The sequence below is a fragment of the Hibiscus syriacus genome, unplaced genomic scaffold (assembly GCF_006381635.1).
Source record: "Hibiscus syriacus cultivar Baekdansim isolate YM2019G1 unplaced genomic scaffold, ASM638163v2 tig00110057_pilon, whole genome shotgun sequence".
Classification (NCBI taxonomy): domain Eukaryota; kingdom Viridiplantae; phylum Streptophyta; class Magnoliopsida; order Malvales; family Malvaceae; genus Hibiscus; species Hibiscus syriacus.
The window spans coordinates 385,548-457,636 of NW_024062581.1; the positions used below are offsets into that span (position 1 = coordinate 385,548).

The window sequence follows — 72,089 nt, forward strand, 5'->3', positions numbered from 1 at the left end:
GAAGCCTATTTTTTTCTGAGGGTTGAAATTCAATTTTTTCCTACTGTCTTACTATCGAACATTACCATGACATTTTACTTATGTAACTGCTATCCATTGCTTGAGGACAAGCAATAGCTTAAGTTTGGGGGTGTGATAACTTCCTAAAAAGGCTACTTTTAAGGCCTTTTTCACTTAAGTTATTGTTTGTTTAAAAGATCATTTTAGGCATTTTAGGATCATGTAGTTGCATATAGTTGCATTTGTGGTGGTAGTGTTATTTTATTTCTTCATGGTGCTGCTTGAGGGAAAGGTGCAGTTTGTTTGTGGTGTGCAGGGAATAGCAAGAAAAAGGATTCTTTGGGAAGCAATACCGCGACATCACACGTTGCTAAAGCAGAATGAAATGCCTCGGCATTTCTGGCACAGAAAAAGACAAAAAAAAAGTTATTTCTACACAAGGACAACTGGCATTAGAAAGCTGTCTCAGCACGTGAAGGACTGCTGTAACCACCTGCTAGAGCCGCCAGAGGACCACTGCCACTTGGAGGATAAGATTCACGCTCAACATGAGATTCTAGGGGTATGAGGGGTATTTTGCACCCAACAATATCATCATTACCCCTAGATATTTTTTTATTATATATGACACCTCATGGGAGAGAGGAAGAGAGGATTCATGCACAAGCATACTGTAGCAAAAATCAGATTTTTATTTTTTTTTTCCTTTCTTCTTCCTTGGGATATTCCTCCATTGAAAAAGCTCCAAGGAGTGGAAAACTAGGCGCCCAAAGGAGCTAGCAAGCTAGGTGGTTCACGGTGGCCGAGATGAGACCTCCGGTGGCGCATCGAAGGCTTCTTCTCAACTTCCCTTTTTGCTACTATTTTATATTTATTTGCGGGTTGTTGGAACAAATATTTTCATGACTTTGTGTTTGGATATTTTGAACCCCACCATGAACTAACTTATTTGGTGGTGGTTGATTTAATGGTTGTTTGAACTTTATTTTTAATGGTGTATTTAAGTTTATTTTGGTTCTTTATTTGCTTTGCTTATGAATGCTTCACCATCTAGGATTGTAAGAGGCATGGAAATGTCCATTTCTTAGATGAAGGTTAGGTATTCGGAAGAATCATAGACTAAAAATACTTGTAAGTATTCGGAAGAGACGCAAGATAAGATCCTTATAAGCAATAAGGGGCTTTGAACCGGCCTAGGAATATTATAACTTAATCCCTTAGATCTCAGAAGAGACTAGGATAGGATTTCAACGACTAAAAAGGGTGTCTTTATCAATAGGGTAGGCTGGCCAACATCGTTGAGTGAGAGCAGATGCCTTGGCATCCTATTCTGTTAGGTTCTTTTGAACACTTTAGGAAATCTCTGTCGAGTAAGTAAAGACCATGTAGCTTAAATATACTTGAGAAATAAGTTTAGCAACCTTAGATCAATCCCTACCATTCATTCTCTTGGAAGCTTGTCATGTGAGAATTATTTTCTTTACATTCTATTCTCTTTTTATTTACTGTTTTTACCATTTTTCATTGCCTTGACATTTCACCATACTCAACATTAAACATTCATCATTTCCATTGCATTTCATTTGCTACACCATCAGAACATCACTCCATATCCACCAGCATACATATTTACATTGCGTGACATTTGTATATATCAAGACTAACTATACTTAGATAGAATAGTGCATTGCTTTGGTTAGACTTTTGTAATTTCACCCAATCCCTATGGATACGATACTCACTCATCATTATATTACTTGAGCGATTGTGTATACTTCCACATTATTTGCGTATAATTTATAGTACTCACAACACGTGAACACTAACCTTGTTAATTTTCTTGTTAATGGTATTTTCCTTATGAATTGAACAACCAGGGTAAGAAGAAGTTTTAGCATAATGCCAAGTTCTATTTTGGGATGAGTCATATTTGTTTAAACAGTACATCGATCAAATAATTCGACAATGGTCTCTGAAGAGGAGCAACGAGACATTATACACAATTGCCACACAACTCCCTGTGGAGGGCATTTTGGAGGTGTGAGGACTACTGCAAAGCTCCTCCAATCAGGATTCTATTGCCCATCACTGTTTAAGGATGCTCACGAGTTTTACAAAGCATGCGATAGATGCCAGTGCACTGGAAACATTTCCAGACGACACAAAATGCCATTGTAATGGAGATAGAGCTCTTTGACGTTTGGGGCATTGATTTCATGGGATCGTTCCCATATTCTTTTGGAGATTTATATATTCTACTTGTGGTGGACTACGTATCAAAGTGGGTTGAAGTGATTACCACACCAAGAAATGACTATAAGACGGTGCTCAAATTCCTTCACAAGAACATCTTTACTCGATTTGGAGTACCAAGAGCCATCATCAGTGAAGAGGACACTCATTTTGATAACAAGCTAATTACCAATGCATTAGAAAAATATGGAGTGTGACATAAGATTGCCACGGTATATCACCCACAAACCAATGGGAAAACTAAAGTGTCCAATCGAGAAATCAAGCAAATCCTAGAGAAGGTGGTGAACACTAGATGGAAAGACTGGTCCCCGAAGTTGGACGAAGCACTCAGGGCTTATCGGACTGCATTCAAAATACCTCTGGGAATGTCACCTTTCAAGATGGTATATGGAAAAGCCTGTCACCTACCCATAGAGTTAGAACATAAGGCATATTGGGCGATCAAGAAGCTGAACTTTGATGCATAATTAGATGGAGAGCAAAGGGATACTCGATCTGAATGAAATAGAAGAGATTCGAGCACAAGCATATGAAAATTCCAAGCTTTACAAATAAAAAACAAGAAGTGGCATGGCCGAATGCTTTTGCCACGATATTTTCATATTGACCAGCAGATGCTCTTGTTTAACTCGAGGCTTAAGCTATTCCCTGGGAAACTGAAGTCACGATAGTCGGGACCATTTGAAGTACATCATGTTTACCCTCATGGCACTATGGATATCAACATGGATGATGAATCCATTTTTAAAGTCAATGGCCAACGTCTGAAGGCGTATCAAGGAGTACCGCCCATGCGTGACAAGTCTGCACTTATCTTGCATGATATCGAGACTGGCCAAGCATCTTGATGATGTCGTGACATTTTAGATTTACTTCTGTACATAAATAATTCTTTACTTTTCTATTATTTTATTCTATTTTCTTTTAAGCGTTTAATATATTTTTGTTGCACAATTAGGTCCACACAGCCAGCACATGAGAAATATATGGTGAAAGCTAAAGGAATTGGGTGGCAACAAGACAAAAAAGGAGGGAAAACTTTTTTACTTTTTCACTTTAGCTTTAGGGTTTAATTATTTTTATTTTTGTCATTTTCTCGCCCATGTCCAACCCCTCATTAAATACCCCCCAATTTTTTACTTTGTTCTTATCTTCTTCACTTTTTCACCTTGCTTTATTTTTTTTCTTCTTCTTCCCTTCTTAGCGCCAAACCTCCATAGCCAAAAAGGTTCAAGCTTTTTCACTTTGTCTTTGTCTTGTTCATTAATCATGGTGAGATCCCCTCCCTCTAGTTTGGCTGCAACATCCTTATCCCGCTTCGTGGATGACGTCGCGTAAGAAATGTTTCAAAACCTTAAAAACCGTCAGGTGTTCTTCGAGTTGGGCTTTGTTTTCTCCGATGAGGAAGATGCCGACCACGGCAGTGATGTGCTTGACATTGTCCACCAACACAAGTGGCAAAAATTTTCCTGGCATCCGAATAACGTGAACGCGTCGTTGGTGAAGGAATTCTATGCCAACATCACTGAGCTGAATCAACATACCATGGTGGTTCGTGGTATTTCCATTTGCTTTACTTCATCTACTATTAATCGCTATTTTAAATTACAAGATATTATCGACAACCACACCACTTTCACGAAAGAGGAAGACAATGAAAAATACCATGGCATTTTAGAAGACCTTTGTCTTCCCAACACACAGTGGAATGGTCAGAAAATGAACAACAGAACGGTGGACCGAGAAAAGCTACAACCGAGAGCCAAATTGTGGAATCACTTCATGAAGCACAAACTTCTCCCGACTTCCCACAAATGTCAAAGGATGCTTCTGTTGCATTCAATTATAGTCAGGCGTTCCATTAACATAGGAAAAATCATTGTGGAACAAGTGCATACCTGTCTGAAGCGACCTGCCAGTGCCTTGGTATTTCCAAATCTCATTACGGCTCTCTGTCGTAAGAAGAAGGTGCCCGAGGAGCAATTTGACGAGATATTGCCTGACATGGCTGGTCTTACAAAAGCCAAGATTCCTATGTTACTGAGATTGAAGGAAGCCAAGGGGAGGGAGAAAAGGGGAGAACACTTCTTGTGTTGTTGCAACTCCACATGCCAGGGTAAAACCAGATGCCCTAGAAGAGGTCACTAAGCGCACTCAAGCACAAGTCGAGCAGCTGACTGATAAAATGATTACATACTTTGCATATGCCAAGCACCGAGACGAGTTTCTGACTAACGCTTTCATGGAGATTCTCCCGCACATAAATTTCAACATCCAAGTCTTTCCTGCCATGCTATTGCGACCAGCTGAAAATTCCGAAGCATATGAAGATGCTCACCATCCAGCCACTGAAGAGGATCACCAGCCAGCCGATGAGGAAGAACTAACTGATCACCGTACTAGAACCCCCAAAGTTTGTTGAGCCACTGGCAGAGGAACACCCTGAAATGCTGCAGCCTGCAGAACCAATGGATGAGGAGCAACCTGAAATGCCACATCAAGTTCTTTTGTAAAGGAGTCAACTTCGACTGAAGAAAGTGTCCTAGCGTAAGGAGCCCGAGCTTTCAACAGTCCCAGAAGACCTCAATACTCCCCCTACTGTGCCAGCATCCGACTCTGAACACTTCAACCCCACACAACTACGAAAGTGCACCCGTCGCACGACAGTCGTACCACCACAAGCTTGAAGTCGAGGTACCTTGCATTGCATTGCATTTTATAACATGTAGTTTACTTTTTCATTAGATTTTTAGCATTGATGACAATGCTTCTCTCATGTTTGGGGGAGGTAGGGTTCTCAAATCATTGCATGATAGTATTAGTAGAATGAATATACCATGACATTAGTAAGTGTAGAATTAGTTTTCTAGAGTAAATTAAGGATGCCCGATGATGATGAATTCATGATGGCTATGATTGAATGTACATGACTTTTGAGGATGATAGAACCAACTCTAGGACTTTCTTCTTTGAAACATTTTAATACATGATTGTATGTTTTCCATGCTTAAGGAACTTATAAATTTTTATAAGAGAATTATTGAATGTCATGGCATAAAACTTTGAATGATGAAAACCCACATAAAAAAGAATGAAGTTGTGAATAAATGCTTCGACATATCTGTAGAGGTACACTCCGTTATGCCATGACATTGCCTGGAAACTACATTTAAATAAATGGCAACCACAACATATGAGTGAATGAAAGTAGTCACGGGATGACTCTACTTGACTAGCTCGGGGTAGAATGTATGCTCCATTTCACCTAGAGTGTGGGATGGTAGGTGTGATGGACTGACTCCCCTCGTAGAAGTGTTAAAAAAGGAAAAAGAAGAAGAAAACAATGTGGGAGTAAAACTTGTAAATGTCGTGGCAAAACAAGAAAACTTGCTTAGAAAATTTTTAGGTTTGTTAAGTATGGACTGGATACAAACATGCACACACCCACACAAAGAATCTTGGCATAGGGGACAGTACTTGATTTCTCGAACTAGTCTAGCATGTTGAAGCCAAATATTCTGAGGGCTGAAATTTTATCCCATATAACTATTCTGCTTCTGAACTTGCTGTTGTATTTTTAGTTTGCTTAATACTATCCATTGCTTGAGGACAAGTAATAGCTTAAGTTTGGGGGTGTGATAACTACGTAAAAAGGTCATATTTGGGACCTTTTCACTTAAGTTATTAACTGTCTAAGAGTTCATTTAGGATCATATAGATGTATTTAGGAGCATATAGTTGCATGTGGTGGAATTCTATTTGTCGCGGCATTTTATTTTGTAATTAGTGCTGCTTTAAGGGGAAGGTGTTTTATTTGATGATGTGCATGAATTGGGAGCAAGGAAAAACAAAAGGGAAATGCCGTGACATAAGGAGACTGCTAAGCATAATGAAAATGCCAAACCAGATGGCATTTCGAGAATGAACAAAGAGAAATAAGATATTTTGAGTAGGAGCCAACTGTCATAGTCTCTAAGTAATTTCTACAATCAACCACATAGGAAGGGCCAGTTACCATCTCTGCTACGACTCTCACATAAAATGAATGAACTTTAGGGTACTAGGGTAATTTTAACACAAAACCCTAGGTTCATTCTCCCTATAAATAGGAGAAGAAGCCACAATGAAAAAAAGACTTTAACTTTTTGACAACCGCTAAGAGCCTAAAAATTCGGAGAAAGAGTTCTTTGTCAATCCTATTTGCCGTGGTATTCCTCCATTGACAAGCTAGAGGGAGTGGCCTTCTAGGCGTCCGAGATGAGCTAGTTCGCTGTGACAGTTCGTGGCGGCTGAGGGAAGCTCTGGCAGTGCACGTCGAAGGATTTACCTCATTCCCTTTTGCTCTTGCTTTTATATTTTATCTTTTGGGTTGTAAGGAACATATTAACTTTCTTTGTGCTTGCTTATTTCGAACCCCACCATGAACTAATCCTATTTGGTGGGAGTTTATTTTGGATATTTAAGTTTTGCTTTAATGAATGGTTATTTTTCTATGTTATATTCTATTTTGTTTATGAAGCTTATTGCCTTAAGGTTGTAGGAGCTACGAGAGTAGTCGTTCCTTAGGAGATTACTTAGTGTTCGAGAGAATGTCCAGGTAGCACATCCTTAGTGTTTGAGAGAAACTAGGGAGAAACCACATAAGCAAGGGGTTCTATATAGTAACTAGGCCTAATCCACCTTAGAGATAAGGCTAGGATTTCATTCGACTAAAAGAAGTTGTGCATGAGCGATATGTTAGATGTTAATGCTGCCGCAAAAAGGTATTGCCGAGACATATCCTGTTATCTGGACCAATAGGATCACTGCAGGGGTTTACGCCAACCGGTTTTGCCAAGGCATCTTCACTCTTTCGAGTCCCTTACTAGAGATATCACAGGGCACCCTAGTAGACTCTGTTGGGCAGATAAGGAATAGAAGTAAAACCATTTTGAGAGGTGGACTTAGATTTTCCTTAGTGACTCCTATCACTCATTCCCGTAGTAGCTTGTCTTGTGAGGAAGTTAAAGTCCTATAAATCAAATCCTATATTTACATTTTGTTTTGCCTTTACATTTCCATTTGTTTGCACTCAACACAATTTAATTTCCCAAGATATTTCCATCCAACTTGCCACAACATATCCATTTGCTACCATATTACCATCAGTCCATTTCCACAACATCCATTTCATTTTTCTATAACATCCTTATTTATACATACCATCACTAACTTTACTTAGGTGACAGAGTAAAGTGCTTTGATCGAACTTATCAATTTCCTCCAATCCTTGTGGAGACGATACTCACTTATCATTGTATTACTTGTTCGATTGTGTATACTTGCACATATTTCCGCACCTATATATAGTACTCACAAATAGCGGACAATGATTATATAAGAATATGAAATAAGCTATGTGATAAAGACATAATGAATGAAATGAACACGTGACATAGGCTAAAAGCTAAAGAATTATTTGATATAAATATATGTGAACATAAGATAATCAAGTATAAGTTATATTATATGGTATAAGGGATTATTCAAGAAATGTTATAAGACTTTATGAGAATAGTATGTAAATTAGGGTGCATAAATATAAATATTGATACCAAATTATAAGATAAATGTTATAGGGAAGAATTATATACTTAAAGGAAACTATGATATAGGAGTCATGTGAAATTGTACTAAATAAATAGATTAACTTACTATATAAATAATATTAGATAAGTGATATAAATTATATGTTATGGTATAGATTACATGATTTGTATAAATTCAAGATAGTGTAATAAATCATATGACTTAGTATAGATAATTATGTGAGTAAATGGAAAAGTGAGACAAGATAAGTATTTACTTATAGGATAATATGAGATTATATGAACATATAGTATAACTTTATGAAGAAGACTTAGGTGTTATATGATTTAGGTATGGAAATGATCTATGTGTAAGTGAATTACGTGACTATGTGAATATGTGTGAAATGGAGTAAACTATGTAATTATAAAGTACATGAATATATGTATATAAGATAAACCACGTGACAATGAGCTAGGAGAAATTAAGTGATGAGAATGATATAACAAGAAGTTATAAGAGCATGTGTTTATGAGAAGATATAAGAACAAGTTATAAGCCATGTGATATGTGATTTATATGAAAATGTTCTACGTGCAAGTGATCTACATTATGTGAATATGTGAAATGATAAAAGATAGTGCCCATGTTATGTGTCATGAGGGCTAGAGGTATAGTTGGCATGCCAAGAGTCAAGGGCTACCTATGTCCTTTGGACATATGGACAGTTTACCTATGTCCTTTGGGACATATGGACATGTTACCTATGTTCTTTGGAACATATGGATAGGTCTTTCAGGACACATGCATAGGTCCTTTGGGACATATTTCAAATGCCACTCGGTGGACCCTTATTCGAGCTGTGGTGACAGTATATGTGTGCAGAACCTCAAAGTAGTCGCATATCTTTAGTTCTAATATGTGTACATGGGCTAAGACAGAAATAATATTAAATACCTTATATATGTGATGCATATGCTTATGTGATAAGAGACGAATTATAGAAACCGTATGACGATATGTTTGATTCTTTGTGAATTGATCCAAGTGTTATATGATGTGTGCATATAGTGAATAAAAGATCGTATGATAAAATGGATTGACAATAATGCTAAATGTGAAGATGATGATATACATATGCATGTGTGTATTTGATATATGAAATGCTATATATGTTTGTGCATGATATAAACATAATAAGTGTTCATGCATTGTTATGAGTTAGAATTTCCATTATATGTTTTTATGTCTCACTAAGTCATCGACTTAGCGTGTGAGTGTTTCACATGTAGGATCCAGAGAAGCAAGAAGAGAAGCTAAGAGGAGTGAGACATGTCAGCCACTCCTTTACGAAGTTCATATCAGAAAAGGATTTTTGAATCATATGTACCTTGTTATATTTAACTGGCATGTACTAAGAGAATTGTATTGAATATGCTCTGATAGGTTTTTGTAAAACCAAACGTTTTAATTTATGTAAAATAACGAATTTTATTTAATGAAAGTTTAGATTTTCATGATTTTTTATAAGAGACAAGTTTTGAAAAGTCAATGTGAAACCTCAGACTCGGATCCGGGTCAGATACGGGTTGGGGGTGTTACACTTATTCTAAATTGATCTCTAAACTTTTGAAAGTTTTAATTTCATCCCAAAACTATGACTAGAATTCTCAATTGGCCCCCCAAAATTTTGAACATTCAAAATTCATTGTCAAACCATAATCTTATTCTAAATTAGTCCCCAAACTCTTGGACATTCCAATAATGTCCCCCTAAATCACTCAAAACTTCAAAGTTGAAATTAGAAAATTTAAAAGTTTGGGGATCAATATAGAATGAGGGTTATAGTTTGGGGATGAATTTTGCATGTTCAAAAGTTTGGGGGCTAATTTAAAATGAAAGCATATTTTGAGGATGAAATTAGAATGCTAAAAATTTATGGCCCAATTTGAAATGATAATAGTAGTTTAGGGACATATGGTGCAGATTAACTTTCTTTAGAGGCGATTCAAGATTTTAATAGGAAACAGGTCATGAATGAGGAGACGTTAAATAACATTCTCAAAATTTCAGTATTTGAATTTGTTTGAGATCCATCGATTGATTAAAAGCTGTACCAAAATTTTATTTATTAAATATCGAAAACTATGAAGCTAGCAAGTAATGGTTAACAACCTTGTATCATTAGTCAATCTACGAATTTGACCGCAGGACCCCAAATTAATTGAAAAGTACAAACTTGATTAGAAAAGGACTAAAATGAATAGATAGAGAAATTGAGGTTTTTGGCGGTAATCAATTTAAAATGGGAATTTATGAATGATAGTGGATTTGATTAAAAAATTTAGCAAAACTAAGGTTATATGTTAAATGTTGAAACTATTATTGTTGTTGTAAAACTTCGATATATAGAGCTCATTAGTTTTATTATATTGTTATGTATTAATATTCCTTTACTGTATTTCCAATTCTCAGCAGCAATAGGAGTAACACTTAATGTTGAAATCCAATCAGCAACTAAAACATCTTCCATGTAACTCCCTTCAATATCTTGCACCCAGCTAGGAGTTATGGTCGTAACTCCCATAGTCTTAAGTTGTCCCTGCTCTTTCCACTGTCTAGAAAAAGCATCAGCCACCACATTAGATTTTCCTTTTCTGTATTGAATTGTGTAGTCCAACCCCAAAAGCTTGGTTAAACCCCTCTTCTAAATAGTAGTGGTCAACTTCTGCTCCAAGAAATATTTTAAGGGTTCATGATATGTTTTTATGATAAATGGCCTCCCCTCCAAGTAGTGCCTCCATTTAGAGACAGCCAAAAGAATGACAAGATATTCCCTTTCATAAACAGATAATTTAAAATTTTTAATGCTCAAGGTTTTGCTTAAAAAAGCAATGGGTCTGCCATCTTGGAAAAGAACATCACCTATCCTGTTAGAACTAACATCCGTTTCTAAGTAGAATAATCTAGAGAAATTTGGTAAGACTAAGACAGTTGCCTCACACAGCCTTTTTCAAAGCTTGATTTTCAGGAGCCCACAAAAATCCTTCCTTTTTCAATAGTTGATTTAATGGCCTACTAATAGCTCCATAGTTCTTATTAAATCTCCTGTAGTAGTCAGTTAACGCTAAAAATCCTCTCAATGATTTTAAGCTTTTAGGGAGTGGCCACTCCTGCATTGCCTGCACCTTAGAGGGGTCAGTTGCCACTCCTGCAGCAGAAATAATATGACCCAAGTATTCCACTTGCTGCTATCCAAAAAAGCATTTGGTTATTTTGGCAAACAACTAATTACTCTTTAGAATCTCCAAAACAACTTGTAAGTGTTGCTATACTCCTCCATAGAAGGACTATAAACCAAAATGTCATAAAAAAATTAACACAAACTTTCTTAAATAAGAACGGAATAAATCATTCCTAAGGGGTTGGAAAGTGGCAGGTGCATTGGTAAGGCCAAAGGGCATTACCTTGATGAGTCCTCAGTCTTGTAGATGTCCTCATCTCTTATTTTAATCTGCCAATATCCTGACCTGAGGTCAATTTTAGAAAAGTAGACAACTCCATTCAATTCATCTAGCAAATCTTCTTACATTGGAATAGGGAATTTGTTCTTGATTGTCATATTATTAAGCTGTCTATAATTCACACAAAATCTCCAAGTACCATCCTTCTTTATAAGTAGGCAAGGGGTAGCAAAGGGACTATTGCTTGGCTGAATTATAGAGGAAGATAGTATAGTAGTGATCTGCTTCTCTACTTCAGTTTTTTGCTTATGAGCAAATCTGTAAGGTCTAAGATTAACAGGAGTAGAGCCTGACTTTAAGATGATGGCATGGTCTTGAGTTCTGGCAGGAGGTAGACCCTTAGGTTCCAGAAATATGTCATTGTATTTGTGTAACAGTGGTTGTAATTCCATAGGGACATATACTATCCATGCTCATGACTAAAATATGTCCCATTAAATCAGGGTCCTTGGCAGTCATTTTCATGAAGGTGGCAGCAGAAATTTGTTGCAATTCAGCAGGTTGCTGCCCTTGAATAAAAACTTATTCTCCATCATTTTGAAAGGTCATAGTCAATATACTAAAGTTCATCCACATTGGACTGTAAAGCTTTAGCCCCAAACATGTGGCATAAATCAGTCTCAAATTCATTTCAGTAAACTCTATGCTTCTGCATAATGTATGCATCAAACCAGGACTTTACCTTGCCTACTAAATGCATGACAACCACCTCTAGTTTCTATTCTGCAGGCACAACATAAAGGAAAAAAAATTCTGACATTTTTGTAACTAACCCCTAGGATTGTTACCATCAAAGGATGGCAACTCTAGTTTCATCCTCGAAAATTAGGACCCCGAGTTAGTAGAATAACCCCTTTTTTCTTTGTGATAGCTAGCAAGATTAGATTGGTTTTGAGAACACTAATTTCTCCCAATTGGTTCTCGCCTCGAACAAGTAATTGATTTGGTGGTACTTCATCAGGTTTTGATCTAAGAATCCTTGGTTTTTTAGGATTATAGGAGAACCTATGTTTTTAATTCACCACAGTAACAAATATAGGTTTCTTTCCAAGATTTTTAGAAAGATCAGGAGTAGTCATCTGGTTATTGGCCGAACTAGCAAGTTCTTGCTCATCATCCCTCCCAGTCAAAATTTTTAAGATGTTTTCCACATACCCTTTGTTGGTAGTCATTCTTTGCTCCAAATTGGTTATTCTTTCATTTTCTGTTGCCCACCATTTGGAAGGATTAGTATCATCATTTTCTTGTTTCACCAATGCAGATAGCTCCTCAAGCCTCTGCTGAATAGCAGATAAGTCTGTTGTTTCAGTCATTGTTTGTTTCATTTTGTGCATACCCATATATCAACTTGCCAGGATTGATGACTCTAGATACCAGTTGTTATGTCTCGAGTAGAAGGAGACGAATTAGACGAGAGAAAACAGAGAAGAGATTCAAGTAAAGTAAATTTTCATTCAAAATCATGCATAATGAACTCATCCAGATTACATGTTTTATTCATTTACATTGTACTGGGAATCTAACAGTTTGTCAGCTGTGTACTAACTAATTCTATCTTCTGTTGTAGGTGCCACGGGCTTATCAAATTGGGCCTGCTGACTTGAGTCCAGACTGATTGCTGTCTCCATCACCTGCTCCTCGTGTGCACTCAAGTTCTAATTTCCCAATTCAGTTTCTACAATCCCTAACCCTTGATTAATAATTCCCAACTGCCTTCTCTCGCAGAGAACCCTTTCCTCTTCGTTACCTTCTTCTTCTCCGACCATGACATATATATATTGATTTACTATTATTGGATTAAAGTAAATTAATGGATGAAATTAATAGATAATCTAATTAACAGTACATACGCTTCTTTGTTTTCCTTGATCCACAGCAATAGGAAGCCACTAAAGGATTCCTCTAATGGAACATATACAATATAACTATTTGAACTTGTAAACATTGCACTTCAAGTTCAGATCAGGTCTCCACCATTGATGAATCCCATGTGCTTGCTTGAAATCATCTGAAGGGCTCAGATTCACTCTCAAGTTTGCACAAGGCAGCAGATGCAGTGGTTCTGCAGCGGCTCCACCCTTTCCAATGACACTCATAAACAGACCTCCTAATGAATGCTGTGTTGCTAACCTCTCGATGGCCCCTGCTCCGATTTCTTCCATCTTTTTCCGGTGCTCGAAATAACCGACATACTCGGAGCAAATGTGGTCTGCAGGATTCACAAATAGTGATGGTGTCCATGCAGACAAAGCTGAAAATGTACCCTCCGACTGATGACTCCTCGGATTCTTGCCCTTTGCAGCAAGAGAAAGTCCTGCTGTGATTACACTGCCTGCTATTCGATGTCCATGTTTCACTTTCTTATCTTTGATTGTCTCGATCGGGGCGGATAAGAACGGGGGATTGAAGAGGAAAGATTCCAAAAAATTCCCCATCTTAGCCATGGTCTTTCCAGACAGCATTACCATGGCTGCCCCCAGGGAATGGCCAGCTAACCAGACATTTTTATCACCTACGGTAGCAACCATGTTTCGAACAGCTTGCATACCGATCTCAAACCTAGAAGTCTGGTGTAGTCCATTTCGTATTATGTGGACATCCAACTCAAAGTCTCTGGTGAATGAGTCCGGTTTAGTTATGGTACCTCGAAAGGCAATCACATAGCAGGGGCTTCGATCGATCGAGACTATCGAGTCATTAAAATGAGATGATGGAGGCTTGTACTCATAAATAGCACCAAAGATGGCAAAATCAGCATCATCAACAAGCTTGCGAACCAACTTAAAATGAAAGAACTCCCACCAAGGAGAAGCCAGAGCTTGAGAACCCTCTCGCTTTTCCTGACGGTCTCGCTCCAAGATATAGACACCCTTCACCAAACCTGTGTTTTAAAAGGTGCGAGGCGCTTCAAGGCGATTAGCTACCCGAAAGCCTCAATTTTTGAGACGCTTTGAGTCGAGGGATTCACGCACGCGAGGCGCTTAATTTTACAAAACATTTGTAAATATTTTATAACCATACCTCAAACACAAAACAACTTAATAATTAACTTAATAAGCAAAAACACTAAGAAACATGTCATATTGTATCTCAAAAAGACATAAAAAACATCATCAATAATCAAAATGCCTAAAACTCATCTTTATCATCATCGTCATCAACATCAATCCCAAGCACCTTCTCCTCCCCATCATCTTCGGAAAGTCCAATATCTTGTTCTATCTCTTCATCGTCTTCATCAATCAAATTTAGTACAGTAAGGCCTTCTACGAGTAGAGGTTTGGGCAACACCCTTTCCTCTATCTCTTGATGAACTTGATGTAGATGTTCTTCTAGTGGAATAAGTAGCTTGAGATGCCCCGGAAGCTTTATCAACAGTATACCATGTTAAATCATCTCCATCAAAGACAAAGTTATCCTCCTCACCATCTTCATCGTCCATATGGCCCATCAACCACTCGTTGCTTTCATCTATTTCCTTCAAAAGAATAGGATCTGTGGTGTCCTTTCTTTGATATCTCCGTCGCAAAGCACAATTAAACTTGGCATACACCATGCCATTTAAACGACTTTGTGCCAATCTATTTCTCCTTTTTGAATGAAGTTGTTGAAAAACGCTCCAGTTCCTCTCGCAACCCGTAGCACTACAAGTTAGGCTAAGAATTCGGATTGTAAATTTCTGTAACTCCGATGCTGAGACTCCATATACAAACCACCAATCCGCTATTAACATATAAAATAAATCAAGATTTAATTTTGTAAGGTATGATATATATATAATATACTGTTGTGTAAATTAAATCAAGATTTAATTTTACACAACATCAATGATTGTTTAATCCGTAATATAAATAAATTAATCTCAATTTCCAAAATAAAAATAAGACTCATGAATATTATTTTAGTGTAAATTATATTATATAGTTTTTATACTATAAGAAATAACCTCGTAAGCCATCATTTAATTTTTTTAACAAGATAAAAATTGTTAATTTATTAAAAATAAAAAAAATTAAATTATAATAAAAATTTTAATCACAACCGTTTAAAATATAAAAAAATTATAATTACAATCGTAAATTAAAACACATGACAATTAATACTTTTTTATAATTATTAACCCTTAACATCACACACAGATTATATAAGAAAAACATTAAAAAATTAATTAAATAGACTCGAATAAAATATACGAACAGGTTAGGTGTGAATTATCATCTTTGAAACAGAGTTACCCAGATAAATCATTACCACTTTTTTTTACTTTTGCTTTTAGTATTCTCGCTCTCTCCCATCACAATCCCGGTAGGAGGCACTAGGGGTTCGGTCTCTGGTCTCTTGAAAGTGAAACCAACAGTTCCTTGTGCGTGGGTTCCCCTTCTTTGCTTTTAAAGTATCAGCAACACTACGAATCTAAAAAATGGAGTCTCCCCAATCTCAACAACAACAACAACCAAAGAAGAGAGGTAGAAAACCCAAGCCAAAGGACGAGAAAGAACAGCAACAGCAAAGCGCTGCTAAAATGAAAGAAGAAAAGAAATAGGTCATTGTACGTAAATCGTCAAAAGCATCGCCTCGTCGCCTCTTCGCCTCTCGCCGCCTCTGACAACTGAATCGCCGCCTCATGTACTCGCCGCCGCCTTAGTGGTTGGAGGCTTTCTTCTAAACGCCTCGCCTAGCGCCTCAGGCACGCTTTTTAAAACACAGCACCAAACTGGCTGCTACTGACCTTCTATGATTTGAATTATTCCTGGGTTTAAAATCAGACAAAAAAATTCAGCACATAGGACACTGTTAGAAGATCCAAAAATTCTTAAAACTTGAACATCTTTAGAAACCAACAAATATTTTGTTCCGCTTTTTTACTTGGCAAAGAAGATTTATCTTACCAGTTTATATTATTGAGGTGTAAGGGCCCTGGAACACCACAAACTTCCCTCTCCGAGGCCATCACAGTATTCACAATTCTTGTTGTTTCTCCTTGATATTTAGAAATGCCCAGCTGTATGCACAAGTCAAACCAGCAAAAACATTCAGTTAGTGCAGAAATATTTTTGAGGTAGGTACATATATATTAATAATACAAATTTTTCGTATAGAATAAACTCAAATAAAATTTTAGAGTGAACACCATCAATAAAATAGACAATGATATAAACAAATTCGCATTTCAAGGTAGACACCACTTACATCCACCACTGCATTAAATTGTCAAAATTTCTCATCTTCAATACAATATAAAATCTACATATGTGGCCAATAAGAACATGCAACGAGCCAGCGGATGTAATCATGGGAATAAATAGCAACATTTTCCAAAAGCCTGGAATATAGATTCCCATCCCAAGTCTATTTAAGAGTACACTAATTAATCATCTAAACTTTGCCTTTTGAAAATTTAAGCCACACAACAATACAAGGAAGAAGGTTGGTCCCAAACCATCTTGTGAGCACCTAAATTAGCTTCAAGAACAATTTAGCACAATCTAGGCTATCATAAAAAAAAAAAAGTAAATTTTTACTGAAACAATTCGTGCAAGGCCTGACACGGGGGGCGCAATAACATTCAGAGAAGTGAATTTCAATTGTCTCTTAAAGTTTGTAAGGTTGGTGAGATGGTTGTAGGGTTAAGCAAAATTTGATTTGATTTATAAAAACTAAATTTTTTTATTTGATTCAACGCTAAAAAATTTTGATTCGATTTGACTTAAAATTTTATAAGCTCAATTCAAAAGAATTTCAAATAAAGTTTGAGTTGTAAAATATGTATAAAATAACTTAAATAACTCAAATTTTTTAGTAATTAGTAGATTGATTTTTAAGTTTAAGTCTTTCAATTCTTGATGATATATGTGTATATCACATATGAAACAACACGAAGAAATATATATGTATATCGTATATAGTTATAAAAGGTCGTTTAAATTGAAATCAGTTAGTACCATTATAATATAAATATCTACAATTAAATTTAAACAGAAACTCAAATAACTCTTACCCAAATTTTATAAATTCGACCCAATTAAAAAAATAAAATCTAAATAATATTTGACTTATAAAATAGTATTTATAAACTCAGCCCTAGATAATTTTTTTCCACTCAATCAAATACTCACCCTAGATAATTCTGATTGCAGCCAAATAAGAAATTATTAAAACAAACCCAGAAGAGAAAAGAGTATCCAAGATTCAGAAAACTATATAATAATTTTATCTCAATGTCCAAAATTAAGTCACAGAACAGGACATTTTATTCATAAAAAAATCGATGCAGAGCCAGCAACATCCCTACAGCCGACGGGACATGATAGTACGGAATAGATTTATAGAACCCAAAAATGAATCATCAAATCAGCTGAATGAAGAATCAATAAATTAATTCTTGAACAACAGAAATGGCCGATAACACCATAAATCAAAGTGTTTTTTTTTCCTTTGAAATTTTCCATCTCCATACTTAAAACAACTCCAATACGATCCAAAAACAAACAGCCTAAAAAGGATTACGTAGATAAAGATGAACACACAGAGATGAATAGCTAAAACAATCAAATATGGAAATGCTATTCTGCAGGAAAGAGTGCTACTTGGGATGGGGAAATGAGAGGTAAGAGCAGATCTGGGAGATTTGTGAAGATTGGTTTCTTTATGAACTGAAGCAGTTAGTTGGCGACACATCAACGTTAAAATGACTCTTTCATCCAACGCAAAGCTAAAATGATGTGCCCACCCCTCCGATTCCTTTAGAAGAGAACAAGAAAGCAATTTCACTACGTTATTGAATAGGCCTCGTTTGAACCATGGGCTTTGATATTTTACACTAATTAAATGACATTTATGATAAAAAATTATTTTTTTAAAAAAAAATTGAGTTTGAATTCTATGAACGACATGATAATATAATATTTCAATATCTTAAACCAACTTTTTAGTATTTTATTTTAATTATTTTAATTTTTAATAGATTTAAGATTTCTAAATTTCTCATCTTTTAATAAAATATTAATTAAATCTCTATTTTTTACACCCACTTAAATCTACGATATTAATTAAATCTCTATTTTTTACCCTCACTTAAGTCTACACACAAATTTTCATCAATTACTTTAATCAAAGTTGATCGTTACATCAAATAAATTTTTAAATTTGTTTATATTTAAACTTATTGTTTTTTTATTAGTCTAAGATAATTAGAAGGTAACATTTGTTCTAATTTTCTTTAGCTAGCTGCCAATGAATGACGTAACTCCCAAACTCAGCCTAGACGTTACGTACGAATTTTCAGAGATCACACGTTTTAAATTAATAGGAATCATTTGCATTTCTAAATTTATTGTTAAATACCAAAGTCCCAAAACAAATTCAATTTATAACTTGTAGCATTAGTAAATTTTTATAACCTAAAAGTAAAGTTCGAGTTCCCATAAAACAATGCATACTAAAAATGAATTCTGAATCCATCAAAATAACATAATGTCTCAAAAACGCCCAAACAGTAAAATCTGATAGAAAATTATATAAAAATTTTAAAGTCTGGAAATGTTCATACAAAATTTAACCAAATAAACTACCGATCGATCCTCCAAGAATCAATCGTAATCCTAAAAGCCAAAGTATCTAGATAGACAGATAATAAAAGAATGAGCTATAAAGCTCGGTATGTTCTTTAAGAGCAACAAGTATTGATAAGAAAATAAAATAATTTAGACATGTCATAAAAATGCAAATTAAAACTCAGGCAGTAGAAAACCAGTTAATTATTATTGGAATATTATTGTGACAAAAAGTTATTTTAAAGCGAAGCACGACAGAAATACACTATTTATAAAATCCGAAACTCCTCCTAAAATGATATCGTCGACGACGATGGATAAACTGAGAGCACCAAATGAACGAGAATGATGTGCTGGAACGATTGGTGCCGACGACGAGGCACAAGACGGCACGAACGGCGATGAAATGAGTAAAAATCAAAATAAACAATGGAGGGGGTATGAAAAGGGTACGAACGGCGATTACACAGCAAAAAAAAAAAAAGGAAGGAAAAAGTGGGATTTCCAAACCCTAAAAGAAATTGGGTTAATTATGTCTTTTTAGACCCTAAACTCTCAAAAGTTTTAAAATTCTTACCAAACTTACACGAATTTTTTAGTCCAAAATTTGGAGTGTTACAAATGACACATCTCTTACGAACACACTTCAACCCGAGACCTCTAGAATAAACAAACATTCTCTTTTAGGTCGCTCAATGGTTTACCTATATATCAACCGGAAACAAATATATCAAAATAGATGCACCATGATAAATAAATACCTTGAGTGTAACAATTGTAGAAAATTTATCAAAATATATCAATTTCAAGTTGGGGAGAAGGCCTACCTTTCGAAAATACAGGATGAGGCAAATTGTTTATTAGATTTATATATATATGTAGTAAACAGAGCAAATGATGATGCTCCCGCAATGAATGGTTGTAAAACTATACTCAACCACTAAACTACTGCCGTTCATGAAATGAAAATACAGCTAAAACAAGTCCAGTCGTCGTGACCACTCTTTATCTTTCCATATCATAAATGAAAGGATGGATGATGTTTGTCTGCCCAAATCAAAATCCAATTTTGCCACCCTACTTGGACCAAGCAACCGTGTCGATTTCGGCTTGTGCACTCCGGTACAACTCCAGCCTCTTCGCGAGAGCACTGCGACGCTCCCTCACTGCTGGATCCTCATTCAACAGTGCCGAAAGTCGTTTTTCCTATAGAAAAAAAAAATCCCCACAAGTCAATCACACTTATCTATCACACCCCCCCCCCCCGGAAGTTCATACGGAGATAGTAAGATAGCAAGTGTTATTACCTCCAGTTTACCCAATTCAGTGTAAAAGAAATCGAGCAGGCTTCTTTTAGCTTCACGGACTTGACAATAAACGATAGACTTCGGAATCGAGTGGCGCAAACTAGAGCAAACCATATTAACATAAGACAAAACTGTTGTTCCTGCTCATACTCGTCCAGGAAACCAATGATTAGTTAAATAATCGAGATATATCATTTTAGAAACTTTTTCTGCTTTGGAGTTCAGGAACCGACCTATTCTCCTCAGGTATGAGTCATTGTATCTGTCAAATATCGATTGTGTAGGGTTGCCACCTTTCTCGATATCTTGAGGAAGCTTTCGAAAGAACTCGACTGTAAGGTAACAAAATTCCATATCAACCAGTTGAAGTGTTGCTTTCTTGCTATGATCCCTCATTCTGTCAAGAGACTCGATTGCAGCATTTCCAACCTCGACTCTAAGACCAGGATACTGCTTTAACTCCTGCAAACCAAACCGAATTGATTCCTTTATACCACAACTGGCTTGGAGAATAATATAAAGTCGAGGGTAAAAGATGACAAAGAGGGCTTAACGGTAACAAAAAATAATCCTCCACAGAAAGCAAGATTTCTTTGCAAAGATGGGAATATACCGGAGTCTCATTGAGTGCCTTGTTAACCAGATCCTTCAGAATAGAATGAACCTGAAAAATGTGATAAATGAAAAGGAAAACCAGAACAATGTTTTGCATATGCCGAATATAACATACTATTCCACTTTCTAAAATTATATTTCTTACCGCATCAACAGCGGCCTCGGCTGGACCTCTTATAGTAACCAGAGTAGATTCAATCAAACGACGATATCCTTGTTCAGGTGCTATTAAATGTGGTTGATAACCATCAGCTTCAGTAACAATCTTCTTAATGTTCTCCATTGATAGTTGCCTGTCAAATTGCAACCTTTTCAAAGCAGCAGGAAGTTGGTTGTCAAAAACATTGTAAACCTTCTCCCCACCAGAACGCCTGTAAGCAAAAAAATCAAAGTCAACAAAAATAGCAAAAATGAGTGAAGCTGGTGACAGGGGACTTGAGGATTGTAAAAACACGTGATACGTACACTCCATCCAGATGTTCTCTGTAATTTTGATCAAAGAGACGGCATATCCCCATGATTGTGTACAACTTTCCCTGTATAAACATTGATGCCATCAGCAATTCTCAAAGAACCAATATCCGAGTATCAAAGGCAAGTAGAAATGGCTAAATATATCTAAAGTCACACAGACACAAAATATGAGCTACAAGAAGAGCACACTTACCCCTGCATCTGCAGCGATAGGCCTTCCAAGGCGACTCAACTCAGTTTCAAGTTCAGTAATCGTCTTATTAATAAGGGACTGAATGCCTGGAATTCTGGACTTGATTACAGTTTCCAAATGCTGAAACATTAACCAGTTTGACAAAGTTAATAACAACTACAGAGAAAGTAACACAGAACCAAGTACCGTTGTGTCCTTTACAAGAGAAAATCAAGGATAAAAATGTTTTAACATAAACAAACACAAACTTCCTATTAGCATACCTTTGAGAGCATCTTAGCGAGATGCTCAGATCCCATTCTGTTAGCAAGGTGCCTATACTCTGGTGTACTAGTAAAATACTCGCGCTCCCTATGCCGAGCAGCAATCATGTCAACATTCTTATTAATATCTAATTGTGAGCGATTCACAACACCAACCCAAGGAAATTTCAGCCGATAAGATTTTCCTTCCAATATCTAAATCCACAAAAAATATGACTCAGAACATGATAGGGCCAAAGGCATCTAATACTCGAGTTTAAAAGGTTTTAGCATGTGTAAATAAAGCACAAACCAACTTACATCAACAGCATCAGTGCCCTTATCCATCAGATCAATCTTTGTCAAGACACCAAGAGTCCTCTCCCCTGAAAGATTTATATCAATGCCGTGTATTAGAAAATCAGAAATGTACAACCACAATATGTTGAAAAGCTTGCATATAACAGCAAGTCTTATACACAAGTATAAATTGAAAACCAGCCCATGGTTCACATAATATTGTCATGAACTAGTAGAGAAGACGATCATTTTCTACTAAAGCAAGAAAATACCTGTAGGGTCCAACTCACGGGAGATTTTAATTGCATCTGATGTAGCAAGATCTTGATTAGCAGGTGAAATTGCTAAGATTATACAGTTGGGCTGCATAAAATGTTCACCAAGATCTCGATTAGCAGCTAGCAAGATCTGTTCAGCTCTCGTGCTTGCATAAAATAATATACACCACACTTAATTTTTTTTTTTGGGGGTGGGGTGGGGGGTGGGGGGAAGCAATACAGCAAGAACTATCCCAGTTGTACTAGATTTCAAAAGGATTCTTATTAAAATAAATTACTGAAGAAGGAACATAAAAGCCAAACGGCATTTTACCTTCTCAATGTAGGAGCGAACCATATTCTCGATATCTTGTACGACGCTTTCTGGTTGACCCTCTGCAATTGGCAAGATAATCCATCAATTTCCCATCGTATTAATCAAGATTATTGCAAATCTTATTGGGCTAAAATGCTTAACTGGTAGTCATTATACTTGAATAAAAATTAAAAAATGAAGATACTAAAATATTAGGTTTGGTGGAAATATATTGCAGTCTATCAATAACATTACACTAAAATTGAGATTATGCAATATAAGGATGGAAAATTTCTTTGAATTTTCACAAGGTTTTTCCGTTAACTTACCAACAGCTACCTTCGTAAGACCAGGAAGGTCAACCAGAGTCAAATTGACAACTGCACAAAATGAATAACAAATCTTCAATAAGTAAAGAAAAACTCTTGTACATACAAAACAATTAATGAAATGCAAGTGAAGAAGATAATACCTTTGGGAGAATATATACTAAGATGAATTGGAACACTGGAAATTTGTTTGGATCGCCCAGTTTCTCTATCCGTCTCATCTTGAATCTCCTTCCTAACAGCAGCTATAACGTATATAATAAAAAGTTAAAACCTAAGATTTATCTAATTTATTTTCTTTAAAAAAAAAGAATAACAAGAACTTTACCAAAATCGGTAAATCTTTTTCTTGGGAGGTGAAGAAACTCAGCGTATTCTCTGCTTCCTTCATCACTCTTATGAAGCTGTAACACCAGAGGCCTTCGAGTAACAATTCCTGCATTAATTTTTAATCCAAAAAATAAAAAAGGAAAGAAAAAAAATCATCTCTCGAGTTTTCTTAGCGACGAAGGATCGATTGAAAGAGCGGTATTTTTATTTATTTTCGTTACCGGATCCACGCGGTAAAAAATCCTTGCCGACGATGCTTTCCAGCACCGAAGATTTCCCCGAACTCTGTTAAAATTGAAATATCAGATCATCAGAAATAAAGAAAACAAAAGTTGGCTAAGAATTGAAAAGGGAACGAAAGATGGAGTATCGACCTGACCACCGACGACAGCGATCACAGGTAGAGAGTCCCAAAGAGTAGGCAAGGCGCTTGCCTCTCCATGGTCACCAAGAGCGGTGCAAGCTCTTTGAATCTTGTTCACGAGAGAAATCAAATTCTCCATTTCTTTGAGCAAAAAGTTCGATGCAGTAAACTATAACAGGCGTTGGATTCAAATCAGCTAGATCTCACCTGATGAAGCAAACAATCAGCACCCTAGGATCTGAGTGATATGAGAAACCGAAAGCAATGCCGTCTTTGAGAGGAAGAGCAGTTTCTTTTTGAAGTTTTGAAATGAAGAATAAAGATATGACTTTTAAATGAAGCGCGTGTCATTTATAAGGCTTAATATCTCTCTTGGTCTATGTACTTTATTCAAATTATCAGTTTGGTATATATATTATTATTTTTAGGCAAAACGGCACTAAAGTCCCCGAACTTTCAAAAAAATTAATATGACCCTTATCCTATTTTTTTTATCATTGTGATCCTCTAACTCTTAAAAAAAACCTAAATGTAGTCTTTTAACCAACATTTTTTTGTAGTTGACCAATAAAGCTATTACTTTCAATTGGCATGGCACGTCAATTTGTTTAGCTCACTTCGTTTAATGTTGATTGGACGATGAATATGTTTAAATAGGAAAATTCTACCGTACGACAATCTTAATGTATGGTTAAAGAAATGTGTTACCAGAAATGTTATTAATTTTTTAACATTTTCGATAAAAAATTTACTTAAAACATTAATGTTTTTTAACATTTCCGGTAAAATGCCCAATATTAATATTTCTGGTAGAAAAAATAATGTTTTAGGTAGCGTTTTATCGGATATGTTAACAAACCCAGTAAAACGCCCAATAATAATATTTCCGATAGAAATAATAAATTTTTAGGTAATTTTTTACCTTAAATGTTAAAAAAATAATAACATATTCGGTAACGTCTTTTCTTAATTGTATATTAAGCTGTCGCACGTGAGATTTCAACGTTTAAATAAGCTGAATGGGAAATAAAGCATTTAAAAAAACTAAAAAGAAAAAAAAAGATTTTAACCACGTTTCTATTTTTTATCCAGAATTCGTGAATTAAACCTATCTCAAAATCAATGGCAAGATCATTAGGAATGATAATCAAGAAATTAGGCTGCCACACGTAAGATTTCCCATTTAAATAAGCTGAATGGGAAATAAAGCATTTAAAAAAACTAAAAAGAAAAAAAAGATTTTAACCACGTTTCTATTTTTTATCCAGAATTCATAAATTAAACCCAACTCAAAATCAATGGCAAGATCATCAGGAAGGATCATCAAGAAATTAGGCTGCCGCACATAAGATTTCCCATTTAAATAAGCTAAATAGGAAATAAAGCATTTAAAAAAAAGATTTTAACCACGTTTCTATTTCTTACCCAGAATTCGTGAATTAAATCCATCTCAATATCAATGGTAAGATCATCGGGAAGGATCATAAAAAAATTAAGTTGACGCACGTAAGATTTTTCCATTTAAATAAGCTGAATGGAAATAAAACATTTAAAAGAAAAAAAAATTTAACCACGTTTCTATTTTTATCCAGAATTCGTGAATTAAACCTATCTCAAAATCAATGACAAGATCATCAAGAAATTAGGATGCCGCAAGTGAGATTTATCTGTTTAAATAAGCTAAATGAAAATAAAACATTTAAAAATAAGAAAAAAATTTTTAACCACGTTTCTATTTCTTACCCAGAATTCGTGAATTAAACCCATCTCAAAATCAATGGCAAGATCATGGATCATCAAGAATCCATTCATGAGTTTAACCCCGAGTCCAAGATCATTGATTCAGTTGTTCCCAGTTTCACCATTTACATCACTCTTCTCCTCCAAGAAAACAACCTCGTCCCTCTCAATCTTCGTCTTCTTTTTCGTTTTTTCCGTCACTTTCTTGAAAATCTCAATGTTAAGATTCTTCCCAGCTTTACAGGATCCAATCCAATGTTCAATCATATTTCCAAAAATATCCCCAATTTCACCCCTTTCTTTACCTTCTTCCCACTCTCAGATCATCGTGGCATATTTGCTCTCCGGGTTAAACTCCAACAACGAGGTTCTACCGAGAACTGGCGGCACTTCAATGGTGTCGTTACCGGTTCATCTGATTCCCGGTGATTTATCCGAACAAGAAGCCGAGTTCTAGAAACAACCGGACGAAAATGGCTACTGTCCTTGCTTAGATTCAATCATAGGGTACGTAAAAGATCTGTGAAGATTTCGATCGAGAAGAACAGGTTCTTGGTCGTCACCGCCGGTGGATTGAATCAACAAAGGAATCAAACCATTTAAACAAAGCTTATTTAAATGCTTGATTTCCGACTCAGCTTATTTAAACACATGCCCAATCAGCATCAAAAGGGTGAGCGGGGCAAATTGACATGCCACTTCAATCGAAAGTAGCGGTTATGTTATTCAACTACGGAAAGTGTTGGTCAAAACGTTGATAAAAATATCATATTGATTTTTTTAGAACTAGAGAGCCACATTAATCGAAAATATAAGATGAGGACTACATTCATTTTTTTTTAAGTTCGGGAACATTAGGTACCTTTTTGTCAATTTTTTATTAGTTTGATTATATGTTAAAAGATGACGCGATTCAATAACATGTTGTCACATGTAGTAAAAATAATAATTTAAAATCAAATAAAATCATAAAAATGAAGAAAAAGAACTCTTAAAATTTAAATTTTGTTAGAAAAAAATAACTTCTAAAATTTTATTTTAAAATAAATAATTTTTTTATTGTTTTAATTTTATTTGACTTTTTCTGTTGAAAATTGTATAAATGTCAAAAGACGTGGCTTAATCCTATCCAACTGTAAGGTAAGGTGAACTATAAAGAAAACAATGACGGGGAACTCCGGGCAGTTGGCTTAGGTGAAAACAACTTTGACCCTTGAATTATTTGTTCCGAAATTACATTCTATTTTAGTTTAATAAAATATAATATTTATTTAATTTAAGTGTTCAAATATATTTTTTTGGTGAAGACAAGTATTCAACATTTTCTCTATTATCATTTAAGGTATTTAGTCATTAATTATTGTTAAAAAAAATAACATTCCTTGAAAAGCAGAATCCTTATTTCATATGTTTTTAAATCTCAGTCATCAGAAATTTCATGTGAAAGCCTCAAATCTCATTCAACTCTCCTCAGACATTCCTTATTTCGACTCCTATTGAAAATCAGATTTAATTAATTCAAAATTTAAACATGCAAAACATTAAAAAGAATGACAATAGGGTTTTTTATTACACGTATCTGTAGTAAATGTTCATGTGACAGTTTACTCCTATTGAAGCACCTAAACTAAGTCTTCTTCCTTGTCTGTAATTTGTAACATCTTGATGTGGTATTAATCGCCTAATAAAATCCTCTCGACTATGATCGATGTCTTTAAAAGAATGGTTGTTTCACAACTCACACCTCGGGAGATCCATATCCATAAGGATTATTGCTGGCCCACTTCCACTCATCCCTGCACATTTCTTCAATCCCATATTTTGCCCTGCAACAATCACTCCACTTATAACATCCCTTCCCTCCTGAACTGCAATGTCCGTGCTTTTTCATATGTACGCCCTTACCACAATTCAATTCCCGCTCCGCCTTTCAGTTGAAGGATACACGATTTCGGCATCACCGGGCCAACGTACAGCCATTACAGTAGGTATTTTCTGATAAATAAATAAAAAGTGGAAATTTCAGTATTTTAGCTCAATGTAATTGTCCTAGGTACTCTGTGGGACACAACAATACCTTCCCGGATGCCTTTTCAAAGGCAGCAACCATTTCTAAAACTGATGTTCCTTTACTAGTTCCTAAGTTGAAGACCTCACAACCTATAATAGCAGTGCTAGTATTATTAAAACCAATTCGATATAAATAGTTGCAAATACAGCAAAAAGAACGATTAAGAACGAACCATTTCAATATATGAATCTGCTCTTCTACCATGAACCGAATAATGGTGGCATTTCAACAGACACAAACATACATTACATAGAAGAAAACAGAACAGAACAATGCAGGCACACCTATCTTTGGATCAGATAATTTGCGTAGTGCAGCGATGTGGCCATCTGCTAAATCGACAACGTGGATATAATCACGTACCTGAAAAGACTGAACAAGCCTTTTGACACAAGGGATCACGATCTTGAAATATAAACTTCCCACTAACATGATGTTTAAAAGAACATTGTCAAAGCTAATGCAAAGAATAATCCTAAACTCCTAAAGCATATTGCTTCGAAATGTTGAAAGGCACAAACTTCCGGAAAGGGAACCTGGGCTTCACGAGGTTGTCTACTTGTTTATAAGGAAGAAGGTTTTGCTTAATGAAAGATGTTGATGGAAGCCAAACAGAATTCAACCATACAACAGTTCCTACACACTGAAAAAAAAATTCTGAAACATGAGATCAGTTCGATTGGAAACCAACAGTCTCAAATGAAAGCTTACCCCAGTACCATCCTTTGTTGAATAATCACTTCCAAACACTGTCAAAGTTGGTCGCCTCCCAATGGCAACTTGTTTCACAAAGGCATGAGATTGTTTGGAATACCCCGGGGATCCTCACCTATATGGCCACTAGGATGTGCACCAACTGGATTAAAATATCTTAGAAGTATGATCTTCCATTCAGGATCAGAACGATGGACATCACGACAAATTTCTTCGATGAAAAGCTGAAAGCCAACCATGTCAGATACAAGCAGATGACACAATGAGAGAAAATATCAATTGACAAATTCCTAAGTACTCATAAGATATTCATAAGCAAAACTAGTAAAATTGTCATGACTATCCATGGCTCTCCTTTATACATGCTGCTTCTTAGAGATGCAAGAGAGTATACACTTATGAAAGGTTCACTACATACCTTTGTTCGTCCATATGGATTCACTGCAGCCAGGGGAGACTCTTCTGTACATGGATCCTCCTTTGGCCAGCCATAAACAGTAGCGGACGATGAAAATACAAGCTGAAATGTAATATATTAGAAGATTAATCAAGTTAACATGCAATCCTATTCATATGACTTTTAAAAATTTGCAAAGCAAATCTAGGTTCCATGGGCCAGCCTCGGCAATTAAACGGACATCTAAGAACATAGCCTTTGAACTGATCGAAAAGAAAACAAAGTGCTGTCTATTTATCTATAGCGTTAATGATTTCCTGGGCGATGCAAAGAAACTGCTTTTACATCAATGATAGCTGTAAAACTATCATACAAAAGGAGGGTAAAGAGAAATACATTTTGTAATCACCATTTTTACCTCTCCATTCCAGCAGCTCCACGTTGCATTTCCAGCAATTTCCTGCAGCTGCAGCTGCCCCTCCACGTTGCAGCTACAAACAGCCTCCAGCAAGCCGGGACAGCAGCCCCTCCACGTCCCAGTTCCAGTGGCTTCCATCACCTCCTTTGGCCAATGACTCACCGGGTTATCCTCCTTTAACCGATCCAAAGGGTGTACGAAAAAGCCTATAAAAAGCCCCCATCAATGAAGCAAAGGAGGGGGCAGAGCAATCAAACAGAAAAAAATAATAAAATAGAGTGAAGATACCGAGCAACTTACCTTCGTCGGAGCATCCAAATCACCGGAAAACCACAAAAGAACCGAAGGTAAAAACTTAGATCTACGGAGTTTGGGGGTTTTTTTAGAACAAGAGGAAGCCGGAATCGGATTTAGAAATAAAAGAGGATTTTTTTTGGGTAATTTTGTAAAATTCCGGCCACCGTGGACGGTGGCCGGCGCCGGTCACCGGTATTCCTCCGGTGAGGGAGCTCTAGAGAGAAGCTCTCTCTCTTAGAGAGAGAAGCAAATGGAGAGAAATGATAATTTAGGCCTATTTATACCCTTACCAAAACGACGTAGTTTTGGTGAGGGCCTCTGTGTAATTTCCCGCATGGGAAAACCATACGCATTATCCTCCTAATTTTATAGACTTATATTTTAGTCACTAAATTAAGTTTTCGAGCATTTTAATTTTGTTTCTGAATTTTATTTTATTATATTTTAGTCATTTCCCGTAATTATGTAATTTAGGGTAAATAATATATTTAGCCCCTGTAACTTTATTAATTTTTAATTCAATCCCGAATAATTAATATAAGATAAATCATACTGTTAATACTTAGTTTTTATAATATTTTAAATTAGAGCTTTTAATTTTAATATGTTATAATTTAGTCCTTAATTTTAATACTTTCATTTATTTTACAAGTTTTATTACCGTTTATATTTTAATAATATAATTTTATTTTTATTTATTTTAGTCATTGTTTATTTTTATATGTTTATATATTTAATTATTATTGATTATTATTATGTATCATATAAATATATATAATAAATAATATTTATTTTCTTATTTTATATTTTATATATATTAAATAAAAATCCTATTTAAAATTTAATTTTATATAATTACTTTTAAGAAAAATAATCATATTTTAATATTTATTTATTTTTAATATTAAGAAATAGGCTGTCTTAAAGCACCTAGAAGTCATTTTCTGATATTCTTAAATAAATAATTTATAAATTATATATATATATATTAATTTATTTAATTATTTTTAGAAAGATTTTATTTTAATATTTATTTATTTTTTAATATTAAGAAAAGAGCTGTCTTAAGGCACCTAGAAGTCCTTTTCTGATATTTCTAAATAAATAAATATTTTATTTATAAATATATAAAACTTAATAGATTTTCTTAAAAATTATAGTAATAAATTTGAGATAACAGAATTATAAATTAAATATATTTGAATTCTTAAATTCTATTATTAGAGACAATTTATAATTAAAAAGTACCAATTTTGGGCGTTGTAGGGGTGCTAATCATTCCCTAAACGTAACCGACCACGAATCCCTTTTTATTATTAAAAAGAACAAATTTTTGGTTAAAACGCAGACTAGTTTATCTTTTAAATGATGTTTTCTTAAAAACTCTTTTAAAAGATGATTTTTTAGGTATTCGACCTACCTGACCCAAAAGGTCGATGTCGACTCCCAAAATATTTTTTAAAATCAAAATCATTAAATTATTCGCATCACTTTTCCCTCCAAGTAAAATTCGTTCCCGGACAAAAACAGGTTACGACAGCTTGGCGACTCCGCTGGGGACCCTGTCAAACTTTAAAATTAATTATAAATTGTCTCTATCAATTAGAAATTAAAAATTCATATTTATTTAATTTTTAATTCTTTTATTTCAAAATTTTTATTACTTATTATTTTCATAATATTTTTTATATTTTTTATTTATTATTTTATTTTCAAATATTAAATTTCATTATTTATTTGTTTGTCAGAGGTTTGAACATTTCTCCTCACACACAACACTTGCATTGCATAACATAAGCTTTCTAATCAAGCTTGTCCCTTTTTAAGTGGGAGTGAAAGCGACGTCTTCGTGAGAATTTATTCTCCGTGTCAGACTAGCAAGTAGCTTTCGGGGTTCATATGCTCTATGTCTTCGTGAGAATTTATTCTCCGTGTCAGGCATAGATAAATGTGTCCCCTTGAATTGAACTCAATCCGCTTAAGTCTGTAATGGACTAGGATTGAGGGTTTGATAGCCCAAGGGGCATCAACAAGGACAGTTCGAGTACCTTTACTCCTAGAACTGAAACCCTGCATATATTAAACCTAGAAACTCTTCCGATCTGAAACCATGTCCATAGGTGTACACAAAGGAGAAATAAGCTCTAGCTTTTAATTTATTTAATTTATTATTTTTCTCTCTGAATAAATGCATGCGAACTAGTAATCATGCTGTTAGGTTAATTTTTCCAAACAAAGCATGGAACTAGAAAGCATGAAGTTAGGATATATTATATACCATGATAGGTATAATATTTTCTTTTCATTAATTGGTACTTACCAATTTATTTATTTTCTTTCTCATTTTTATTTTTCATACATTTTGTTTTGTTTTAACTTGTTTATATTGATTTCTTTTGGTTTGTGCCTGCATTACATGATCATGGCATAACCAAAAGGTGTTTACTTAAAAGACTGTTCATCAAATTGGAAAGAAATCGTAAATGGACAAAAAGTTTTGTGATCAAACAAAATATGATGCGGTCAATGAAAGACATCCTGAAGAAACTCCGAGGATCGAGGGAAGTTCTGTATATAGAGAACCGGTTATATTAATACCAAAAGTATTATACAAAGATCCTACCAGATTGATACCAAAAGCAGTCTATGGTAAGAACAACAGTCAGGGCATTCAAAGTAGTGGAGATTTTTATGAAGCTCAAACATGTTATTTGAAGGACTTGAACGACCAAAACAAGAAATTCAGCACAGAAATGAAAACCATGCATGAAGATTTTCAGAAGATCAGTCAAGCTTTTCGAAATGCTGGCATAGGAAACACCCAGAAGAGTGGATCACAGGGATCACCAAGCTGAAAAAGAACTGCAACATATATGAAGATCTTGTTCAAGAACTTCTTGGACAGAAATGATCTCTTACAAGGGAAAATGAGCAACTCCGAGAAGTGACACAGAAAATGAAAGAGAATGTCATGGAAGAAGTTGCAGTCCAGACAAGCAATATGGTTCTTAAATGATATATTTAGCTGACTTTACAAGGAGATGAAGCAGACTGCAGACTCAACTTTTTTAGCATGAATGGAAACTAACTGGGCTTTGGAGAAGTTAGGAGTGAAAGATATCCTTATATGTAAAGTTTTGTTTGATGTACCGAAACTTTTGTGTTCAATGAAATCTGTTCTAAGATGATCACTCTTGAGTAACACCTTTTCATACATGCATTTGTATTTTGCATTTGTACATTTTTACGTTTGTATTTACATTTACATTTTTAAACCTATATCATGCATTAAAACATATTTAATTAAATAATAATGTTTATTTATTTTCAATATCAAATAAAAGGGCAGTCTTAATATAACTGGATGTCCTATTCTGGTATTTTAAATAATTTACATTTACATTTTTACATTTGCATATTTACATTTGGCATCTCTGCATTTTTATTTTTATGTTTTCTTTTGTATTGCACAATTTGTATTCTTATTATTACATTCACATATTTACATTTGCATTTGGCATCTTTGCATTTTTATGTCATAATACATTAAAACATTCATTCATTAAAATAAGGATTTCAAACGAAGTGATCTTGGTTTTTCATTGAAGCAAGAACGCTCAGCACGACAAAAGAAAAATGTCTAAAGAAACTGAGGATAGGCTAGCCAAATTGAGATAGAGCAGAAAGAAATACAAGAGGAATTGAGGAGCAAGTTGGCACAAATTGAAGCTAATATCACAAATTCTTATATTGACCTACTGAACAATATGAAAGAAATAATTGAGAAACACCAGACAGCTGGAAAGAGTCTTGTTGAAAACCCCATAAATTCTTTGGGTGTTACACCTATTCATATTCCTGAGTTCACCTCTGTACCCCAGGAAATTCAATCACCGATTTACTTCGCTGTTAAGAACTCACCATATCAAGCTGGAGCATCGTTCCCCATTGATTGTCCTACTACTTCTGAGTTAAAGCCTGATGAAAAGGTCCTTGACCTAAACAAATCAGTTGAGAAGGAAAAATTCACTCAACTACTGGAAAATATAGAAGAGGTGATAAAATCTATAGAGACAGTTGAGTCATTTTATGGGTTTGATGCCAAAGAACTAAGTTTGGTCCCTGGCCTGGTTATTCCACCAAAGTTCAAAGTTCCAGATTTTGAGAAGTATAATGGGACCACATGCCCTTCATATCATATCACTATGTATTGTCGTCGTATGACTGGCTATGTAGAGAATGAAAAGTTGTTGATCCACTGTTTCCAAGACAGTTTATCTGGGTCTGCATCCAGATGGTATAATCAGCTAAAACGTACTCAAATACGTTCTTGGAGGGATTTAGCTCAAGCTTTTTTGGGTCAATACAAGCATATGACTGATATGGCCTCTGATCGAACAATGTTACAAAGCATGAATATGAAGTGCAATGAAAGCTTTCGACAATATTCACAACGATGGAAAGACGTTGCTTCTCAAGTACATCCACCATTGACTGAAAAAGAGTTCACTACTTTGTTCATCAGCACATTAAAATTTCCTTATGTTAATCACATGATAGGGGTTTCCCCTAATAATTTCTCTGACATCATCATAAGTGGAGAAATCATCGAAATGGCTATCAAGAAGGGCAAGATAAGAGGCTCTGACAATACTAAAGTCAAGAAAGAAGCTGGGGTTAATACAGTGAGGTCTTATTCAGTTAAACATGGTGCCAAACCTTATAGAGTGATCAAGAAGAAAAAAAAATGTGCAAGGATTTCAATTTCCTCCCTTCCACTGTTCGAGTGAAAAATTGCATCCAAAAATGCTCTCAGCTAGATCAATTACTCCACAACTTGATCAATCACAGTGGCCTCCAAATGAGAATTGGACCTATAAGGAAGTTCCTTGGATAAATCAGACTGGAATTCCAAATTGTTCAGCTAAGGTTCCTGGTAACCTTAAGGAAAATTTCCAAGACCCTTTAGAGCAAGCAATTCAAAAATGCAAGATAAAAGAAGGGGTTAAGGTTCAATGTTGCAACAGAAACTAATGTAACCAAATCCTACGAAGAATATCGGGCATAAGAAAATGGGAAAAGAAATCAAAAGGCTCCCATGGATGTAATTCGAGATTGGCCTATAGGTCTAAGAAAGAATGAGGCAGATATAACCCAGAAGACACTTCAGATACATGTATCAGATTTTCCAAAAACCAGTAAGGCAAAGGACAACTTAAGAAATCTGGTTAATATTACCCCAGTTATAACTGAAATGAGCATTCAGAACTCCCTCGATAACATGAGAGCATTCATTCGTTCAGAACAATCAAAGAAAGTGATAGCCTCGCGAGCGAGAAAAACTCAGAAGGTGTTTCAAGAATCTATCTCAGACCTGTACCCTCCTTTGGTTAAAGGTCAATACATTACACCAAGATTGGTGAAGGTGTCACCAAAGCCTTATGCCCATTGCTATGATCAAAATAGCTTCTGTAATTTTCACTTGGGAGTATATGGACATTCAACAGGGAATTGTTGGTCACTGTTAAAGGAAATAGAGACGCTCGTCGACAAGGGAGTCTTGACACAAGAAACGATCAAGGAATGGGGGGCAAATAAGGATAAAAATCCTGGGCCAAGTACACACCCAATAATAGAGGAGTAATGATGCATAAACAAGTGGAAGTGTTATCTACCACTGTAGTACTTTCTATTTTCAGCATCTTGTTTAAATATGTTTTTTGTTCCTTTCTCCGCCTTTTGTGCAATAAATAAATATGTGTTTCTTTTATGGTTATGAGCAAGGAGTCAAATTTTAATCTTGAGATTATTGAGTATCAAGTAGATTAAATATTCTTTTAATTTTTCAAGAGTTATAGATCTATTGGCAAGTGGTAAAATTATATCTTCAATATCCCATCCAATGCCAATTACTCGACCCTTACCAAAACCAAATCCTGACACTACATTTATCTGAGATTCTGAAGAAATGTCTCTACTTGTTTTTGAGACATCAACTCTAGATGTTTACCTTCTCGGATAGAGTTGGTTGGTTTATGATATTATCCCTTCCACCATATATATGACTTTAAAAGTCACACATTTGTCCTTCCAAACACAAAACCATCATAAACCAAAAGACCTCAAAAGAACCAAACTTTCAATTATTCGTGAATTTTACTGCAAGAAGAGACGAGATGAGGCATCATGGACCAACTCATTGATGATAATTTCGAGTGATTAGGGCATACTCAAAGAAGAAGGGGAAAGTGATTGATTGGAATAAATATATCATGCATTAATTACATTTTTTCATGTAAATAAAGTTAATCTTGAATATTCATCCCCCTGTGGATACCTCTTTTTACAAAGGTTTCTGTGTATGAGATGATGAACGACATTGTTTCATTTATCCTTTAATATATATATATATCCTTTGTTGTCCCATTTGAGCCTGAATAATTTTTCTTCTAATTCAACCCTAACCAAGGATCACCCTCTACATTGGGGGGCAAGGTAAAGGATATTGGCTCACAAGAATAAATATTGTCAATACAGTTTTATTACGAAGACAAGTTTCCATGAAGTCATAAAAGTTTTGAACTACAAAGTATGTCAAATACAAGTGCTTGAAGATCAATCCAATCAAGAATAATGGAAAACCTCCAAAATGCAAAAGGAAAAGGAGGTGCTCAAAGAAATTAAAGTATTATACTCATCCATCAAAGAAAGAAGAAGAAAAAAAAAGAAAAAGGAAAATTGAATCAAGATGGGTGACTTATTGAGCCTCAAGTTACAAGGTTGATCAAGTACGAACAAGAAGAGCAAAAAATACTGAAGATATGAGAAATTGGAAATGAATCCAAAATTTGGCAGCCTAGAGGGATCCAAATGATGGAAAAATCCCCAACAAAGCAGATCCAAGTTAAGCAAGGCAAGATTGATGGCATCAGAATGAATTGATCCTTGGTTTGATTACCCTTAAACACTTATTTGGGCCTTTTTATCCCTTTCTTTCGTAACCATAAGCCATGGCCTACGTTACGTACCTGAAAAGTCCATTTTAATCATACATGGATTTCTAAGTAAAAGAGAATATCTTTAGAATTCATTCCACCTCTCAAGATTGATTTTTATTTGCAAAAATTGGTTTTTAAAATCTTTAATGCATGATATGAAAAATGATAAAAGGGGGGTTCAAGATGTAAAATTTTAAATAACATCTTAGAACCAAAGGAGGATTTGAGTTGAAAACCTGAAAAAGCGGCTCGAATATTGAATGGTGCAACAACGACATAAGAGACGATCTTAACCTCTTAATGAAGCACCACACATCCCAAAGATGTTCCTGAGAGTCAGACACAAGAAGTATCTCTACAAGATGAGCATAACAATCATTTCTTCAAGTTAACCCAAAGAGACATATATGCTGGACTAACCTGAGAGACCTACTTTACCAAAATCAACCTACACCTCAAATCAATCAATAATTTTGACACTTTTCATAGGACTATGGTTTTTGAATGATTTAAAAGTGTAGTTGATTTATTTGATATTCATTAAACTCATTGTTTATGATTTGATTATATTGTGAACCTGAAAGGGGTAATACTTTACAAAATTCTTTCATTCTTCATTAAAGAAATGAGAAAAAACATTTTCAAACAGGACAGTCTCAAATGAGGAAGGTCCTTGAAGCAATTGTTGCTTATTCTACCTCTGTTGTAGAAAAAGAATAAATGAGGCCAGAATAATGAAGCACTTCACATTTTTGAAGTCAAGTGGTCTAAGAAGCCAAAAAGTTTGGAGATTTGAACTTGTGACACTCTCCTATGACATTATTAGCAGCTCATCAAGAAAGATTATCGTTTATCTCATACTGAGGGCGATAAGCATCACCAGACAGATTATTTTCCCCAACCATCAATTCATGTTCTCTAGAAGATTACATCATAGAGCCATGAACAAGTCATTACCTGCACTCTGGTTATACTGTGATGCTGGCTCAATTCTTGATACATCATTGCTACTTCTTCTATTCCGATCATTTTCTTTGTCAAGATGATATCCATTATGTCCTTCAGAATATTACTAAATTTGAATTTGAGGACTTATGGCACATAATAAGACATTGGAACAGAATCTACCCTTATAGGCCTTTTATATAGGGTAACATTGGTTACATGATTTCAAAAGTTGAAGATAATCAGTTTTACCGTCAATTAAACTTTTCCATGGTTCAGTAAGAGTATGATATATCTTGGAGTAGCAAAAGAGACAGTCGTTGTAGCAGTCATTGCAAGTAAATGCACCAACAAAAATCTTCAAGCCCATCACAATGATGTTTATTTCTTCCAGTAAGGTTATTACACTGGATGCTACCGGCAACAAGGTCGAAATTTCCAAATCTACTCATCAATTGCTCCAACCGATCATAATTCAGTTCTTACACATTTATTTTCAAAAGTATGCCAAGACAGTAGAAGGTAACTTTTGCATCACTGATTCCAGAGAAAAGAGACATAACATTGATATCACTGGGGAACTTGTCTATAGCAGCTCCTCATGTATGGTTTTTAGGGAAACCTAGAAGCATTTCCACCTCATCAGGTTCAAGTGGAATAATTTTATTCCTTCCAACCCATACCAGATTCCATTTTCAGCACTCATCAAGAACATACTTCTGGACACTCGAAGGTGACTCATTGTCATAAGCTTCAAGAGCCTTACGGATCCTTTATGTCAATTTGGCACTTCCTGTACATGTTTGTAAATAGGTTCAACTTTATCCCAGGAAGGTCACCAGTTTGTTGTCAATGGAAAAGCATCATGTATAGTGCAATGAGAAAGTAGAATAAGAGGAAATCTGTTCTCAATTGGCAAATTATGAATATAGCCCATTTCCGTGCAGCAGCATGAAAATACTTCGAATCTACAAATTCTGGCTCTACATCAGTACTGTGACATTTCATTCCAAGCACCAACTGGAGCAAGTGTCACGTTCTCGTAGTAGAAATAAGGAGGCCCAATAACATCTAGTGGAAATGTTCTTTGAGTTATCTGATCTGTTTCGGAAGAAGTGCGTCAGCAGCCTTTGATATTTGAGCAGCACATATAAAATCTGTCAACTCTGCAATTGATGAATTCATACCACATATCTCCATGGTTATTGAAGCCTTAGCCTCTGAGTATCCCATTTTTGTCAAGTATAACAGTTTATTCTCCTCATCAGAATCAGAATTCATGATTTCCTCGATATCAGAAGAACTATCAATATCTGTGAAATCATCCTGAAAGATCGCTTCATAATCAGATGAGTTGTTATCAGAATCAACATGTTGCATGGGTGCGGATTTTTGATGAGCTTGTACCATTGTATATGTAGTCTTGCCATTGCATCAGATTACTGTTCGCGTAAATTGGTTTCTCTCCCACAGAAAAGTATATTTCAGAGATAGCCTTCACTGAAACATGATAAGCCACTGTGCAAGCCTGGAATGGATTACCAAGCGATTTATACCACTCTGTCTAACTAAATCCCTCCAGATCCAGAAAACAGTCACCTCATTTAGAAGACACAAATCTCAGACGTTTCTGTCAGAATGATTGAGTACTTCTTAAGTTTGTGACAACATGAAGAGAATTCCTCCAGTTACTTGACAACACTACTGTTAAGTGACACCAGAATGAGAGTATTCAAGATAAACATATTTGGGGCACGAATAAAGCCACAAGTACCCATAACAGTGCATTGTCAAAATTGGACCTCATGAGGATCATGATATTCCAGTCAAACATACATTGAGAGTGAATCAGAAGCAGAATATTGAGGCATCTCGAAAGCCCAATTCAGACAGATCTAGAGGGACATCTTGAGGGTCCATTTTCAACCAGAAATAGAATATTGGGGCATTTTGAAGGCTCACAGCAATATGAAAATGGGGCATTCTTGGAGGCTCATCTCAACAAGAAATAATGTGAACACACTTTTAACATCTGTATCAGCAAATGTTGGGGCATTTTGAAGGCTCATATCAGCAAGAAGCAAATGATAGGGCAGGCTGAAAGCCCATTTCAATCAGAATTATGATTGTTGATGCATTTTTGAATATTTGTATTAGAAAATGCTGGGGCATGCTGAAGGCCCACATCATCATGTGTTAAAAATTATTGACTTGAGCAGATATTTCCAATGAGACAGAAAGATATGAAGAATGAAAATGGTGAAACAATAACAGTCAATCTGACTACACATAATTGCTTCGTTCATCAGGCAGTTGCATTAGGGTCCTGTTGTTGAACAAATATTTATTCAGCAAGTATGGTTTCAAATACCCAATCTTCTTAAACCATGTGTCACATGACAGTGTGTTCTTTGTTAAGCTACATCACGGTTGCATGAATAAAGATGGTCCCCTTGTAGACCATTCGATCTAAGGATCAGTTCTTCGAGATCTCGAACTCTGAATTTGGCCTTTTGTGTGTCGGTGATAATTGAAAATATTTCTTTGAGATTCCTGTCAGTTAGTTTCAACCATACTGTTGAGGTTACGAAGCTGTTTTTCACATCAGTTTTGTTTAACTTGATGACATTGAAGAGAGAAGCTCATGTATATTGCTATTTCCCGATGTTACTGGGGTTATCATTACCAGCTAGACTGAACTGAATTTTTATCTATTTTGGGTTTTATCATGTACGTTTTATCCCCAGCATCAAGAATTCCACGGATATCTTTCTGTACATGGATCCTATAGCTGAAGTGTTTCTACTCTCTACAATGCTCATTATAAAAGAAAACGTGATCAGTATTACACTTGCCCTTGCCCGAGATGATATCGAGATCAATTAGTGTCTCCTATTCAATTCGACACCAGCACATTTTGTGAATTTGACCAACTTTTTGGTCATACCAGTATTTCACTTGTATTCCCATTGAGTTTTGTTCTCAAGTGGTTTTGTGACATCATAAAAAAAACTTTGAACACCATGCAAAGAGCTTCATTGACCAGTAATTCGAGCAGAAACCACAGGAAAAGATGAATGTGTTGTCAAATATTTTACATCTGAGTAGAAACCACAGGAAATGATGAATGTGTTGTCAAATGTTTTACGAACCAGTTATTCCGATGCTAAACCAATGTTGTTATCATATGGTTTTCCTTTATTGATCCAAGATAAATTTTGTCTTCTTCAACCCCAAGATTAGAAATGAGATATGATGAAGATTTCTTTCCACAGAAGGAGAACTGAAATTTTAAACAAGAAACTAGTGGCGCCAACTAAGGTTATACGACAGGTTGTTGTTAAGCATCTCGACATGATATGGTCCAGGTTGCCTTATTCAATATCTGATTATATGTGGAGACATGAAAGGAATTGGAATAAATCTTCCTTGTGATGTGTTTCAAGATTTAAATTAGAACAGACTCTACTCTCCTAATTAATCCCTGCTGAGTCAGGCATATCTACATCTACACTCTTCAAAGATGATAGATTCTCTTTTCAAAGATGATAGATTCTCTTTTTAAAGATGATAGATTCTCTTTTCAAAGATGAAAGCTTTATTGGATTTCTACACAAGTCCAGACAAAGAAAGCCGGTGTTACCAAAGACAAAATGGGGCATCAAAGTCATAGTTCTGACTACGGTAAGAGTTCCACAAATGAAACAATTCTTATGAGACTTAAATGAAGCAAAGAAGACACAAAGATAAAAGTTGATTAGATGATTCTGCAGAAATGCAAGCTTGATAGCATAAGTTTCTACACTGATATCCAGAGGTAACCCTGGCAATAAATGATGAAGTGAAGGAAGACCAAGTTCACCACTTTGAAGTCAAATGAAGATTGCATCAACATTCATGCATTCATAAGAATATCATTTACACAATAGATAATGCATTACATTGATACATATGATTGCATTCAAACATAAGGTTTTGCAGTTCTTCATATGAAAAATAAGATTCATGATGAACAATACCTTACAAGAAGAATGTAGAATTCAAAACCTCGAATGTAGGAATCACGCCAACATCTGAAGAATAGATGACGTAATCCACAAGAATGAACATTATTTTAAGGTTGGGTCATGTTACCCAATCAACATGTTATTTTGAAAAATAATGAGAAAACGAATCTTTTCTAAAAATAAAATTGTTGAAAAGTAAGAAAACGATTTTCATAGTTTCTTACTTAGTAAACTATTTCCCACATCTGTAAGTCCTACAGTGCATGATGTTTCCAAAAAGCCTTCGGGAGCTTTTTGATGTTTTCAAAGCCTTAGGGTCATCTATAAGTCCTACAGTGCATGATGTTTCCAAAAAGCCTTCGGGAGCTTTTTGATGTTTTTAAAACCTTCGAGTCAGCTGTAAGCCCTACAGTGTAGAATGTTTTTTTTTCTTAAAACATTTCCAGGTAGAGTTCATAATGAAAGAACTCATCTGAAGAAGGAAGAGGAAGTTCATAATGAGAAGAACTTGTTTAACCTTTTGTTCGAATCCATCACTTGATGGATCAACATTTCCAGGTAGAGTTCATAATGAGAAGAACTCATCTGAAGAAGGAAGAAGAAGTTCATAATGAGAAGAACTTGTTCAACTTTTTGCTTGAATTCATCATTCGATGGATCATCATTTTCAGAAGAGTTCATAATGAGAAGAACTCATCTGAAGAAGGAAAAGAAGTTCATAATGAGAAGAACTTGTTTAACCTTTTGCTCGAATTCATCACTTGATGGATCAACATTTCCAGAGAAAGTTCATAATGAGAAGAACTTATCTGAAGAGGAAGAAGAAATTCATAATGAGAAGAATTTGTTCAACCATTTGCCTGAATTCATCACTTGATGGATTAACTTTTCCAGAGAAAGTTCATAATGAGAAGAACTCATCTGAAGAAGACGTTCATAATGAGAAGAGCTTGTTCAACCTTTGTTTGATGCTATCACAGAAGGAAATAGATCAGTATCAACATTTCCAGAAGAAGTTCATAATGAGAAGAGCTTGTTCAACCTTTTGCTCAAATCCATCACTTGATGGATCAACTTTTCCATAGAAAGTTCATAATGAGAAGAACTCATCTGAAGAAGGAAGAAGAAGTTCATAATGAGAAGAGCTTGTTCAATCTTTGCTCAAATCCATCACTTGATGGATCAGCTTTTCCAGAGAAAGTTCATAATGAGAAGAACTCATCTAAAGAAGGAAGAAGAAGTTCATAATGAGAAGAGCTTATTCAACCTTTTGCTCAAATCCATCACTTGATGGATCAGCATTGCCAGGTAGAGTTCATAATGAGAAGAACTCATCTGAAGAAGGAAGAAGAAATTCATAATGAGAAGAACTCATCTGAAGAAGGAAGAAGAAATTCATAATGAGAAAACTCATCTAAAGAAGAAGAATAAGTTCATAATGAGAAGAACTCATCTTGAGAGGAAGAAGAAGTTCATAATGAGAAGAACTTGTTCGACCTTATCTTAATTCATCACATATGAAGTTGAATCAACACCTCTTTTAAGGATCATCATTTCCAGAAGAAGTTCATAATGAGAAGAACTCATCTGAAGAAGAAGAAGTGCATAATGGGAAGAACTTATTCAACCTTTTGTTCGACTCGTCATAGAGAGAAATATATCAACATCAACATTGTTTAACCTTTTGTCAAATCCATCACAGAAGGAGGTGGATCATCATTCCCAGCAAAAAGTTCATAATGAGAAGAACTTATAGCTCAGAAGTTTAAACATTTCAAGCTAAAAATGGTGTTTTTATGTCTTTGCTCCATTCCTGCTCCACATCAACGAGCAAAGAGGGGTAGCTATAATCACCATTTTTACCTCTCCATTCCAGCAGCTCCACGTTGCATTTCCAGCAATTTCCAGCAGCTGCCCCTCCACGTTGCACCTACAAACAGCCTCCAGCAAGCCAGGACAACATCCCCTCCACGTCCCAGTTCCAGTGGCTTCCATCACCTCCTTTGGCCAGTGACTCACCGGGTTATCCTCCTTTAACCGGTCCAAAGGTGTACGAAAAAACCTATAAAAAGCCCCCATCAATGAAGCAAAGGAGGGGCAGAGCAATCAAACAAAAAAAAATAATAAAATAGAGTGAAGATACCGAGCAACTTACCTTCGTCGGAGCATCCAAATCACCGGAAAACCATAAAAAAACCGAAGGTAAAAACTTAGATCTACGGAGTTTGGGGGTTTTTTTTAGAACAAGAGAAAGCCGGATCGGATTTAGAAATAAAAGAAGATTTTTTTTGGGCAATTTTGTAAAATTCCGGCCACCGTGGACGGTGGCCGGCGCCGGTCACCGGTATTCCTCTGGTGAGGGAGCTTTAAGAGAAGCTTCTCTCTCTAAGAGAGAGAAGCAAATGGAGAGAAATGATAATTTAGGCCTATTTTGGCCTATTTATACCCTTACCAAAACGACGTAGTTTTGGTGAAGGCCTCTGTGTAATTTCCCGTATGGGAAAACCATACGCATTATCCTCCTGATTTTATAGACTTATATTTTAGTCACTAAATTAAGTTTTCGAGCATTTTAATTTTGTTCATGAATTTTATTTTATTATATTTTAGTCATTTCCCGTAATTATGTAATTTAGGGTAAATAATATATTTAGCCCCTGTAACTTTATTAATTTTTAATTCAATCCCGAATAATTAATATAAGATAAATCATACTGTTAATACTTAGTTTTTATAATATTTTAAATTAGAGCTTTTAATTTTAATATGTTATAATTTAGTCCTTAATTTTAATACTTTCATTTATTTTACAAGTTTTATTACCGTTTATATTTTAATAATATAATTTTTTTTTTATTTATTTTAGTCGTTGTTTATTTTTATATGTTTATATATTTAATTATTATTGATTATTATTATGTATTATATAAATATATATAATAAATAATATTTATTTTCTTATTTTTATATTTTATATATATATTAAATAAAAATCCTATTTAAAATTTTAATTTTATATAAATTACTTTTAAGAAAAATAATCATATTTTAATATTTATTTATTTTTTAATATTAAGAAATGGGATGTCTTAAAGTACCTAGAAGTCCTTTTCTGATATTCTTAAATAAATAAATATCATATTTTTATAAATTATATATATATTAATTTATTTAATTATTTTTAGAAAGATTTTATTTTAATATTTATTTATTTTTTAATATTAAGAAAAGAGCTGTCTTAAGACACCTAGAAGTTCTTTTCTGATATTTCTAAATAAATAAATATTTTATTTATAAATATATATAAATTAATATATTTTCTTAAAAATTATAGTAATAAATTTGAGATAACAGAATTATAAATTAAATATATTTGAATTCTTAAATTCTATTATTAGAGACAATTTATAATTAAAAAGTATCAATTTTGGGCGTTGTAGGAGTGCTAATCCTTCCCTAAACGTAACCGACCACGAATCCATTTTTATTATTAAAAAGAACAAATTTTTGATTAAAACGCAAACTAGTTTATCTTTTAAATGATGTTTTCTTAAAAACTCTTTTAAAAGATGATTTTTTAGGTATTCGACCTACCTGACCCAAAAGGCCGATGGCGACTCCCAAAATATTTTTTAAAATCAAAATCATTAAATTATTCACATCACTTTTCCCTCCAAATAAAATTTGTGCCCGGACGAAAACCGATTACGACACATTTTTACATCCATGAGAAGCCATGACTTCCAACAGAGTGATTGTCCCAATGAGATTGTTGTCATAATAGAGTAATGGTCTCTACACTTTCACCAACTGCTTTCAGTCCAGCGAAGTGAATCACATCATCAAACCTCCAATATAACCATGTAATTACCTTAGAGGTTGAGCGAGAGGAAAAGGGCAAAAGAAAAACTGCATACTGGTTCCTCACAGTACTTTATCTCAGAAAAAAAACTTTTCCAGTGCTGATCTATCCCGAAGGCCCACCTGCAGTAGAAAGCAAAGGTTCAAAGATCATGTCAATCTCAGAAACAAATCTTGGATGCATAATTAATATAATATAATGATACAAATATTTTGTAAACACTAAACACTAATAATGTTATAATAATTCAACAGCGCATGATAAATTTGATTATTAGCAAGACGGGCAAATTCCCATGAACATTTTATTCTCAAAAGCAAAAACAGAACAATAGAGACCCTTCAACTGCGAATTTACAGATGATAAAAGGATAACAATTAAGCACCTAAGTACAATTAAGATGCACAAGGACCCACGTAGGATTTTTAAACGACGGCCACCGGCCGCCCCTCCCTGGTTTATCCCTGAAGGTGGAAAACTTTTCAATAACCTCCAGATAAAACAATTACCAATTAAAGGAGAGCTACACTAACATTTTGGGCTACTGACAATAAAAATAATAATATTGACACACACCAAATAGGCTTATAAAAAACATATATTAGAGAGAATCTTCACTTGACAACCCAGTAGCTCTGTTTAATCAAATTATTAGCTCACTGGATTCTTCAATATATAAGCAATTAAAGGCCAAACTTTTTCCAAGGTGCATTTCAAGTAATCTCTGTTAAAATTCTTAGAAATTGTAATTATAACTTATAAAGTGCCTGTATAGTTTAATGGAAAACGATTTTTAAATTAATTTACTAATTCCTTTATCAAGTAAAAATACTTGATCAACTATTAGAATAATCGCAATTATTCCAACAAATTATCATCTAAAAAGTAATTGAAAATCACCGAATTTAGAACAGTTCATGTTGCCAGCTAAAGCAATTCAATTATGAAGGTAGCCTTCAAGTTAATCAAAATTTAAACCAATTAGACTCCAAATTAACAGTTTAAGGATATAAGCCTTCCCCGGTTCCTAGTGTGGCAACCAACTCAACAGTCACCATTAAAATATTACAAAGTTACCCCTCGAAACAACTTTTCTCTTCTTAAAAAAAATGAAATTCGATGAGTTTAAAGGTTCAACGAACCTGGCGAAAAGAAAGGTTTTTGCCGAATTCACCGGCGAGTTCTTGAACTCTTTTGAATGCAACGGCGGAGGAATTGTCCAGATTATCTGCGACGACCACCGTGTATCCGCCTAACAGCAGCTGCAACAGTCTGGCTTCCTATATAATCGGCTCCGCCGGTCACCAGAATGTTATTGGACATATTGGATCCCACTCAAACCAAATAACAGAGAGAAAGAAAGACAGAACCAAGCAGGGATGAGAAAAACGTAAAATCCCAAAGAGAAGATGAAACGGAGAAAAGGGCGTTAGGAAGATAATGACTTCCCATTGAATTAAATAAGAGAAGAATAAGGGGGTGGGGGGAATTTATAGCGGGAGGATTGACAGAAAATCAGAAGCAAAGGGAAACGCTTTATTGAACAATAGAGGAATAATGATCGGCCACGAGGACATATTTTTCTTTAGGATAAACTACACTATTACTCACTAAACTTTACTCTCTCCCCTATTTCACTCACCATACTTTCAATTTTTTTCAATTGCTCACTGAACTTTAGACATTTAACTTTTTTATCACTCGACCGTTAAATTTCTAACGGTGTTATGACGTTGCTAAATTAAAATTGGAAAAAAATTAAAAGTACAGTGATTGAAATAGGAGAGAGGATAAAGTTCAGTGAGTAAACGTGTGACATGTTTTATTATTAAAATAAGTCACATAAGCACCTAGTTACTGAGTAAACGGTCGAGTGACCAAAAAAGTTCAATGTCTAAAGTTCAATGAGCAAATTGAATAACTGAAAGTACGATGAGTAAAATAAGAGAGAAAGTAAAGTTTAGTGAGTAAACATGTAATTTAGCCCTTTTCTTTACAATCGGATCTCTCGGACGTTTTTGTACTTTGTTTTATAATTTTACTTTTTTTAAAATTGTGGCAAAGCTTTTCACTCCCAAGAATAATGAGTTGAGTTTGAACGAAGAAGGTTGTGTTCGTGCTTGTTTATTTATTTATTAGGGTAAATATCAAATTTGGTAATTAAACTTTCATGCGATTCCTATTTTACTCATTGTACTTTCAAAATTTTCAATTTGCTCACTCAACTTTATAGATTGAGTTTTTTTTGTCACTCTGTCGTTAAAGTTCTCAAGATGTTATGACGTGGGTAAGAGAAATAATTTTTTAATCGTTAAAAGCCACGAATGCTATGACATGTCAGAAAAAATAAAAGGTAAACTACAAATTTAGCAACTGAACTTTCATATAATTCATATTTTACTCACTCAGCTTTATAGATTGATTTTTTGTCACTCTGTTGTTAAACTTTTCATTGCCAACAATCGTCCACAGCTGAACCCATCTCCCGCCAGCGGTGGCTCGCACCGCCACCTCCAACAACATCGGTATCGCTTCCGATCGAAGTCCTACTCTTCACCGTTGATGAAAGCTCATCGTTCATAGTAAAATCATAGAAAATCGTTCGATGGCCCATCGTTGTATCTGTCGTTGTTGGACGATGATTGTCACCGCCAGTACCAGTGTGAGCGTCAGGCCCCCGCGACCAAAACCCTGGTGGCTGACCGTCAAGGCTCCTCGTCGTTCATTGTATAGAAACAGTTGAAAGTTCATCGAGGAACCAAAACTTTCCATCGATTTTCGTCGATTTTTGGCCACTCGGGCCATTCGTTTGTCTCACCACTGCCACTGTTGAATTCATTTCCTCTTTCCGACCAAAACCCAATCGATTTTTCCTCTTATCGTCACTGCCTCCATCGTTAGTCGTTGGGTAAACATTTCAAACCTATTTTCTGACCACTTCGCGTGTGTTCGTCTCACCCTGGCTAAAAACTCAATATAGAGATTTGAGTGAGCAAATTGAAAATTTTGAAAGCACGATGAATAAAATAGGAATCATATGAAAGTTCAGTTATCAAATTTATAATTTACCATTATTATTATTACGTGGAAATTCGATGTGGCTTGTTTAATATTAAAATATTCCATGTCAACGAGCTGTTAGTGATATAACAGTGGAGTGACAAAAAAAGTTCAATCCCATAAAGTTGAGTGAGCAAATTGAATTTTTTGAAAATACAGTGAGTAAAATAGGAATCATATGAAAGTTCAGTTACCAAATTTGTAATTTACCCTATTTATTAAGGTATTTATGATTGATTTGTATTCGTTAAATTTTTAATATCGTGTACATGTTCGTTTAATGTTCGCAAACATGATCATTTATATTTTCATGAACGTGTTTATTTAACGTTCACGAATGTGTTCAATTAGCGTTCATTTAGTGTTCGTTTATGTGCTCAATTTTTAGTTTTAACCTTTCATTTGCAAGCTAAAGAAAAATGATAAATTTACACCACTAGTACTTAAACTCCTTAAAATTCACAGTATAAGATTCAACTTTTACCATGTGTTCAATTTAGTCTCTACCTTCACAATATTTAAAATGTAAGAAAATGAAAACGATAACTGGATAAACGAGTTTGTTCATGAACATAAATGAACGAGTCAATAAAGAAGTTTATGAATGAGCTAGTTTGTAAACATAAACTAACCGAACGCACCTTTATTATCGTCCATTCGTTTATTAAATGAACATAAAAAATTGTTTATACTCATTAATCTAGCTTAACAAACGAACTTTATATGAAAAATTAATCGAACACTCTGTTTATTAACACCTCTAATTGTAGACTTGTAGGAGTGAAATTTTGGGTAAATTTATAAAAATAATATCTAATATACTTTATTTTTTCTAATGATATTCTTTTGGCTTAATTATAAAAAAAGTGTCCATACTATACCACTTATTTCAAATAGGTACCCATTTTTTTAATTATCTAGGTGCCTAACGTTACAAACGATACAATTTCAGGTACATGAGACGTAATAACCATTAGAAAATTTCGTTAAATGACACATGTCACTCTCTGGTAATTTTGAAATTTTAAAAGAATTATATATATATATATATATTTATAAAATAAACCTATTTTTTCTAAATTAAAAAAAAACTCCAAATCCCTAAAAATCTCAAATCACCACCCTAATCCTAACCTCCCTTATTAGCCACAATCGTTGTCTCCGATGTCGCCCTTCAGTCTCCCTGGTCGACGTTATCTCCCTTGTCATCGTGTGCGTCAATGGATCGCTTGAGTTCCACAAATTTAGGGGTTTGAGTTCGCCGAAGATGCGGATTTGGGTAGCGATTTTGTCATTTCCTTCGTCAAAGACAACGTTTATGGTCGAGTTTGTTTTTTCGTAGGGTGGAGGTTCTAGTGGAGATCCAATCGACGTTAAACGGAGACGGTTGACGTGTTGTCTATTTTTTAATAAGATTTGTATAATTTTCATATATTATATTTTTTTATTTTGATTCTGAGTAATGTCGTACAAAAGTGTCTTATAATCTATTATGTCATCAAACACTTTCGAATGGCGCATTTTGGAGGGTACGTTTTCGTTGTATGTAGTCAAAATTAAATTTCATTATGAAAAGAAAAATATTTTGAGTGTTTTTTAATAAAAAGGGGGAAACGGTATTATTTAGATAAATTCACTGAAAATTTGGGTATGAAAATTAGTTTATTGAACTTTACAACTTAAAAGTACTAAAATCAGTTTATTTATGTAGTTAATATATCAAATAATTTTTTGTGATTAAATAAAAATAAATAATATTAAAATATCCTGCTTCACCAACCGGATGAATGTGTAATAGATAAACAAAATAATAGAGTCAACCATATATTTAGTCATCCATCTATTTTTGTGGTTTCATTTTGGTCATTCAATTATTTTATTTAAAATCACGTATATTTTGGTCTCATGCCATTAAAAAGTCAACGAACATATCATCATAAGACAACTTTAGCAACCCGATAAATTCATGTTCAAACTGAAAATCTCTATAAATAATAATCATCCTTTTAACCACTTAATTTATATAATAATAATAATAATAATAATAATAATAAATGCTTCGAAGCATGATACAAACTTCTACGTCAATTGATTTAAATTATTTAAGGATGAGAAAATTACTCGTTATATAAACTATAAATAAATGTATTCACTTTGATAATATTGAAAAGTCAACTTAATATACAAATGACCAAATTGATGGCAACATTTCGGTGGAGAGTTGAAGACAATGAAACTTTCGGTGCACATGCAATTAGGTGACTGAAATTATTGATTTTTTGGAAATGGTACAATCTCACATTTAGTCATTATACTTTAGGGTATTTTCAAGATTAGTCCTTAAGTTTCAACTATAAATACCCTAGCTCATTTAGCTTCAAAATCATCCCAAAGCATTCTAGCTTTCTTCCAATACTAGAGAGATTTTAGAGAGTTTCTTAAGAGTTGTTTTCTCCTTTTTATCTAGAGAGAATTATCATTGTTTTCTCCTTGGTAGATCGAGAGAGGTTGTAATTCTATTTTCTCATAGTGAAATTCTTCTACCGTTGCCCGTGGTTTTTACCTAAATTTTTAAGGGTTTTCCACGTAAATTTTGTGTCTCTTTTATCTTCATTTTTTATTTTCTCAAATTATCAGTTGCGATTTTGCTCTATCCGATAGCCGTCTTCCGCAACAATTGGTATCAGAGCTAGATTAGAGTGTGTAATATCTGCTTATTGTCTTTGTGGTTGCCACCAAAAGGTGGATCCTCCAACATAAGAAAGTAAGAAGTTATTACCCATTCTTTGAAGGTTCCAGAGAACTATTCACGATAGTGAAATAGTGGGAGCTATCCGTAAAAAAGCTATGGCAACGAAATTTGATATTGAAAAATTCAATGGGAGAAATTTCTCATTGTGGAAATTGAAGATGAAAGCCATCCTGAGGAAAGATGGGTGTCTAGCATCTATCAGTGAAAGGCCGGTAGATTTCACAGATGACAACAAATGGATCGAAATGGACGGGAATGCTATGGCAAATTTTCATCTAGCATTAGCAGATGAAGTATTGTCAAGCATCGAGGAGAAAAAGACAGCTAAGGAGATATGGGATCATCTCACCAAACTGTACGAGGCCACATCGCTGCACAATAAAATTTTCCTTAAGAGAAAATTGTACACTCTCCATATGCCAGAATCTACTTCAGTGACGGAGCACTTAAATACACTGAACACTTTATTTTCTCAGCTTACATCTTTAAGCTGTAAAATAGGAGAACAAGAACGTGCTGAACTTCTACTTCAAAGTCTACCGGATTCGTATGATCAACTCATCATCAACTTGACAAACAATAATGTCACCAGTCTAGTCTTCGATGACGTTGCAGCTGATGTTCTACAAGAAGAAAATCGGCGCAAGAACAAGGAAGACAGATAAGTAAATCTGCAACAAGCAGAAGCGTTGACAACAATGACAATGATGAGAGGGAGATCAACAGAACGTGGCCAAAGCAACAGTCACAAACATAATAGATCGAAGTTGAGAAGCAAGAAGAATTTAAGTGTTACAACTGTGGAAAGAAGGGTCACTTGAAGAAGGATTGTTGGAGTCTAAATAAAAACTCCAATCCACAAGGCAATACCGCAAACACTTCAGATGATGGAGATGCTCTATGCTGTGAAGCATCAACCACCGTGGAAGGAAGAAAACGATTTGCAGATATATGGCTCATTGATTCGGGAGCAACATATCACATGACCTCAAGAAGAGAATGGTTCCATCATTATGAACCTGTCTCAGGAGGATCTGTGTATAGTTACAATGATCATGCCTTAGAGATCGTTGGCGTGGGAACCATCAAATTGAAGATGTACGATGGAACAATCAAAGTTGTTCGAGATGTGCGACACGTGAAATGCCTGAAGAAAAATTTATTATCCTACGGATTATTGGATAATAATGCAAGCAAGATTGAAACACGGAAAGGAATCATGAAGGTGTTCCGTGGAGCGCTTATGGCGCTGAAAGGCGAAAAAATAACTGCAAACTTGTACATGCTGAAGGGAGAGACTTTGGTAGAAGCAGAAGCCTCTGTTTCCTCATGTAGTTCAGATTTGGCAATGCTATGGCATCAGAAACTTGGACACATGTCAGAACAAGGAATGAAAGTTCTTGTGGAGCAAAAGCTACTTCCAGGCTTAACAAATGTATCACTTACTTTGTGTGAGCATTGCATAACAAGTAAGCAGCACCAGTTGAAATTCAACACGTCAAATTCTAGATGAAAAAATGTTCTAGAATTAGTTCATTCTGACGTATGGCAAGCACCAGTTACATCCCTAGGTGGAGCAAAATACTTTGTCTCATTTATTGATGACTACTCTAGGAGATGTTGGGTGTATCATATTAAAAAGAAGTCAGATGTGTTTTCAACTTTCAAAATCTTCAAAGCGCGGGTGGAACTTGATTCTGGAAATAAGATCAAGTGTTTCAGAATAGATAATGGAGGAGAATACACAAGCGAAGAATTTGATGACTTTTGCAGGAAAGAAGGCATCAAAAGACAGTTCACAGTGGCAAATACTCCTCAACAAAATGGAGTGGCAGAGCGGATGAACAGAACCTTGTTAGAAAGAACAAAAGCAATGTTGAGGGACGCAGGCCTAGAAAAATCATTCTGGGCAGAAGCAGTCAATACCGCCTGTTATTTGGTGAATCGAGCTCCATCAACTGCAATAGAGCTGAAGACACCAATAGAGATGTGGACTGGTAAACCAGCTGATTATTCAAACATCCATATATTTAGAAGTATTTGTACGTGATGTACAACTCCCAAGAAATCTCAAAGCTGGATCCAAAATCCACGAAATGCAAATTCTTGGGGTATGCTGATGGAGTCAAGGGGTATCGCTTGTGGGATCCACTGCCCACAAAGTGATCATCAGCAGGGATATTATCTTTGTAGAGGATAAACTACAAAGGAAAGAAGACGATGATAGCACTGAAAAGTCAGAGACTACACAGATAAATGTGGAAAAGGAGTTTGAACAAGGAGATTCTTCTGAAGCAGAACCAGCACATGATGAACAAGAACTAGAGTTCTGAAGCACCAATAACTTGTCAATCAGATCGTGTGAGAATATGTCCCAATTGGCACTCAGATTATGTTATAGAAGGTAATATTGCATACTGCCTTTTAACAGAGGACGGTGAGCCATCAACATACCAGGAGGCAATAAAAAGCTCAGATGCTTCACTATGGATGATGGTGATGCAAGAAGAAATCGAAACCCTTCATAAAAATAATACATGGGACCTTGTGCCACTACCACAAGGAAGGAAGCCGATTGGTAACAAATGGGTCTTCAAAATCAAGCGAAATGGTGACGATCAAGTGAAGAGGTATCGTGCAAGACTGGTGGTCAAAGGATATGCTCAGAAAGAAAGTATTGATTTCAATGAAATTTTTCTCCTGTGGTTCGACTAACAACAGTTCGAGTAGTCTTGGCAATGTGTGCTACATTGAATTTACATTTGGAACAGCTAGATGTTAAAACAGCTTTTCTTCATGGAAATCTTGAAGAAGAGATTTATATGCTCCAGCCTGAAGGTTTTGAAGAAGACGAAAAGAAGAACTTGGTTTGCAGGTTGAACAAATCTCTGTACGGTCTAAAGCAGGTGCCGAGGTATTGGTATAAGAGATTTAATTCCTTCATTATGTGCCTTGGATACAACAGACTTAATGCAGACCCTTGTGCTTATTTCAAGAGGTCTGGTGATAACGATTTTGTTATATTGCTGTTGTATGTGGATGACATGTTGGTTGCAGGACCCAACAAAGATCATATTGAAGAATTGAAGGCACAACTGGCTAGGGAATTTGAAATGAAGGACTTGGGATCAGCAAACAAGATTCTAGGGATGCAAATTCACCGAGACAGAAGCAATCGGAAGATTTGGCTTTCACAAAAGAATTACTTGAAGAAAATCTTGTCACGATTTAGCATGCAAGATTGTAAGCCAATTTCTACCCCTCTTCCTATTAACTTCAAATTATCCTCCAGTATGAGTCCTAGCAGTGAAGAAGAGAGGATGAAGATGTCTCGAGTACCGTATGCATCAGCAGTGGGAAGTTTAATGTTCTCTATGATATGCACAAGACCAGACATTGCACAAGCAGTGGGAGTGGTTAGTCGGTACATGGCGAATCCAGGCAAAGAGCATTGGAATATTGCAAAGAGAATCCTAAGATACATCAAAGGGACCTCAAATGTTGCATTATGTTACGGAGGATCAAACTTACTAATCAATGGGTATGTAGATTCTGACTATGCAGGGGATTTGGATAAAAGCAAATCTACTACAGGATATGTGTTCAAAGTTGTTGGTGGAGCTGTAAGCTGGGTTTCAAAATTACAATCAGTTGTGGCTACGTCCACAACAGAGGAAGAATATGTAGCAGCTACACAAGCCAGTAAAGAAGCAATTTGGTTGAAGATGCTATTGGAGGAGCTTGGGCACAATCAAGAGTATGTCTCTCTGTTTTGTGACAGTCAAAGCGCCTGCATCTAGCAAGGAATCCAACATTTCATTCAAGGACTAAGCACATACGAGTTCAGTACCATTTCATTCGTGAAAAGGTGGAAGAAGGAACGGTAGATATGCATAAGATCCATACCAAAGACAACATAGCAGATTTCATGACGAAGGTAATCAATGCTGATAAATTTACCTGGTGTCGATCCTCCTGTGGCCTGTCAGAAACGTAAGCAACATGAAAGGTACAAGGTAGAAAGAATGGTGTGAAGATATGATTGTTCCAATCAAATCTTCAAGTGGAGATTGTTGAAAAGTTAACTTAATATGCAAATGGCCAAATTGATGGCAACATTTCGGTGGAGAGTTGAAGACAATGAAACTTTCGGTGCACATGCAATTAGGTGGCTGAAATTATTGATTTTTTGGAAATGGTACAATCTCACATTTAGTCATTATACATTAGGGTATTTTCAAGATTAGTCCTTAAGTTTCAACTATAAATACCCTATATCATTTAGCTTCAAAATCATCCCAAAGCATTCTAGCTTTCTTCCAATACTAGAGAGATTTTAGAGAGTTTCTTAAGAGTTGTTTTCTCCTTTTTATCTAGAGAGAATTATCATTGTTTTCTCCTTGGTAGATCGAGAGAGGTTGTAATTCCTATTTTCTCATAGTGAAATTCTTCTACCGTTGCCCGTGGTTTTTACCCTAAATTTTTAGGGGTTTTCCATGTAAATTTTGTGTCTCTTTTATCTTCATTTTTTATTTTTTCAAATTATCAGTTGCGATTTTGCTTATCCGATAGCCGTCTTCCGCAACAGATAATACGTGTTGTATTTAAAACTTAAAAGTTAGAAATATATGTTTTACGATTTAGAGTTTAAAACTGGAAAGAATAATTTATACAATCTTTATATTAAATAATAACATTTGAAAACAATAATTTATTTTGCATGTCGCAATAATAGTAGTGGGTGGAATAACTACTCCATGCCTCCATCTTCCACCACACTAGCGCATTGAACACACACACAATGGTTGAGTTGTGCCTACTTTTTGTTTACTACAAAGGTTGTACTTAACCTAAATTATTATCACTTTTGTAAATATTAAATACACCATTTCTTTTTATATATAATTTTTGAAAATCTTCTACTTTCATCAAGTAGGATTTATGAAAATTGTCAGTTTTTTATAGATAATTTGGTTTTTATTACCCAAAAGAAAGAACAATAACGAACTACAATAAGTACAAACTACCAGAAGTCAATAAAAAATCAGACCCATACTGTCAACCTAAGTAACAACCATAACAAACAATTAGCCAAAAAAGACAAAGGCAGAAGCAAAGAAAGCAAAATACAAGAAAGGGACGGCCAGGCAGTCCACAATATTACAGCAACAGCCAGAACTAGCCAATGTTCCATTCTAGGCAAAACTGTAGATTAACATTGTCAGCCTTGTTAATATTGCAACCATTTATCCTATCACCAACAGATCTTCTAATACTGTCAAAAATATTATCAACAGACCGAGAATAGCCTCTAAAGCGCCTGAAATTTCGTTCTTCCCATACAAAGTATACCAGGCTAATCCAAGCTAGTTTCAAAATACTAACTAGCAAGGATTTACCCCTGAAATTGACTGTTGCCCAATCCAGAAAGTCACTCCAACACAAATTCCTGTAGGGAATTCTACAGGTCTGTAGGATCTTTCTCCAAATACCGCTCACAAAAGCACAATCATTGAATAGATGATCTTTGTCTTCTAATTCAGTATTGCAGAGGTCACAAAGTCCATTCCCATATTGATGAGACTATCATTGGTTGGAAGCCTACTCAAGACAGCCATCCAAGCAACAATTGACATTCTTGGAACACATAAGGGAAACTAGATTATGTGCTCCCATTTGACCTTCTCCCTCTTGTCTCTAAGCTTCTCCCACACCCATTTACTTTTAACTATGTTCCAGTCCACCACACTACCAAATAAATCTACAGCTTCATTTTTAAGTTTAAAGAGCTTTCTCAAGATCCAGCTAAGTTGAGGCTTGGGACTGGCTTCCCAAAAAGCAGACCCCTTCAGAGCATACTCTTTGATCCATGCCACCCAAAGTGACCCTGCATTTGCTAGAATGTTCCTGATCAGCAAGAAACAACACACCTTGTTCCAACAGCCGAGGCTCTTTAAACCCAAACCCCCCTCTGATTTTAACCAACACATTTGCAACCAACTAACTCTAGCCCCCTAGCAGGAATGTCTCCCCCTTCCAAAAAAGCCTCAAACAAAACTGCTCAACCTGCTTAATGACCTCATTAGGCAAAACCAAGCTGCCTACACCAGTAATTAGAGATACTGAAAATCACAGATTGAATAAGTTGCAGCCTACCACCATAGCTCAGCCTCAACTTAGACCACATGCTTAGTTTGCTTTTGATCTTGTCAATCAAAAGAAGACAGTCCTTGGCAGTTAATTTTCTAGTGACTAGAGGCACTCCAAGGTACCTGATAGGAAATCTTCCTAGTTTGAAACCAGTAATTGCTTGCACCCTGCTCAAAATATCATTATGCACCCCACAAGCAAACAATTCGGATTTACCAGCATTCAGTTGAAGGCCATGCAACTCATAGAAAACCCCCAAAACTCCAACAACACCCAAAACAGAACTCTCATCCCCATGGCAGAAAATAAGCAAATCATCAGCAAAACTAAGATGGGTGAGAGAAACACGTTTGCATTTAGAGTGAAACCGAATTAAACCATTCTTAGCAGCAATATTTAGCAAATGGAATAGAACATTCATAATTAGAATAAAAAGATATGGACAGTGGGTCACCCTGCCTGATTCCCCTCATTCCTTAAAAAACCCACTAAACTCCCATTAAAAGCCACAGAGAATCTAGCACCAGTGATGCAAGCCCTAATCCAAGCTCTAAAAACATCAAGAAGCCCCAGGGCAGCAAGAACTTTCATAAAAAAATCCCAACAAACAGAGTCAAAAGCCTTCCTAAGGTCAATCTTAATAGCACATCTAGGGGACAATGACTTGCGAGAGTAGCCCTTAACTATTTCCTAAGCTAGCAGGGTATTGTCTACAATGCTACGACCCTTAATAAAAGCAGACTGATTAGGCAAAATCATGTATGGAAAAAATCTAGCCAAGCGGTTGACAATGATGCCAGTAATAGTTTTATAAACAACTGAGCAACAGGAAATAGGGCAAAAGTCCTTAACCATACCTGCATTGGGAGTCTTAGGCATAAGGACAATGGTTGTAGCATTGAAGGCAGGCAACAAGGTACCAGTCTGAAAAAAATTCTTTGATGGCAGCCAAAAAATCCACTTGGACAATATCTCAGGCCACCTTGAAGAAATAAGCAGTATATCCATCAGGCCCTGGGCTCTTTTCATTCCCTTGTTTGAACAAGAGGCTTTGATTTCCTCATTTGAGACCTCCTTCACTAAGGAACAACAACATCACAAGAGAGTTCATACCCAGGAGCCCCTTAAGAACATCCACATCACAACTTTTGACACCCGAGTCTTCAATGCCAAGTAACTCAGTATAGAACCTAACCATCTCAGCAGACATGGCTTCAAAAGTATCCAGCCTGGAACCATCCTCAGCATAAAGCAATCTGATAGTGTTTTTCTGTCTCTTCCTCATTACAGCAGAATGAAAGAATTTAGTGTTTCTGTCACCCTCCTTAAGCCAATGGATTTTGGCTTTCTGCTTGTAGAAGGAAGCTTCAGCCACCTCAAGTTCATGAAGTTCATTTTGGAGGGTCTTCTTATCATCAATGTAGCAGCCATCATGTGAAATATTTGCAAGCTGAACTTGTTCGAGCTGGTCCCTCTTATCCTTTACTCTTTTGGAAATGTCATCAAAATGACAACTGTTGAACTCTTTTAATCTAAACTTAAGACTTTTCAACTTAGTAAAAAGTCTATACATAGCAGTGCCAGGGACTTCAGTTACCAAGACTCCTTAACAACATTCATAAACTCCACATGCCTAGCCCAACAGTTGAAAAACTTGAAGGGTTTGGGTCTATCAACATGATTTTCCTTAAAGAAAGAAATCAAAGCAGGGCAATGGTCCGATACCCCTTGAGCTTTAAATTCAACGAATGAACTAGGGAAATCTTCAAACCATCGAGGGTTAATGAGGACTCTATCTAACTTGCGGGCTAAGAAATTCCCCTCTTGTCTATTGGACGAATAAAGGCCCCATAAAAGGATGGTTATTGAGCTCCAAAGAAGACAAGCAGTTCCTGAGAGCCTCCATATCAGCATTGTCATAGGGACCTAACCTCTCTGAATTAGAACTCTCAACAGCATGAGCAAAAATGTTGAAATTACCTCCAATAAGCCAAGACGATTCCCCCACCATATTTTCCACCTTATTCAACTGCCTCTAGAGATGCAACCTTTCAGTACCAGAATTACTACCATAAACAACTGTAATGACACATCTATGACCACTAATCTCACCAACTATGGACAAAGACTGATCAAAAGCTTTCAAAATAGAAAAATTAAGACCTATCCTCCAAAAAATCCAAAGCCTGCCATTTTCAGAATGTTCATGATTTGAGTAACTATCCTAATCCAAAGAATAGCAATCAGTAACTCTATTCATATTAGCAGACCTCACCCTAGTTTCCATAAGGCAGATAACATCAACATTGAGCTTACTAAGCCTCGAAAACACCTGCTTTTGTTTCAAAAGACAGTTGAACCCCCTGACATTCCAAAAACAAGTTTTCATTGAGCATAAATAACCTCCCCCCAACAGCACCTACAACAACAGCCACATACTCTTTCTTTTTACTTTTCATTTCATTCAAAAGAGCAGCAACCCCATAGAAGCATCTCGAGATTTTCTTGTACCTTCCATACCAGTTGCTGCTACAAGAACCTCAAAATTATCAGTTATCCTTCGATTGCAGTCTTTATTTGATTTTTTTTTCATTTATCATAATCTTCAAATAACTTGTATTTTCTTGACAAAGCCCCCCAAGTCAATTATAATATATAGATAAGACTTGAGCAAGACCTAGATAATACATTTGACAAATTCATGTAACTTAACAAAACTTAATCCAAACTTAGACAGTTAGATCTCTCTAGCCTGTCCGTCTATAAATAATCATAATAATCATACGACTTCACACAATAAAAGTCACTATAAATAATATCAACCAAGTCTAAAAAAGAAATTGTTCTTAATAATCTCTACAACCTTCACCGTCATTTTTTCTCATTTGTCCTATTCTACACAAAGATATAGGTCGTCAAATGTTCTTTTATCGACCGCAATTCTTTACTTAGCAGAAAGAATAAATCATCAATAGTCGTTGGATAAATTTATTTTTATTAATGATTTTATTATAATATGTTTGTTTTTTAAGATAATTTTTAAAAACTTTGAATCAAAATACCACTAGATTAAGGTCACGTTCAACCGCCTTTTGGACTAGAATCAAAAGATAATTTTGACAGTTTTCGGTGACTTTGAATCAAAAGATAATTTATCTTGAGCATTACTTCCTTATTCCCCTTTATTTTCACCATTTTCTCTAATTTTACCTATAAACCCCCTTGGCCTGTCACGTAACACACTAAAAACAAAATAAAAGCTAAAACAAAGAAAGAGAGAATCAGAGGATCGGGTTTGCTCCAACCAACCGTGTTGGAGTTAGTTATCTGTTAATTTTGGGCAGCGGAAATTCCTAATTTTTGGTCTGACACCTGTAATTGATAGGTCAGCAACACAAATAAGATGTGGACCCACCCCACTATCTTCATCATCTTCCACTGTAACATTTGGACTATATCTATTATAAATTCAAAATCCACCCCTAATCTATCATCCAAAAGATGATTACAGAATAAAATTGATTCAAGGGTATACGAACTCGATTATAAGATGATATTTTATTAAGTTTTTTATTATTAAAAATTATAAAATTATTTGTTGAACATGATTTTATTTTGTTGAGTCACCGATTAGTAAAAATTACAAAATGATCTCTCAACTATTCGTATGTTTTAAACTCTTCATTTTTCGTTAAAATATTGATGACCATCTGAGCTGGATGTTAACATGCTGACTGAGATATAATAAAATTATATTTTAACGAGGTCTACTGACACCGTCATTGCTTTCAAGCACTGCCTCAATGATATAATATTTCAAGCATTGGTTCGATGATATAATATAAATGAAGTCTGCCCAAAAAATACAACTCAACTGGTTCTGAGATCAAATTCTATCATATCTCGTTGAATAAGTTAACATCAAACTCAAATAATTGCTAATTTTTTAACTAAAAACGACGAGATTAAAATATATAAATAATTATATGATTTTTTATAACTTTTAATAATCAGATACTCAATAAAATAACGCTTTATAATTAGAAATTTATTTTATAACTTTTAATAATAAATATACTAAACAAAACATTCGCCTATAATCAAGAATCACTTGTGTACTTAGCCTTCGTTATAGAAATCATGTTTACTAATTTCCAGACAATACTTTATTTATTAAAGACGATAATTAGCTCTCTCATCCATTATTTAAAGTCGATAAATCAATTCAATTAATGAAACCAAAATGAGAAAAACCACTCAATTCTTTTATGATTGATGATCAAATCAAATGAACTCAATAAGCAACCTACGAAATTCCATCGTTCCTCATCTCACATGGAAAATGATTAAAGTACCAAATACCACGTTTATCATTCAGAGGCCTTAAAAATCATAAAGCATAACGTAATTAACTTCTTACGCATAAAAAAGAGACTCCATCCCATAAATCTCTGTACATATTTGATTGATTAATTCAAATTGGGTTTTACAAAGGCTTATTATTGGGACGACTCTTCTAATTCAGTTTGTTTCATTCACAACTGTTAGGATTTAAATCTCTGACATTGCTTAAAAAATCTAATACCTCATCCCATTAGACTAACTGAATATAGGACCCGATATAACTTTGGCTACTTTTAGAATGTGTAGGATTTATGTGCATTGTGTCACAGATATAACCTTTGACCCTATGATTATGTCGTGCGACACTCAAATGAGACTAATCCCAGACAAGTCAACCTTTCCCTCAATGATCTTTGCCTCGTTTCCACCCATCATAAAGCTATGCCACACTTGTCAATAATCATTCCCTCGAATCATTAGCCAATCACATAAAAACCAGATAAGCCTCATATTAGTCCACAAGCCAAATTATAGTCCCAAAGCCATAAGTACACTTGAGAGGGAGATTATGCGGGGCATAGAGAATGCTAGATTACAACCCCACTCCTCAACGAAGAGTGTGATATGGGACTCGTAAGCCCCAAACAATCCTTAAATATAATCATAGAGAGACATCATACCATCCACTTGGTCTTGATGCCCACACTCCTAGACTCCACATGAACCTAAGAGAATGTCGCTTACAACATAGTAGCTCCACATGCTAGCTCAGGGTGAGGGGATAGTGGAGACCCAACACCAAATCACTTCCCTCTAAAGAACTAAATAAACTTATCAACTATGACAACAGTAGATGTTGGAACGTCTGAAACTAGGGCATTACTATGACATGCCCTCTATCGTCATTCCTCAAGCTTTTCCTTCACTCTCGAACGCTTCTACTCAATCTTGCATTGGGTTATTGTCAGAATAATCTCATGGAATGATATGTCCCTGACATTCTCCCCCACTCACTTTGGTCGATGTCCCCATCAACACTAAAACCATATTGTAGTTACCTTGTTGCATAAGTTGACCCTCCTCGAAAGGTCCATCACTTGCCCCCAAGAACTAAGATCATCATTCTTTCTATGAGACATCAAACTCATAGCTTTGGGAAGAGTAAACCCACTCACCTTCTGATTCTTTCTAGTTATCGTTGGGTCGATTGCTTTTAAGGATACAACCTTGAGGAACCATTGTTGGTATGTCTAGAATTCTGAACACCATCACATCATCTTAAACCATATGACACATCACTTGGCATGTCACACTTCTCGTACCTACCATTTTACGACATCTCCGAAGATGTGTCACACATGACAAGGTCTAGGTAATCACTCCTAATGGTTCCTTAATGGTTCTAAACACATGGACATTCAAATATGTTGACATGTCCCAACTATGGTCCTCTCGGCTCTTTATAAACACCTCATCTCCACTTGGTTCACCTGGCCAACTAATACTCACTTGTAGCATCACCAACTTTATTATTGTTCAAGTCTTCCACCATAGTAATGACATACATGTTTAATTACTATACACAAAAACACCACTAACAAGTACATTTTTTGCCCAATAAATATAATATGAATCCAAATACGTCATACCCATATATCTAAGTTATTTTTTTTATCATTCTCCATGATTCTCACTTGTTGACACCTTGCCACGTGGTTTAACTTGTTAAAGTCATTCATCTGCCCCAGTCAATCATACGACAGACTCATCATGAACACCATTAACTCTATAACTTTGCATTTCGTAGCTCCACATTCTCCCCCACTCGATCTCATGATGGACTCGCTATGAACACTTTCCTACTTTATTTATTTGACGTTGACCACATAATCCACTCGCTTGTACCTCAATATTCGCCCCACTTAATTTTTTGATACCCTCAACACGAACAACATTACCCCTCATGATATTTTTTATACAATCAATAAGATGTCAATGAATATTAATTGAAACAATTACCTCTTTTACCTTTTATCCAGAATCCAATACATCATTTGTATAAACAACTTGTTACGATAAAAGAGATAGCTCCCACATTGATTTTCTGATAAAATAAGGACATCATTCCCACACGAAATAATGAACCATTTAATTCGATCAACTATGAACCAATTTGAAATCTTGAATGCCTCATAACCCAATAAGAACCAACGAGTGAGATATCAAGCATCCAAAAACATACATAAATGAGAATCCCTGCTAAAAATAATAGAACATAAGACTTATTGTGCCACAATGAACCAACACTTACATGCAAAGATTAAAAGTAAACACCCCGGTACTATCAAGAACAAGCTCCTACATAAATAATTGAAGTATATGCATTGTCATGAATATCACTAACAAGTACCTTTAAGCTAAAGAATGATCACCCCGAACAAATATCATAAACAAGCACCCCAGAGTACGGCAAATGAGTAACCCTGCACGAAAGATAAATATAGATATCTCATTTTGCCACACTGACTTTCTATTTCTTTAATTTAAGGCTAGCCCAGAACATGAATCTCTCGTAGAGTTCCTGTATGAGATAAGTACCTCAACTTTTTATGAGTATTGTAATCCGCACTTTCAAAGAGAAAAGAAGTTTAAAACTCTTCCTTTAACTCTTCTCAAGTCTTTACAAAGTACACCCTATCTTTGGAACTTGATTGCCACCACAATTCAGAACCATCTTGCCCGATCCATTAAAGCCAATGCAACCTTGTCATTCCCCAGACTCAATGCACATTACCCAAAAATATTACCCTTATGCTCCCTTCCCTTGGAGCGAAACCCACATTAGCCACTGTCACTTGAAACACACTAACATGGACTTGAAGCTCTTCCAATCCGACCAGTATGGCACTTTTACCATGCCTCGATCTCAAGACCAAACAATATATTTGATAAGTCTTGTTGCATCGTTTCACTATTAACATTAAATCATCTGAGACCACAGGAGTTCATAGGTCATCTAGTATGAATTCTAGCTCCTCAGTATCTCATCGATCTATAATACTATTTTCATGTATGGTAGGCTCTATGTTGTCTTAACTCATAATTCTCAGGAATTTGATGATTCATCATTACGATCGAACCACCACATTTGTAAGTCTCCACCTGTTCCTACACACAAAGAATAGAGTAATACCGTTGTGCTAAAACTCATAAGAAATATTATGCTTTTAAAAAGTGGTTAAGCACCTTCACGATTCAATAGAGAAACTAACACCTTTGTGCATTTATAAAGGATTAAACACGTTTGTGAATCAATCTAGAACTGACACCTCTATGCTTTAAGAAATGATTGAGCACCTCCATGCATCAATCTAGAAACTGAAACCTCAATGCATCAATCTAGAAACTGGCAACTCAGTGCTTTAAGAAATGATTGAGCACCTCTATGCATTAATAAGAAAATGACACCTCCATGCTTTTAATAAAGGATTGAGCACTTTTGTGCATCAATCTGTAGTCTGATACCTCTGTGTTATTACTATAATAATTCACCCTACCTATTACTCATATTAGAGAGATTGGCATAAGATCAAGTCATTATACCTACTTCACTCATTGGAGCGCTCGACACGAACTTTGTCTACCCTGTCTACTCTACACATTAAGGTGTTTGGCGTGAAATATGAACACTCAAAAGAATTAGAAACCATTTTTCTATCTTCAACCACTTTGCTCTGATACCAAGTGTGATGGACATAACCTTTAGACTCTATAGTTATGTCGTACGGTACTCGATTGGGACTCATCCCAAAAACAAGTTAGCATTTTCCTCAATGATCTTTACCTCGTTTTCACCCATCCTAAAGTCATGCCAAACTTGTCAATAGTCATTCCCTCGAATTATTAGCCAATCTTATAAAACCATGTCCATACAAATAAGCCTTGTATTAGTCTACAAGACACATTATAATCCCAAAGCCACAAGTACTCTTGGAAGAGAGATTCCGCGAGGCATAACAAATACTAGGTTACATCCCCACTCCTAAAACAACAACACATATGAGACCCACAAGCCTTAGGTATAATCTTAGAGAGACATCATACTATCCACTTGGTCTCGATGCCCTCACACCTAAGCTCCATATAAACCTAAAAGAATGTTGCTTACAACATAGTAGCTCTGCATGCTAGCTTAAGGTGAGGGGGATGGAGGAGTCCTAACACCAGGTCACTTCATACTAAAGAGCTAAACAAACTTACCAGTTACGACACCAATAGACGTTAGAACGTACAAAACTAAGCCATTACTTTGACAGGCCTTCCATCATAATTCTTCAAGTTTTTCCTTCACTCTCGAACACTTCTACTCAATCATGCATCAAGTTATTGTCAGGGCAATCTCATGGATATGAGATGTCCCTGACACATTAGAGCTTCAAGCACAAATTATTTAGTTGATCATAAACATAAGTTGATCATATTCATTGCGTACACAATTTATGTAATATAATGATATTTTATATTAATAATATTATATAAATAGTTGGGCATGTAAAAATAATTATGAGAGTGTAGATACCCGTTTTTGTCTGGGTTTATAAAAAATATTATTATTATTATTATTTAACTTATTTATATTTTTCTTTTGCAGTCGGCCCACCATTACAAGCCTAAGTTATCATCAACACCTACCAAATTTACCCAAGTAAACAAAATCCACCTAACCCACCAAAACATCCAACCTATATCCCAAAAAATAAGGGATTTCAAAGATAAAAAAGCAGAGGGAGGGACCATTACCTTATCTCCTCATTGGCAGCAAACAAAGGAGGGGATATTAACCTGCAAGGATAAAAAGGCAGCAAGGTTTTTAGAAGAAGTGATGAGGATTAAAAGGAAAAAGAAAATGAAAAAGGGTTCTTTAACTCTGTCATATTTTTGCCAGTGATAGGGATCTCTTCTCGAAGATCCGAACGGTGAAAAGTTGCGCAAGGCCAAAACAAACAACACAATAAAAAATCAGGGCGATCGGACGGCAGACAATGGCGAATTGGAGAAAAGAAAGTTAAAAGGTTTTCAGCCTTTTTGCGACGAACGGAATCGATTTATGAAAAACCGACCCCAGATACAAGATAGGGAGGCCGAGATGGACCTCTCAGTGAAATTTGGTGACAATCGGCCATCGACGGTGATGACAGAGCGGTAGCGAGCGGCCGACGGAGGTAACTCACCGATAATTGGCCGGTTTTCTAGAGAGAATGGAGACCCTCTCTCTCTAAAAATAATTTAAAAACAAATGAAATGAAAATAAAAAAAGTTTGTTATTTATAGAAAACTTTAGGGGAAAATTACACTTTAAATCCCCTAAGTTTGACATGTTTTAAAATAATCACTTGTAGGGACCGTTTTCATAATTTACCCATTTTTGATGTATGTTATGTATTTTTGGTTTAGTTTCTTTTTAGTCCCTGTACTTTTAGGCGTGTTTTTCATTCCAGTACATGAATCTATGCATTTTTATTTATTTCATTTTTGGCACTTAGGATTAATTATTTTTAATTTAATCACTGATGTCATAACTCTTGTTATATTTATTTCTGATTTTGACTCTTAAGTTTATGTTATTTTATTTTAGTCACTTAAGTTTCTATTTTTTGCTATTTTAATCCTTTAAGTTAATGTTATCAAGATCTCTTATCTAGTAAAAAGATTTTCTTTTAAATGAGTAATTTGAATCAAGTCTTTAAATTTTAATTTTGCAATTAAGATAACCGATAAATTAAAATGGTACCAAAATGGCAGTTCAAGGGCTCTAATCATTCCTTGATTGTAAACGAATCCCGAACCCATTTTAATCGAATCTTTGGTAAACGCAGACCAATTTTTGTCTTAAAAATGATTTTTTCTTAAAATTATTTTTAAAAGACGTTTTTAGGTATTCGACCTACCTAAACCAAAGGCCGATGGGGACTCATTTCAATTTAATTCAAATTAATCCAATATCACCAAATTTTCCAAATTAAAGTCTTAACCATTTTTTAAAACAATAAATAATTTTTCCTCCTAAAAATAGTTATGACAGCTTGGCGACTCCGCTGGGGACATATAAGTGAGTCAGGCTAGAATTAATTTTCGGTTGTCTTTTTAAGCGAAAATAATAATTTTAAATTTTAATTAATTTATTTTATTCTAATTATTTATCTTTGATTATATTTTCAAATAAATAGTTGTACTGATGTTTTTTTTAATGATTTCAGCTTATTAAATGTTTCTCAATCTAAGGCTATATACCTGAGCTCCAAACCCCTTTTTTTAAGTGGGGGTAAAAGCGACGCTTTCGTGAGAATTTATTCTCCGTATGGGCCTAGCGAGCAACCTGCGAGATTCATATATCTTATGTCTTGTGTGAATTTATTCTCCGTATAGGCATAAAGGAATGTATCTTCTCGAGTTTAACTTAATCCATATAAGCTTGTAATGGGCTTAGGACTAAGGGTCTAGCAAGCCCAAGGGGGCACCAGCAAGGAGAACTCGAGTACCCTTTTTAGAACCTAAACCGGGAGACTAGAGGTAATTAGAGCCCACCCCAAAACCTCACTTCAAACCCTAGGCTGTTTTGAGATTATTTCCTACTTTATTTCCTGTTCCAAGCATGTGAACTAGAAATTTATGTGGTTAGTACTTGTTCAAAATTAACATTCGGGATAGAGATCATGTCCGGGTAAGGAATAATAAGCATGTGGGGTAGATATCATGTAGGGTAGGACTTTTTATTTTCAGTATTTTTTATATTATCCTTATGTCACTAACTTTTTTTCCTTCCATTTTTGTTCTCTTTCATTTTATTTTTATCATTTACATCATTCAAAAGAGGTGTTGATCCACAAAAACATGTTCGTTAAATGTAAATAGTTAGCATTAATGAACAAAGAGGTTGTAATACAAGAGGAGAAAAACATAAAAGTTCGGATATGGTCAGAAAAGACTCAGAAGGAAAAAGAGGACAATCTGTAAGGCAAGTATGTGTCACATTCAAGACGTGGTGCCCACAATCAAGTACATCAAAAGTCAACTTTCCAAACATAGGTTGGCAATGGTTGTAGGGGAAAGATGAGAAAAAGGTTACTGACCTAGAGAGTCCCTTCAAAGACAACAAGAGCAAAACGATAGCTAAAATTGGAGGCCATTATTGACAAAGTCAAGAAACAAGCAAATGAACTTCGGATAACTCCTATCGATGGAAGTCTCCAATGGTTTTTTTGTTAGGGAACAGGTTTAACAAAGGTGCAGTCATTCGATACTTCAGGAAAAAGTACAAAAAGTAGCTCGTCACTTGCACGGTTTAGCCAGAGAATCCAGAACGGTTGGACAGGGTATTCAACCGGTGACAAAAGAATGTAGAAGACGAGTTAACCTGTCAGAAGTTGTTCGGGGTCTAGAAGACTTTGTTTTTTGTCTCTTAAGAAATAACACTTTTTTTCTAATAAAGATTATTTATAATAATAGACATGTTTTCATATCAACGTTTCGAACATTTCATGCATTTTTGCATTCTGTATCTACATTTCATTTTTAAGCATTTTCATAAACATGAAATTAAGTCATGGAGGATTTGATGAAGTGGTCATAATCACGTGACACCACATGGAAGCAAGATTTAAACAATTAAAGAAAAAACTGAAATCAATACAGTGGAAGTTTGTTCATCAGGTTGTAGGATTGAGCCTTCTAGGATGATCTAAAAGAAGAGTTCACATTCCCTACGGTTTATGATGTTAAAGCTGTGTGCAGTTACCAAATGGGAAGCTCTAGATATTCCTTTGAGAACTGTAAGGCACTGAAGTACAAGATCCAAAACCTGATGGATTCAGGGCCATGGACAATCAAAGAAATGAGCATTGCATCTACCATTTACACTTAGAGCATTGTTTTGTTTAAACAAGTCTTTGATCTTTCAGGTTTGGTTAATCTTTTAAATGATTGAATTTATGCTACCCTCTAAGGTGGAATAATTGAAAAAAATTTAATCTTTAGTTATTCGATTATCAAATGAATTAAGGATTCTTTTAATTCTTCAAGAATTATAGATTTTTAACATATGGCAAGATTAGACCTTTCTTATCCTGTCTAAAACCCAAAATAAAATACCTTGATTCTTTACCCAAAATAACTCATGGTCATTACCAAAAGACCAGATTTTGACATTACTATAATTTGAAATTTTTAAACATTGCTTTTATCTTTAGATACACAAAGAGTCATACCTATACTTTCTTTGAGTCAATAAAGTCACACCATTGTCTTTTTAGACTCAAAATTGACATTTTTATACCAATAAAACCTAAGGCATTGTGTACAAGATGTTCATTTGAATATGAGCCTTCTTCTAAGACACAACTTGGGGCATCTCATATGGAGCCTGAACATTGGGACATGCTGAGAGCAAGAAGCACAAAGAAGAATTAATTTAAAATAATTCTATCATACATTGTTTTCATGTGAATAAAAAGTATTCTTGAAAATCTATCCCACTGGGGATACCTCTTCTGCGTGAACTTTTGTGTATGAGATGATAAACGACTTTGTTTCATTATCTCTATATATATATATATCCCTTGTTGTCCCTTTTTTGAGCCTATAGTATTTTTCTTCTGATTCAACCCTAACCAAGGATCACCCTCCACATTGGGGGGGGGGTAAGGTGGAAGAAATCTGCTCACATGAGTGAAGACATCAATCCAGATGAGATACCAAAAGGTGAACCAAATACCAAAAGTGAAGATCCAATCAGAACAAAAAGACAAAAGAAGCAAATATAATGAAAAAAATAAAAAAGCAAAGAGAAAATAAAAAACAAAGGAAAAAGTGAAGAAAAAAAGACAAGAAGAACATGCAAAGATTCCCTCAAGTCAAATTTCGCATCAGGCTTTAAACTATGAGATGGATCAAGCACAATCATCCCAGAATCACTTCACTCGAAGATCATAGAGCATCCAGAGAAAATCAAAAGAAACACATACGAGCATATTCAAATTGAGTAATACAGGATTAAAGGGATCAGAATGAATTGATCCTTGGTTTGATAACCCTTAAACACTTATTTGGGCCTACTTATCTATTTCTTTTATAACCATAAACCATGGCCTGCATTACATGCCTTAAAAGTCCCTTCTAATCATACATGATTTCTAAACAGAAGAGATTATCTTCAGATTTCATCTCGCTCATCAGGATTAATCTTTATTTGTAAAAAGTTTTCTAAAATCTTTAATGCATGATAGAGAAAAATAGAAAAGGGGGGCTAAGATATAAATTCTGAATGACGTCTTGAAACAAAGGAGGATTCGAGTTGAAAACCTGAAAAGGCGACTCGAATAAAAAATTTGTGCAACTAAGGTGATTGCACAAATTCCTTAACATAATCCGAATGTAACCATAAGAGCTTGGAGTAGAAGAACACTTCCAATAGAAGAGCATACAAGCTACCCCACCAAATCAGTGAGCATCAAAAAAACAAGAATGCCAAATTTTTGACCAAACACAATAACCTGAGACTTTTTTTTATCATTTCCTTACCATTTCCCAAAGATAGCTTTGATCTTGACACTTATCAAATAGCTATAACTTATTGAAGAATTAATAGTGTAATTAATTCTTTGATATTCAATGAACTCTTGTTTTATGATTTGTCAATTGTAAAACCTAGAAAAGACAATATTTTCAAATTTTTGATTAAACATTTTTTTTCAAAAATCTTCTAATTGATATTTTCAGATCTTGAAAATAAAAGAAGAAGAAAAACACTTTTCAAACAAGATAATCTCTCTGGAATAGATCTTGGTATTTGACATGTGGCTCTCAGACACAAAGTTCATGTTCAGAATCAGTGTTGAAGCAAGAAATGAGGAACAATGGGGATATCTTTGAATATTCAACATCAAATGTTGGGGCATCTTTAAAGATTCAATATCAAATGTGGGCCATCTTTGAAGATTCAACGTCAAATGTTGGGGGATATTTACAGATTCAACATCCATTATTGAGGCATCTTTGGGGATTCAACATCCTGATGCGAATAATCAGATTTTCTGAATGCCTTTCCTCCACATGCAGGAACAAACAGACAAAGAATGAGGTTCCATCTAAGAGATAAAACAAGAACTAATTCATTTTTACATACATCTTAGACACACTTAAGAGCATCATATTTATCATTTTTTGCATACATAATTTTTGCAGCTTTAGAGTTAAGTTTCAACTTCAAAGCGAAAGATACTTGATTTAAAAGAGTTTTTTTGAAAAATTCAATGGTGGTTGCTTAACTCAACGGTGATGAGCTACACCTCAACCAATTTGACCTATGGAAAGTTTGAAAGTCAATTCAGAGTAGATCCAATTTAGCTTAACTCAATGACAAGTGGCTAGTTTCCAGGTAAAGTTTTCAAGATTGGATTTCAACTTCACAACGAAGGATATACAACTCAAAGCTAATTTGGTGAAGCAATACTTGGATTTCAACTTTACAACGAATGATATCTAACTTAAAGTCAATTCGGTGAAGTAGTACTTGGATTTTAACTTCTTAGCGAAGGATATCCAACTCAAAGCAGATTTGGTGAAGCACAAGATTGGATTTTAACTTCACAACGAAGGATATCCAACTCAAAACTGATTCGGTGAAACTTAACAAGCTTGGATTTCAACTT

At 35.2% G+C, this 72,089-nt stretch overlaps 3 protein-coding genes and 1 pseudogene across 3 annotated transcripts; all 4 read right to left on the bottom strand.

Annotated features, from left to right (window-relative positions):
* Nucleotides 1-13,273: 13,273 nt before the first annotated feature.
* LOC120214302 (GDSL esterase/lipase At4g10955-like) lies at nucleotides 13,274-17,968 on the bottom strand. Its single transcript, XM_039212229.1, has 4 exons — nucleotides 17,936-17,968; nucleotides 16,238-16,347; nucleotides 16,064-16,098; nucleotides 13,274-14,229 (listed from the first exon to the last, which is right to left on the bottom strand). The coding sequence occupies exons 2-4, from the start codon at nucleotides 16,297-16,299 to the stop codon at nucleotides 13,274-13,276; spliced, it is 1,053 nt and encodes a 350-aa protein (XP_039068160.1). The 5' UTR covers nucleotides 16,300-16,347; nucleotides 17,936-17,968.
* A 1,794-nt stretch (nucleotides 17,969-19,762) lies between these two features.
* LOC120214303 (dynamin-related protein 5A-like) lies at nucleotides 19,763-23,797 on the bottom strand. Its single transcript, XM_039212230.1, has 16 exons — nucleotides 23,639-23,797; nucleotides 23,486-23,549; nucleotides 23,263-23,370; nucleotides 23,078-23,179; nucleotides 22,935-22,985; nucleotides 22,624-22,685; nucleotides 22,305-22,395; nucleotides 22,054-22,118; nucleotides 21,754-21,948; nucleotides 21,491-21,610; nucleotides 21,289-21,359; nucleotides 20,969-21,194; nucleotides 20,822-20,872; nucleotides 20,442-20,670; nucleotides 20,209-20,348; nucleotides 19,763-20,107 (listed from the first exon to the last, which is right to left on the bottom strand). The coding sequence occupies exons 1-16, from the start codon at nucleotides 23,765-23,767 to the stop codon at nucleotides 19,979-19,981; spliced, it is 1,833 nt and encodes a 610-aa protein (XP_039068161.1). The 5' UTR covers nucleotides 23,768-23,797; the 3' UTR covers nucleotides 19,763-19,978.
* A 3,114-nt stretch (nucleotides 23,798-26,911) lies between these two features.
* LOC120214304 lies at nucleotides 26,912-46,415 on the bottom strand (annotated as a pseudogene).
* Nucleotides 46,416-56,067: 9,652 nt separating this feature from the next.
* On the bottom strand, nucleotides 56,068-58,953 carry LOC120214250. Its single transcript, XM_039212197.1, has 7 exons — nucleotides 58,637-58,953; nucleotides 58,153-58,553; nucleotides 57,897-58,118; nucleotides 57,494-57,623; nucleotides 57,162-57,365; nucleotides 56,571-56,796; nucleotides 56,068-56,472 (listed from the first exon to the last, which is right to left on the bottom strand). Exons 1-7 carry the CDS (start codon nucleotides 58,951-58,953, stop codon nucleotides 56,068-56,070), a joined length of 1,905 nt encoding a protein of 634 aa, XP_039068128.1.
* Between the last annotated feature and the right edge of the window lie 13,136 nt (nucleotides 58,954-72,089).

Excerpts from the sequence above, each read along its gene's own strand:
- LOC120214302 (XM_039212229.1), bottom strand. The coding sequence starts at position 16,299 with ATGGCCTCGGAGAGGGAAGTTTGTGGTGTTCCAGGGCCCTTACACCTC. Across the intron at positions 16,099-16,237 it reads CACCTCAATAATATAAACTG|GAATAATTCAAATCATAGAA; the intron begins GTAAGATAAATC and ends TTTTAAACCCAG. Across the intron at positions 14,230-16,063 it reads TAGAAGGTCAGTAGCAGCCA|GTTTGGTGAAGGGTGTCTAT; the intron begins GTTTGGTGCTGT and ends TTTAAAACACAG.
- LOC120214303 (XM_039212230.1), bottom strand. The coding sequence starts at position 23,767 with ATGGAGAATTTGATTTCTCTCGTGAACAAGATTCAAAGAGCTTGCACC. Across the intron at positions 22,686-22,934 it reads TCTTACGAAGGTAGCTGTTG|AGGGTCAACCAGAAAGCGTC; the intron begins GTAAGTTAACGG and ends TGCCAATTGCAG. Across the intron at positions 20,671-20,821 it reads AGGCACTCAATGAGACTCCG|GAGTTAAAGCAGTATCCTGG; the intron begins GTATATTCCCAT and ends TTTGGTTTGCAG.
- LOC120214250 (XM_039212197.1), bottom strand. The coding sequence starts at position 58,953 with ATGCTGATATGGAGGCTCTCAGGAACTGCTTGTCTTCTTTGGAGCTCA. Across the intron at positions 57,366-57,493 it reads AATGAGGGGAATCAGGCAGG|TTTTGCTGATGATTTGCTTA; the intron begins GTGACCCACTGT and ends CACCCATCTTAG. Across the intron at positions 56,473-56,570 it reads TTAGAGACAAGAGGGAGAAG|TCTCATCAATATGGGAATGG; the intron begins GTCAAATGGGAG and ends AACCAATGATAG.